Source organism: Solanum dulcamara, chromosome 2 (assembly GCF_947179165.1).
Source record: "Solanum dulcamara chromosome 2, daSolDulc1.2, whole genome shotgun sequence".
In the NCBI taxonomy this organism is placed as follows: domain Eukaryota; kingdom Viridiplantae; phylum Streptophyta; class Magnoliopsida; order Solanales; family Solanaceae; genus Solanum; species Solanum dulcamara.
Genome location: NC_077238.1, coordinates 40846344 through 40918432, shown reverse-complemented (window position 1 = coordinate 40918432; position 72089 = coordinate 40846344). Strand labels below are relative to the sequence as shown.

General features: G+C 36.5%; 1 protein-coding gene across 2 annotated transcripts; it reads right to left on the bottom strand.

Moving 5' to 3' along the window:
* Positions 1–20637: 20637 nt before the first annotated feature.
* LOC129880521 (sister-chromatid cohesion protein 3) lies at positions 20638–51759 on the bottom strand. 2 transcript variants are annotated; one of them, XR_008765413.1, is made up of 23 exons: positions 51668–51759; positions 51509–51574; positions 51240–51426; positions 48050–48162; positions 47827–47919; positions 47440–47603; positions 47131–47367; positions 46896–47040; positions 46623–46801; positions 46383–46525; positions 46171–46298; positions 45608–45781; positions 44805–44966; positions 44499–44699; positions 44280–44417; positions 44011–44205; positions 43753–43897; positions 28969–29075; positions 28645–28782; positions 25460–25722; positions 23777–23901; positions 21202–21491; positions 20638–20847 (listed from the first exon to the last, which is right to left on the bottom strand). XR_008765413.1 is itself a non-coding variant. In XM_055954600.1 (23 exons), exons 2-22 carry the CDS (start codon positions 51551–51553, stop codon positions 21262–21264), a joined length of 3312 nt encoding a protein of 1103 aa, XP_055810575.1. In that variant the 5' UTR covers positions 51554–51574; positions 51668–51759; the 3' UTR covers positions 20638–20847; positions 21256–21261. The 2 variants fall into 2 exon arrangements, 1 of the variants encoding a protein (XP_055810575.1); XM_055954600.1 differs by having other exon boundaries at positions 21256–21491.
* Between the last annotated feature and the right edge of the window lie 20330 nt (positions 51760–72089).

Below are 72089 nucleotides of genomic sequence, written 5' to 3'. Positions count from 1 at the left end.
AGACGACTTTAGATATAATAGTTGTATGTGAATTTGGATAGTTGTTGGATGTTATGAATGTGGGTTGCTTTAATCTAGAATAATTTTATGATGAAGAGATTAACTTATACTAAATGGAATTAGATGTAAAAAAAATTCCATGATTAGCGTTGGTGTTGGAATGGATAGAATTAGAGTTGCTTGAATTAGATTGGGATGATTGTTGTTGTTGATATTATTGTTAGGGATTATGTGTTAAAAGTGAAGGGATTGTATAGGTTAATGTTAGATTTCCGTTAACTTCATGTGGAGGCTGTTCTAAGCCAAGAATGGTGGATGAATTTCGATTAATATTGTAGCTATTATTGTGGTTGATTATATTATGAGAATGGAAGGATTCGATATGTCAAGTTGAAGTTGTAATTTAGTTAAGGGTTGGTTGTAACGTGCGGCTGCTTGTGTTGAATTGAAAGATTAAGTGTAGTTATGATTATGCATTATATGGTTAATTATTGGGCTATTATAAATCATTTCGATAAGGTGTGATGACTGCACTCTATTAAGACTAATTCGGTAGCACCGTAGTCGTCATGTAGATAATTAATGAAAGTCGAATGTTATATGAGTTGTTCAGGGTATTTTTGAATATTATCTTGGCTTGTCTTGACATGGCATTTGAATGTGTGATTATTGATGTTGCTTGGTGATTGTATGGCTGGTTTGGAAGTGGGAAAAGTGAGCGGTATAGGGGAGGTGTTTTCCAAATGTTTAGAAATAACCTATTAATGATAAAGTACGTTTTATTCCTTTCCCTAACTTAACCGTAGTGCTTAATATTTTAATATAGGTTGAGACATTATTGGGAAGCATATATATATATTGTTTGCAAGTGAACGCTAAAGGTATTTAAAGCTAACCTTTCTTTCTTTGGCATGATCCATATGAAACAAACGGACGACGAATGTGTAAATTCAAAAAAACCCTTATTCTTGGATATACTAGGACAGCTAATGTTCTTGATTTCCATAACTTATATTATTATGTCTTAACTCATGTGTATGCTTCAAGACGTCCTAGTTGGTATAACTTATGTTATGGTATAATTCATATTTTGGTATAATCCATAATTAGTATAATTCATAATGACAATAGAAGAGTACTTGGAATGACTATTGTCTTGATTTTCAAATGACGGGTTGTTTTGCATATTTCATTAAGTCTACGATAATGATCAAATTACACATGGTTGATAATTATACCCTATTCATGCATATTTTTATTGTATTATCCACCGAGTCCTACGATAGGCCGGGTATGTTATCATGTATGGATTCCACTATATTATTCACTGAGTCCCTTACTAGAGGGCCGAATACGTGATATGATAATATGATGATATGATGATATGATTATGGCATCGAGTCCCATGACGGGTCGGGTATGGTATATGTGTACATGAATTTATTTACCGAGTCCCATAGTGGGCCGATGATGGTATATGATCACGATATGTATGACCTTATTTATAAAATACAGGTACAATGATTTCTTGGTTTTTATACTTGCCTCCTGAACCTCTATTTCAAATGTGATTTCCTTTATGATATTTGATCTTTATATACTTGGTACATATTTCGTACTTACCCCCACTCTCTTCGGGGGCTGTCTTTCATGCCCGCAGGTATAAATAATCGCTTTGGGGATCCGCCAGCTTAGGATTTCCACCCAACTGTTTTAGAGTGCTTCATCTTTCTAGAGCATAGACTTTTGGTACCAATCTCTTGAGGTATATATTTGTTTATTTAGGGGTACGGCGGGACCTTGTCCTATCATATGCTATTGTTAATACTCTTAGTGGTCTGTAGACACATGTGTGGATTTTATATATGTTATGCCCCATACTTTTGCACCTTGGGACACTGTCTTATGTCTCTTGAAAAGTGTCGTGTGCTCTAGATTATCCACCACATATCAAATAACTCTAAGGAAAGTAGAATGAGATACCCCATAATAGGGAAGATTGGAAATAGGGTTATAAGAATTAGGAAGGAGTTGGAGGCCAAGTAATGGATCGTAGGACTCGACTTGCTTGTGTAAGCTACCGACCTAGATGTATTACATAATTAAGATACTTGAGTACACGTCGAGCTTAAGTAGCAAGGAATACATAGGCTCTTGAGGTGAGACGAGATTACCAGCTCATGAAAGAGAAATAAGGAAACGACGTACCTACTCGAAGCAAGTAGGTGATGCACCTAATTGTACAAGCAAGTGATGCACCTACTTAGGTTCAAGTAGGTCATATAGCAGCTTGGAGTGGACCCCACTGCCATGTGGCAGAGTGTGAGGGGCTGCATGGGCTGAGGTGGCGCCCTAGGAGGCTGCCACATGTCACCCCTAAAAGGATGCCATGTGGCACTTCTAAGGAGGTGTATATATGTATATTATTCTGATATATACTTCATTTTCATCATGTTCTCTTTGGAAAAAAAGAGGAAAACGTTGAAGGCAAGAGAGGGCAGACACGGGTTGGCTCAATTTAAGGTAAGGTTTCCGATTTTGTTATGTGAATTAATTATTTAAGGTATCGTACGATGATATAGAGGTGTTTAATAACTAAAATATTTTATTTGGGGAAGCGAAGAAGCGACACAAACAGCCCACAACTTTTCAGCATACTAAGAGAACTTCCGAGACAAGTTTTAGTAAGTTTTAGTAAGTTTTAGCAAGGTAAGGCTTGGTTCTCTTCTCCCACGTTTTGGGTAAGGTTTTTTACAGGTTATGAGAGTGTTAATTATGTAATGTTATGATTTGGAGCAGCACCAAATGAATAGAAAGCAGCCACGAAATTTCAGCACGTTTAGAGAAGTTCCGAAGCACAATTTTGGCGAGTTTTGGCCAATTTCGGGTAAGGTAAGGTCTTTTATTCCAATTTGAAGTTTATGGTATTGTTATTGGGTTTATTACACACCTTTTATTCTGCTACAGTTGTAAAAATGTCGTAGAAATGTTTAACGTTCGAAGCAAACTAAATTGGAGTCGCTATAGTTAAATTGTAGTCAAAGCAAGGTGTTGTGCTTGTGGTGTGCTTCTGCAGTGTGTGGTGGTGTGTTACAGGGCCTAAAATTATTCTAAAATAGGTTTGGGGGCTTCTGTTTCATCCACACGACCCCTCATTTCGTACAATTAAAGGTTTTGCAAAATAAAGACTAGAAACCCTATTTTGGTATCGTAATTTTCAGCAAGTTGTTTGGAGCTTATATTGTGTAGTTTTGCCATGTTTTAGTTGTATATGAGCTGCACATTTTTGTTGTCGGTTGTATGTAGTGATTAGGTATCTAATTGGAAATTTGGATAGGGCATGTTATAGGGGAGGGGCTGCCCGATTTCCATTAACTCCTTAACTAACTAAGGAACTAGTCGAGAAGGCGAGCGAGGAGATGAGTTCTATGAATACTCGTGTGTAACTTAAGATGCTGGAAAGTCGAGGGTTGTTGATTCTTATATTGCTTTCGTGTTAAATAGGTTCAAGAGACGACGAGGCGAACGTGTTAAGAGTAATCCGTAAGAGGTATGTAAAGCTAACGTTTCCTCTTTTTGGCATGTTTTTGGCATAAGTATGTAAAGCTTACTCTTTCTCTTGGCATGTTTTGAAATAAATATGAAAATCTAATCTTTCTTTTGGCATGGTTTTTATGAAACAAATATATGACTTTTTTTATGGTTCCAAGGAAGGTCCTATTCCTAGAGCCACTAGGATGGCCAATTTCTTGATTTCCAAGACATTTTATTGTGCTTTGATATGAGTTTATAATTCTAGAAGTTTCATTTTGATGTAATCCATAGTGACTTTCAAAATGTAATTAATATGATTCTTGTCTTGATTTTGAATGATAGCTTATTTTAATTATTTCATTGAGCCCCATAATATATCTGGAAATATAGAAACGATTTCAGAAAGACTATTTTGACATAGACCATCATGACATCTGAAAGATATGCACTATGATTATCGCTCAATTTCTCTTTTTATGACTTGGCATCGGAATTACGCTATTGAGTCTCTGGAAATGTTTTGTATTTTATATTGCATATAGTTTATCACTACTACACTCGTGGATGCCTCAATGCTTCCTTCACCGAACCCGGGTCAGGTTTTGTTATCGTGTGTACTTCTCTGCATTATTTGTCGTGCCCCAACGTGAGGGGGCAGGTATGACCTGTACATAGGTTTTGTGGAGTTATGATGTGCTATTTACACATATGATATGATATGATCTGTTATGGAGATCTTCCCTACTCTGGAGTTATGATGTGCTGTGGCGCCAGTGAAGCGGCAGCGACCACGTTTTGTATTTGTTCACCAAGTTCCATAATGGGGCAGGATATGGCATATGTTTTTCTGCATACATTATCTGTGGTTATGAAATGCATTTTGATATTCTGGATATTTTACTTATTTTTGCACCTTTTGTTCTGGTAATGGCTTTACTTGTTATAGTCCGTGCTTTATATACTCAGTACATATATCGTACTGACCCCTCTTCTTTGGGGGGGCTGTGTTTCATTCCCGTGGGTACAGATGTTCATTTTGGAGATCCACCAGCTTAGGATTTCTGCTCAACTATGTTGGAAGTGCTCCACTGTTCCGGAGCCTAACTTTTGGATGTTGGTCATTCGATGTATATATTCGTTTATTCAGGGGTATGGTGGGGGCCTTGTCCTACCATATGATACAGTTAATACTCCTAGAAGTATGTAGACATGTGTATGTGGGTTGTTGTGAGTTTGTTCAGTTGTAAATATTTTTATTATATGGCACCCTTATCGGCTTGCGTGCCCTTTCATAATATGATATGAATGAAAGAGTCTACATGTACATGAAAATATTATTACCCACTGGGGTTCTTGTGTATAGTTCTTATATTTGACAATTATGTATACCAGGGTCCAGGTCGAACTCCAGTCGTGCCCTACGGGGTTGGGTCATGACAATATAGATGTTGTCTGGTTGTACTTGTATGAGTTATGTTTTGGAATGTTCCCATTCGTAGTGGCAGCCTTGTCGGCTCGCGTTTATGTATATAGTGGGACGTTTGTACATGTAATGACAACCTTGTCGGCTTACACACTATGCTATCTTATCTTTTGACAATTGTGACTCACCAAGAGACAGGTGGTTTTTGTACATGTATATGTGATAGTTTTGAGATGATGCTCCATCCATATAAATTTCATGTCATATGGGTATTGATCGATTATAGATAACAGACGTGTATATGAGTGTCTAATTCGGGCACCAATCATGGCCTATGGGGTTGGATCGTGAAAAAAATGGTATCGGAGCAGTTCATCCTCGGAGTGTCTACAGAATGTGTCTCGTAGATTCTTTTTTATTGGTGTGTTGTGAACCACATCTATAAACAAAGGGCTATAGGACATTTAGGATGTTATCCCTTCTTTTTACTTTAAATCGTGTGATAAAGTTGTATTATCAGGATAATTTCTCCCTAACGTATTATTATGTTGACAGCGATGCCTCTAAGGAAAGCAATAGCTTCCCATAAGGGCAAGTCAGTAGAAAGAGAGACTAACTTGGCCTCGAGAATTACTAGGGTCCGTGCCCAATCTATGCCTGAGGTTGTGCTCCAGTCGGCGAGCTCTACTACGCCACCACCAGAGAAGCTTAGAGCAGCAGCAATTTCAACTATAGATCGGGGGATGCTTCACTACCACCTCTAGAAGCTCCAGTACCTGAGCCTCCAGTTCTTCAGCCAGGGGTAGAGGATAGGGCTATGAGAGATGCAGCTCAGTCGCTGACAAAAATAGCGGCAGGGCAGGCTCGCAGGCATGGATTAGGGGTTGACTATGCAGATAGACATGATAGTTTAAGGGATCATGACTTCTTGACTTGTAATCCCCTGGAGTTTTACGGGTCAAGGCCCGGGAATGACCTGTAGGAGTTTATTTGATAGGTGCAGCGTACATTAAGGATAATTAAGGCTTATGAGACAGAGTCTGTTAAGTTAGATTCCTATTGCCTGTGTGATATAGCTGTTAATTAGTATGAGTCCTAGGAGTTGTCTAGGGGTGAGGGTGCTCCTCCAGTGGTGTGGGGTGAGTTTGTAGAGGCCTTCCTTGACACTTTCTACCTCTGGAGATGAGACGAGCCAAAGTAGATAGATTTTTACATTTGAGGCAGAATGGCAGGAGCATCAGAGATTATAGCCTTGAGTTTGACTCATTGGCGATACATGCACCCGCTATTGTAGCGGATATGGCTGATAGAGTGCATCAGTACATGATGGGGCTGGATCCTTATTTAATTGATAGCTGTATAGCAATAGATTCTCAGCCAGGTATGGATATTTCTAGGGTACGGGCATATACACAGGGGGTAGAGGATCGGTATAAAAGGCGTCAGCCTGATAGAGATCATGATAGAGGCCAGCATAAAAGAGCTAGATCGGCTGGTTATTCTAAGGAATTTCAAGGCAGACAGCCTCAGTTGTATAGTAGATATCCTTCTCAGCTAGCCTGGAGTGCACCCTCATATTTCACAGGTAGGATATTCGATAGAACAGGGTATCCAGGAGCCGGTCAGAGCTCCAGGGTTTTAGGTTAACAGATGAATAGGGGTTCGCACCAGTTGAGGCCACCTTTGCCTCGGTGTCCTTGTTGTGGTAGGCCACATTTTGGGGAATGTCGTTTTGCTATAGGTGCCTACTTTACTTACTGTGGTTAAGGCCATATAATGAGAGAGTGTCCATTTAGGGGTAATCTAAGTGGTGTAGCTCAACCTACTGGGTTAGTTGTTGGCTCATCTTTTTCTGTAGCTATGCGGGCTATGGGGCAGGGTATTCAGACATCAACAAGATATGGTAGAGGCCATGGTGGATCTTCCAGTTCTAGCGGTCCTTCAAACTACATATATGCCTTGGCTAGTAGATAGGAATAAGAGGCATCGCCAAATATGGTACAGGTATATTATCTATTTTCTCGCGAGATGTATATGCATTGATAGATCCAGGCTCCACCTTATCATACATATATCCCTTTGTTTCTAGTAGAATCGGAATAAAATCTAAATTGATAGAACCATTTGAGGTAGCTACACCGATAGGAGATTCTGTTATAGCCAAGCAAGTATATAGAGATTGTTCAGTGATTATATATAGTCGACACACCAAGGCAGATTTGGTAGACTTAGCTATGATAGAATTTGATGTTATTATGGGCATGGATTGGTTAGCTTCTTGATATGCTAATGTTGATTGTAGAGAAAAAGTAGTTCGATTTCAATTCCCAGGAGATGGTTAGAAAGGGTTATATTTATCATCTGGTTCATGTCCATAACTTGGAAGCAGAGGTACCGACTCTTTAATCAGTTCCGGTAGTTAATGAATTTCTAAATATATTCCTAGATGAACTTCTAGGTCTTTCTCCTGAGCGGGAGATAGAGTTTACTATAGATGTATTGCCAGATACCCAGCCTATATATATTTCTTCCTACAGAATGGCACCCGCAGAACTGAAGGAGTTGAAGGAGAAACTATGAGACTTATTAGAAAAAGGCTTTATTAAGCCTAGCACATTACCTTGGGGAGCACCAGTATTATTTGTGAGAAAGAAAGATGGGTCACTGCGAATGTGTATTGATAATAGGCATCTGAACAAGGTGACAATAAAGAATAGATATCCCCTCCATAGGATTGATGATTTATTTGACCAATTGTAGGGCGCTAAGTGTTTTTCAAAAATAGACTTGCGATCAGGCTATCACCGGGTAGGGGTAAATGAGGCAGATATTCCAAAGACTGTGTTTAGGACCCAATACGGGCATTATGAGTTTTAGGTGATGTCTTTTGGGAAGACCAATGCCCCAGTAGTGTTTATGGATCTTATAAACCGAGTGTTCAAGACATTCCTAGACCTGTTCATGATTATATTTATTGATGATATTCTGTTCTACTCACCATCGGAAAGGAAACACGCAGATCATTTGCGATGGTACTTGGAGTGCTCCAGCACCAGAAGTTGTATGCTAAGTTCTCTAAATGTGAATTCTGGTTGACTTTAGTAGCATTCTTGCGACAGTTATTGGAGCTGATGGTATTCGAGTAGATGCATAGAAAATTGAGGTCGTAAAGACTTGGCCTAGACCTATACACCTACTGAGGTACGTAGTTTTCTTAGGCTAGCATGATATTACAGGAGATTTATTGAGAAGTTTGCTTCAATTTCAGTGCCTTTAACAAGGCTAACTCAGAAGGTCGCTAAGTTCTAGTGGACTGATGCTTGTGAACGAAGCTTTCAGTTGCTGAAAGACAAGTTGACTACGGCCCCAATTCTAACTCTTCCTGAAGGACCAGATGGCTATGTTATTTATTATGATGCTTTTGGTGTTGGGCTAGGTTGTGTATTGATGCAATATGGTAGAGCCATAGCTTATACCTCCCGGCAGCTAAGGAAGTACAAAAGAAATTATCCAACTCATGATCTAGAATTAGCAGCAGTAATTCATGTTTGAAACTATAGAGGCATTATTTATATGGTATTGTACATGTTGATATCTATACAGATCACAAAAGTCTCCAATACATCTTTAAGTAGAAGGACCTGAATTTGCGGTAGAGAAGGTGGCTAGAGTTGCTGAAAGATTATGACGTTAATATTCTATACCACCCAGGAAAAGCAAATATTATAGAAGATGCACTTAGCCATAAATCCAATGGGTAGCCTGGCAGATGTACAACCAGAACAAGAAATGATAGTCCGTGAGATTTGCCAGTTAGCTAATGTTGGAGTCCGTTTGATTGATTCTGGTAATGGTAGAGCTTCTATTCGAGGAGTTGTTGAATCCTCTATCATGAAAGAGGTGAAGTAACTCCAGTATGAAGACCCTATTTTGGCACAGTACCGGGATGCAACCCTTCAAAAGGAAAAAACCTTAATCGAGATCACACCTGACGGAGTGCTAAGATATAAAGACAGATTATATGTACTTGAGATTGTAGGGCTACGGCAATAGGTTTTGGGAGAGGCACACTATGCCTAATATTCTATTCATCCAGGGTCGACAAAGATGTATCATGATTAGATGTTATACTGGTGGAATAGAATGAAGAAGGACATAGCAGAGTTTGTAGCCTAGTGCCGAAATTGCCAACAGGTTAAGATTGAGCATCAGAATCCTGGCGGACTATCACAAGAGATGGAAATCCCAACGTGGAAGTGGAAAGCAATAAATATGGATTTTATTATAGGCTTACCTCGCACTCCTCATAAGTATGATTTCATATGGGTGATTGTAGATAGGCTGAAAAAATCAACCTATTTTCTTCCTATTAGAACTATATATTCAGCGGAGGACTATGCGAGGTTATATATCAAAGAGATAGTAAGACTTCATGGAATTCCCACATCTATTATCTTAGACAGAGGGTCTCAATTTACAGATAGCTTCTAGAGATCATTTCAGAAGAGATTGGGAACATAAATAAATCTTAGTACAGCATTTCACCCTCAGACTGATGGACAAGCTGAATGTACTATTTAGATGCTAGAAGATATGTTATAGGCCCGTATTATTGACTTCATAGGTAGTTGGGATGATTATTTGCCACTTATTGAGTTTGCCTATAATAATAGCTATCATTTCAGCATCCATATGGCACCATATGAGGCTTTGTATTGCAGGAAGTACAGGTCACCTATTGGCTAGTTTGATGTTTGTGAGGCTAAGTTAATCGGATCTGATATGATTCAACAAGCTGTTGATAAGGTGAAGCTTATTTGGGAAAGGTTATTAGCAGCCTAGAGTCGATAGAAATCATATGCAGATAATTGACGTTGACCCTTAGAGTTTCAGGTTAGTGATCGGGTATTTTTGAAGGTGTCACCCATGAAGAGGGTAATGAGATTCGACAAGAAAGGGAAGCTTATCCCGAGATACATTGGCCCTTATCAGGTTATTTGTAGAATAGGCAAGGTTGCCTATGAGTTGGACCTACCATCTGATTTGGAAGCAGTGTACCCTGTCTTTTACGTGTCAATGCTTTGCAAATGTACTGGTGATCCTTCTAAAGTATTCCCCGTGGATTATATCCGGGTGATGGAGGAGATGTCTTACAAGGAAAACCCTATAGCTATACTTGATCGCCAAGTCAGAAGGTTACGTACTAAGTATGTGGCTTCTTTCAAAGTATTGTGGCGAAATAAAATAAAGAAGAGATGACCTGGAAAGCCGAGGAGGAGATGAAGGATAAGTATCCTCACTTGTTCCATACGCCTACAGGTAATCTAAACCTCTAGATTGATTATATTGATTGATAGATGAAACTATATGTTTTTAATTAAAAGAGATTCCCCCAAATTCCTTATAAGACTTTATGAGGAGAGCTTAACATTCGAGGATGAATGTTCTAAAGGGGGGAAGAATGTTATATTCTGTATTTTTGCATCTTGGACTATTCGTGAGCTAATGGACATAAATTCAAGTACTTTTAATTTTTAATTTTAAAATGGCATGAATTGTTTGTAAATGATGAGTTATATAGATAATATATGAAAAGTTAAACACAACTCAATAAAGACCCTTGATCCAATTCAAAGTGGAAGCCATCAAAAAGATTTTTTTAAGTTACATTTTTGGGTGATCTGACTTCGGGAGGCCATAACCCCTTTGGCATTTGGTAATTTCGGAAAACTCTAAATATAAAAGTTGTAGATAATTAAAATAGATTTCCAACCATAGGTCATGGGTCGAAATGTAATATAAGTTTAAGAAGATATATATGTTTTAAGTATGACAGGCAGAACTGAATAGTGGATTCGGCCCAACCTGATTCCAACTCGTGTCAGGCCTAATAACCACGCCATTGAATCAAATTTTTCAGCTTTTCCTTCAGCCTTTAGACCAAAACATGTCCAGAAATTTCCAGAGAGAGTGAGAGAAGAGAACCCTAGAGAGAAACACCAAAATTTACCACAATTGAAGCCCGAATCTTGAAGCTCATGAAGAGAAATATGTTGTATGTCGTGTTGCCTTCAATTTGAGCTAAAAATCAGCCAAGAAGGAGAAGTGTTAATGTGGTTGCTTCACACTTGAGGTAATATTAAGGTCTTTTTTTCATTGTTAACAAGTTCATTTAGAGTTTTAATAGATTAGAATGGAGAAAATAGCGTTATAAACTCGTTTGTTGATTTGTTGAGATTTATGGATTAAGGGGATGTTTTAAGTGGATTAAATGGATAGAATTAGTTGTGTGATTATGTATAATAATTATTGATATTGTTTTGATGTTTTTGATGAGTTGTTGTTCTTGAATTTGGAAGACTAAAGTGTATGAAGATATTGTATATATATTTTGGAGCTCTTTGGTATGATATTTATGGGTTGTGGTAGAACTTGGTGTAACAGTAACATGGTTTTCTTGCATTTATATAGGTGATGTTACTATCAAGGGGCTGTTGTGATATGTCATCAAATTAGATGAAAAGATTATATGAAATAACGTATAAGAATTGGAGGCGGTTTGCTTGGCGTGTTGTAGGTGTTCATAAGGTTTTTTTAGCATCTTTATGTGGTTAATTAGGGGCTGTTTTGGTATGTTGTTGTTGTTCTTGTTGGGATTGGAAGATTTATGATAGTTAAGGTTATATTTGTGTTGTATGTTGGTTGGGTTGTTGTAGCAATGTTTCAATGAAAATGTTAAGACTATGGATCATTAAAGATGACTTTAGATGTAATAGTTGTATGTGGATTTGGATAGTTGTTGGATGTTATGAAAGTGGGTTGCTTTAATCTAGAATAATGTTATGATGAAGAGATTAACTTGTATTAAATGGAATTGGATGTAAAAAAATTCCATGATTAGCATTGGTGTTGGAATGGATAGAATTAGAGTTGCTTGAATTAGATTGGGATGATTGTTGTTGTTGATATTATTGTTAGGGATTATGTGTTAAAAGTGAAGGGATTGTATATGTTAATGTTAGATTTCCGTTAAGTTCATATGGGGGCTGTTATAAGCCAAGAATAGTGGATGAATTTAGATTAATGTTGTAGCTATTATTGTGGTTGATTATATTATGAGAATGGAAGGATTCGATATGTCAAGTTGAAGTTGTAATTAAGTTATGAGTTGGTTGTAACATGTGGCTGCTTTTGTTGAATTGAAAGATTAAGTGTAGTTATGATTATGCATTGTATGGTTAATTATTGGGCTGTTATAAATTACTTCGATAAGGTGTGATGGTTGCACCCTATTAAGAGTAATTCGGTAGCACCGTAGTCGTCATGTAGATAATTAACGAAAGTCGAATGTTATGTGAGTTGTTCGGGGTATTTTTGAATATTATCTTGGCTTGTCTTGACATGGCATTTGAATGTGTGATTATTGATGTTATTTGGTGATTGTATGAATGGTTTGGAAGTGGGGAAAAGTGAGCGGTATAGGGGAGGTGTTGTCCAAATTTTTAGAAATAACCTACTAATGATAAAGTACATTTTATTCCTTTCCCTAGCTTAACCGTAGTGCTTAATGTTTTAATATAGGTTGAGACAATATTGGGAAGCATATATATATTCTGTGCAAGTGAACGCTAAAGGTATGTAAAGCTAACCTTTCTTTCTTTGGCATGATCCATATGAAACAAACGGACGATGAATGTGTAAATTCAAAGAAACCCTTATTCTTGGATATACTAGGACGGCTAATGTTCTTGATTTCCATAACTTATATTGTTATTTCTAACACATGTGTATGATTCAAGCCGTCCTAGTTGGTATAACTCATGTTATGGTATAATTCATATTTTGGTATAATCCATAATTGGTATAATTCATAATGACAATAGAAGAGTACTTGGAATGACTATTGTCTTGATTTTCAAATGATGGATTGTTTTGCTTATTCCATTAAGACTCCGATAATGATCAAATTACACATGGTTGCTAATGATACCCTATTCATGCATATTGTTATTGTATTATCCACTAGGTCCTACAATAGGCCGGGTATGTTATCATATATGGAATCCACTACATTATTCACTGAGTCCCTTACTAGAGGGTCGGATACGTGATATGATAATATGATGTTATGATGATATGACGATATGATTATGGCACCGAGTCCCATGACAGGCCGAGTATGGTATACGAGTACATGACTTTATTCACCGAGTCCCATAGTGTCGATGGGTTTCATTTGGTTCTCTTTGGGATGATAAATGACCTACTTAACTCAGTGGTTAGAGTACTGCTTTCATACGGCGGGAGTCATTGGTTCAAATCCAATAGTAGGTAAAACTTATTAGATACCATTGACTCTGGTATCTAATAAGGTTTATACAATATATAAGGTCTGCTACTACAAAGAGAAAGGAGATTCTCTAGAAGAAATACGGGGTTCTGCTTCTGGCGGCTTTTTTTTCATATTCGATTTCTTCATTACAGATTTCTCCATTCCTTCCTATATGCCTTTCTAGAACCCGTCTAGACTTTACTTTTTCCCTTTTTTTCCTCCCGGTCCAATATTAGAATGTAAGAGAAATTTAAATGTGAAATAATACGTCAGCTACTGGATTTCTTATCTCATGTCTGCTTTTCGTGAAAAAATACCAATTGAAGTGGAGGGTACCAACAAACCTGTGCTCAAAAATCAAAATATTTTGAGCACGGGTTTTTTTGGTCCAAGAATCATCTCTTAGGACAAAGTTTGGAATCGTAGAAGGAAGACAAGACTCTATCCCTTGCATAGGAGTGCATTTATGTTTCTACTTTATGAATATAATTTTTTTTGGGCTTACTTTTATCAATCTGATTTATTTCGTACCTTTAGTTCAATGAGAAAATGGGGCCGAGGATGGCATATGATCACGATATGTATGACCTTATTTATAAAATACAGGTACAATGATTTCTTAGTTTTTATACTTACCTCCTGAACCTCTATTTCAGATGTGATCTCTTTTATGGTATTTGATGCTTTATATACTCGGTACATATTTCATACTCTTAGAGGTCTGTAGACGCATGTGTGGATTTTATATAGATGTTGTCCGGTTGTACTGGTATGACTTATTTTTTGGAACGTTCCCATTCATAGTGGAAGCCTTGTCGGCTCGCATTTATGTGTATAGTGGGACGTTCGTACTTGTAATGACAGCCTTGTCGGCTTACGCACTATGCTATCTTTTCTTTGGACAATTGTGACTCCCTAGGAGACAAGTGGTTTTGGTATACATGTATATGTGACAGTTTTGAGACGACGCTCCATCTGTATAAATTTTATGTCATATGGGTGTTGATCGATTATAGATAACAGACGTATATATGAGTGTCCAATTTGGGCACCAGTCACGGCCTACGGGGTTGGGTCGTGACATTCTTCTTCCTCAAGCAATTCCTTCAAAGCAAGCCTCCATTCTTTTCAATTTAGGGATTATCAAGGTCAAGGTATGTGGGACTTCACTCATGGGTTCCTTTCACATATGGAATTCCAAGGATTTTATCATAATCTGACCTAGGGCCACGGTGATTGATACCCCAAAGGGCTCTAACCAAGCCTTATGTACATATCATAAGCATACATAAGGTAAAATAAAAAAGGAAACACCATAAGAGAGTCTAAACCTTGAGTATAAAAAGAAGAATATCACATGACAACATAGACACTAAATATTTGTCCAACTAGATGCCTCTATTCATGAGCATGGGTGGGGTCTAAGACATGTCCCTAACTCACCCTCAATATGAAATATAACAAAAGTCTTTAAAAATAATAACCAACTCGATGACTAGTCCCTAATAAATAAAGACTCACCACAATACCGCTGGATAAGAAAGCTTCACTAGCCACGTGGATGAATATGATCTTCAATCTCAACCCCTACATTATGAGACAATGTAGAAAAAAAGCATGCATTAGTACATTGGAATATACTAAGTATGAGGGCATGACATGCAACGTAAATCATGGGATGCAATGGTTAAGTAAAACACATGATAAGATGAGATAACTAAAGTCATGAGAAAATCATAGTGACCAAAGCATTAGAAAAGCATAATTTAGATCATGAAATTACATATGAGATCGTACATATGTGGGATAGGAACCATAACCGACAATAAGACCATGGTAGACTCTACCCTTCTAGGGAGTCATACATACGCTATATGTGGATCCAATAGCTAGTCCATGAAGGCAAAAGTCCATTCGGATGTGAGGAGAAGGAAACTTGAATTTAAAGTTAATGATTGGGTTTACTTGAAAATTTCACCCATGAAGGGTGTGATGTGTTTTGGTAAGAAAGGGAAACTAAGTCCCTACTATGTTGGGCCATATCAGATATTGAAGTAGATTGGCAAGGTGGCTTGTGAGTTGGATTTGCCTTCTGATTTGGCATCGGGCATCCGGTGTTCCATGTATCCTTGTTGAGGAAGTTTGTTGGTGATCCTAGCTCCATTGTGCCATCGGAAAACACTGAAGTTAAAGAGAGTCTTTCATATGAGAAGGAAAAAGGAAATAGCTTTAGTTAAAGTTTTGTGGAGGAACCAAGAGGTTGAGGGTGCTACATCGGAAGCTAAAGCTGATACAATGTCCCGATATCCTCATCTCTTTCCTTTCGTGCCTAGTTAAGGTATTTAGTTCCTTTATGATTCAATGAGCCCAAATCATGTGTTTAAGTTGTTCTCATAGTTTCATATGCTTTCATGTTCATGAAATGAGTTTTAAAGTCATGTTTTAGCTTAAGATTAAAGATTTCATGTTTTATGCATTATAGAGATGTTTTGCATTGATGTTGGGTTGTTATGCTCCTTTCCTATTCCATTCGTGCTAGCTTGAGTCCCATTCTAAGACGAATGTTCTCAAGGGGGAGATATTGTAAGACCTAGAAAGTTGGAAAGATGAAAAACGAGGAACAAAAGATAGAATTTCAGAAAATACAGTTTTTGGGCACCATGTGATAAACACGAAGGCCATCATGGTATTTATTCAACACTATGGCTCGTGGTATGCCACTGTGGTGGTGGTTAAAATATCCAAAAACTGTAGGGAAAGGTCCATGACAAGGACCATGGGACGCGGGCACCACGAGCCATGGTGCCCTCTGTGATGACCCCTCCCCTAAAACCCTCAAAAAGATTTTGCAAGGCAGGGACCATGCCTTACCACCATGGGTCGTATTTGCCTTGAAGAACCGTGGTGGGTTTCGTGATAACCACCTCGTGCAGACCCTCATCAGGACCCTCTTCATAACCAAGGTTAACGGACCATAATGACCTCCACGATCCGTGAAGGTCTCCGTTAAGGAAGTCCTAAAACTTTTCCTGCAACTCATAAAATCCGAGATCAAGTCTCGTGTCCCGATGGCCACCACAGGCCGTATTGCCTTTCACGGTCTGTGGTGTGTCCTGTGGTGGTCACTTCTTTTTCTAGAAAGCTAAGTCCCACTTCAAGATGGGGACTGCGGACCGTATTGGCTATCACGGGTCGTGGTGAAGGTCCATTTTGGATTTCGAATTCAATTTTAATGAAGGGTACTTTGGTCATTTTCTATACTTTCATTAATGAATGTGGACGGTCCTACCTATTAAGTACCCTAAAGTATTCTAACCTTCTCATTCTCACATTATTCCCCAAAATCCAAAACCTTCCCTCCCAAGTTTTTTCTCTAAGGTCTTCTTCTTCCTCAAGCAATTCAAGAGATTCCTTCAAGGTTAAGCCTCCATTCTTTTAAACTTAGAGCTTATCGGGGTCAAGGTATGTGGGACTTCATCTATGGGTTCCTATCACCCATGGAATCCCAAGAATTTCTTCTCAATTCTCTTATAATTTTTTCAATTAAAAGCCCTACTTTTATGATTGGTATTGGGTTTTCTCAATTATGATATAATTCAATGTTATTAGCCTAATTATGTATAATTCACATCATATTCAATGATTTTAAGTTGAATTTCAATGACCCATACTATATGCTAGTTTCAAGTATGATTTATGAGATATGATCATGATTTTCAAGTTATATTCAATGCAAGCTTTATGAAAAAGTTTTAAGATGCTTTATGCAAGAATTCTATGAATGCCTTATGAAAGGTTATGAATAATGTTTTGATGATGTTTCAAGTAAGGTTTTGATAAAGAGTGACTTGAGATCCTTGAAAGGTGACTCAAGACTCTAATGAAAGAGTGACTTAAGATCCTTGATGAAGAAGGTGACTTAAGACTCTAATAATATTTTTATGAAAAGTATTTGTAATGATTGAAGACATACACCCACATTACATGAATTACTTGATAATGATCTATTCCTATGAACAAGTTTATGAAGTATGATTATGAAAAACTTATGCTTATGATAAGTATGATTTTAAGATTTATGATATGATATGTATTATGTGGGATGATTCACTTAGCACTAAGTGGACTTTGAGGTAGGGGGTCGACCTAAGCCCTAGTAGTAGCCTCTACTCTGTTAAACTACATTGCCACCGTATGTTGCCAATATGGCTTAGCTAGTGGATCCACATATAGCACATGATGACAATAATTGGATGGAGCCTACCTTGATAAGTAGTCTCATCCCTTCTCAATGTGGGGATCATCGGATTCCATGTAATAGCTCGCATGGTCTTAATGTCAGTTACGGTTATCTCCCACATATGTATGTTCTTATGATGATTATGATGTTTTGATGCATTTAGCAATGAGATAAATGTTTTATTATTTTTATGACTTTGCTCATGTTTTTATGATATTGGTCTTGCATCCATGATACATAGTGATTATGTCATATGTTTATTGTTCATGCATATTTTCACATATTTAGTGCATTCGATGTACTAACGCAAACTTTTTGCCTACATAATATTTTAATGTAGGGTCCGACGATCACGTTCATCCTCCTCTCGCTCGTGGCTAGAGTTCATTACTGTCGCTTAGTTAGTGAGTCCTCATGTTCCGAGGATGAGATATTTACTTGCTTATCAGTCTATGACTTCTTTTATCTTTCTTATTGGGTGAGCTGGGAGATTGTCTCATGCCCCCGTCTAATATTAGAGGCATGTTAGAGGTTCATTGGAGTCTATGATGTCTCTTATTTTCCGCATTTTGAGACTTATGATCTATTTGAGATTTTTGCTTTCGTATTTTGATTTAGTTTTATTGCTTATTACCTTATGTATGCTCATGAATGTTATGCTAAGAGGCTTGGTTGGGGTCATTCGAAATTCTAATGGCCGTGTTATGATTAGCCACTAGATCGGATCGTGACATTATGTGATGTGATGCCATAACCTTAATTAAAGTGTTGAGTGAGAGGACGCCCACCACTAATAGTGTTTAATGTGTTTACGTGAAGGTATGGGATCGAAAATATTGCAAAAATAAAATCACAGATGAAACACAAAATGTCTAAGTAGCAGTGTAATAGCTCAAATTTCTTCATGTCTAGTCATGCAAGAAAGGAAACTTACCGATGAGCAGCGTCCTTGTAGTGTTGTGCATCACTGAAGTCATCGGACCGGTCAAAGCTTATCAGAGAAGACGACCTTTTAGAAAAGCATCTGGAGATCTTGGTTTCCCTTTTGCTTTTTTGTTTGGTTTCTATTTCCGGCATTTGGCTTTTGTTGTTTTTTTTATTTGCATAGTGCCCGGTTTGGGCCTATTACATTGGACTTTGTACTTGTTTTATGCATTTATATATTTGGCGAGCGTTGTGAAATAGTAGTAATTGTAGGTGATCACGAATGAATATGAAGTAATTTCAGGCTTCTTTTTCTTAATAATTTTGATTTAATTTGAGATTTGTGTGGAATTGAGTGTTGATTTGAATTGGATAAGAAGAAGCATTGGGGAAGAAGAAGAACTGGGAAGTAGGATTGGGAAAGAAGGAACGAAGTGAAGAAGAATTGAGGTATGAATTGTAAAGCAATATTTATCTATAATTATTTTATTTTTCTGAGGTATGAGCTGAGCTTTCCCAAAAAAAAATAAGCTGAAGACAACCAGAACATGAAATTAAATTCTTATTCTGGCTATTGAGATCTCCGGATGGGGTGTGGAAGTTATTCTACCTAATGAAGTTGAAAGGTGGGAGTAGTGAAAATTTCTTTCATGAATACTGAACATCTACACCAATTAGTTTCATAATCTGTTATAGTCATTGATTTTTTTAGACATATTAAGCTCGCATATGCCTGTTGGTAATTATTTTTAACAACTTCAAGGTATGTTCTAATACTTAGATAGTGCTAATTCAAATAGAATAAAGAGCTTATTATTACACAAATGGCCTAAATATACCGTTTTAATATAACGGTAGTGAAAAATACTTTTAACTTATATATATATATAGTAGCTAGTCAATTTATTCACTCATTTTTTTATAAAATTTATCATTGATATCCCAATTTTTTTTAGATACATGAAATAGTTATAATATAGCCTCAAAAAAATTAGTTTTAAATTTTTTCTTACTTTTATCTCTGTTTGCATTCACACTTTTTTTTTATTTCTCATAATTTTACACTAAAAATAAAAAAAATATTAAATAAAAATAAGAAACTCAAATAATGTTTAAAATCAAAAGTTAAAAGAATAAATCTAAAATTAAGGTTTGTTTCACTTCCTTTTGATGAAAAAAGTATATATAGATCACTTTTATAGCGGTAGGGATATATGCGACTCATTTTTATAACAAGTAGTATATAACAATTCGAAATCACAAAACTAAAGAATATAAAGCCTTTTCCTTAAAAATAAGAAGTATAGGTGTATGAATTAGAGTAATTCTGGTCTACAGTCAAAATCCCACTTCACAAAATCAAAGAAAATGTAAGGTTTATTTGGTATGAAGCAAAATATTTTCTTGACAAATAAATGAATTTCTTATGTATTTTCTAATGTAATGTTTGAGAAGCAAGCAAAAGAAATTACCCCAAGAACATTTATATATACTCTAGCAAAACACTAGAATTAGAATCAAGTGGGGTGACAAGGGATAGAGATTGGAGGCAGTGGGTGGGTAAAGAGATGACAATGAATTTGAAATGTCACTTGTAAAACTTATTTTTCCACACTTTTATTAAGAAAATCATTTTCCTCATTTTTAAAAAACTTATTTTCCTAAAAAAAATGTATTCCAAATATTTTGACACCCGAACAAAAAAAATCCATGACGCCCAGGAGTCAGAAGATTTCACATACTCAGTTTACTCTAATGAATATAGTTGTGTGTAGCATTACGAAGGCGGTATGCCATGGCCACTGGGATTGGACCAGTTGAGTGATTCCACTCTAAATTCCCACAGAGAATCAATACTTTAGTCCCAAAAAATAAATTATGACAGCAATTTACCCTGACCCGCCCCCACCTCTAAAGGGGCTTACGAACAAGCGAGTGCCTCCCCCTTCAAATTAAGGTTGTGATTACAACTAACGTGTATAGCTACTTGTAATTAGTTGTACTCAACACTTTGGGAAACGTGATCCTGTTTTTGATTATTTTGCGCGTTTCCTACTTGAATTTTGCTTCCATCTTCAGCACCTCTTCCTAGTACAATTTTTTTTTCTCACAGATCACAGAACTTACTAGCCACAAAGGGCCCAAAGGTTACACAATGACGAGATAATCCCGGGAAAGAATAGCTTAGCAAATCCACAAATGAATTGAAGCTGCCAAAAAGAATTCGCAAATGTAGCTACTTTGAAAAGAAAAGAAAAAAGTGATGAGACGGTTAAATACACAAGGCTGCACCTAAGGTCTACTTCAATAAAGGCTTCCTCTCTAACTAGTATGGTTCACGAGGAACCTGATTGCTCATGATGAAACAGAAACAGACTTGTAAGACTTGAGAACCTGGAAATCACAAATGGAATTTACTTCAGCTGTCAATTCCAGGAAAAAAATGAATATGTGCACGTCTTAAGTTAGACCGACAGGCATCATCAAGACTGCAAATTTGATTCAGGTAGAATCAGAGCCTAGATGATTATTATACATTAAAAGATGAACATATGCCCGGAAGCTCCTATTCAAAACTAGCAGATCTCAATAATAAGAAAAGCAATGCACAAAAAACCTACTTGACAAAAACCTAAGGAAATTGTGTAAACATGAAACCAGTGCCTAAGCTGATCTTTCTCATTTTTATTTTTAAATAAAATTAAATATTTTTTCTTGTCTGAAATTGCCAAATCAATAAATAAGTACCTGATGCTTTGGAAAGGACAAGTCTAAACAGAGACCAGAATGACCAGTTCTCACCTAGCCTCAGCTCTCTCTTGATATCTTCAGAGACCTTAGCTTGGAAGATGACTTAAAAGAATGTATTAGAGGGACCTCTTCGTCATCTTGTTTTTCTTCATCTGCCTCCTGGTCAGATCCACTGATTGATTCCTCGTCTTCACTAGAATTGTGCTCGTCAAAAAGTTTTTTTCCTTGTAAGTTCTGCTTCTTGGGAGGACGACCTCGACACCTCACAACTGTACCTTCCTTAACATCTATAAAAGATTTCATATTAGCACTCAGTTCAAACAGATCCTATGATTGCACAAACCACAAGTGATGGGTTACTATGACATTATTCCGTCCGATCAATCAACATGATAGCAAGCAAAAGTCTGACACAAAAACATGCACCCTGCTTGAATTATAAATACGCTATTTTTCTTTTTACCGTTTCCCTTTTGGAGATTTAATATGAGATGTATAAAAGGCCACCCTGCCCATCGTATCTGACTTCACTACCTTAATTTCTGCAAACTTTGGATGGGCTACTGACAAAACTTCGTTCTGGAAAGCAATTTCGGTAAGCGGCGTAAGAAATTAACAAAAATTATTGACAGTCAACTAAATCATGGATATTAAGAATTATTGTATAAAAGTATACACTAATACATAAGAACATATATACCTAGTATAAAAGTAAATAACAACGTATACAAGTGCATAACACGTCACTAGCTACAGAGACGAACTACTTCTGCGATTTTCAGTTGCAATTCTTGTTTCAACCCAATACAAGCTTCTACAGCCTGTGGGAGTGAGTCGTATAGGGAAATTCAGAGACGGCCTACGGCTCGTAGGGTGGTTTGTAGAGTGAAGTTCAGAGGGTTGGTATTGGGGATTGTACAGGACGAGCAGGTCTACGGACCGTAAAAGCTTCTACAGCCTGTGGGAGTGGATCGTATAGGGAATTTCAGACACTTTGGAGCTTTGCTCGATTTCCATGAACCCAAGCCCTAAGGGAAGATCCGTGGAGTGACCTACGACCCATAGGTAGGGCCTGTAAGTCACCTCCGATAGATTAATTCCAGGGATATTTTAGTCAATACCTAAGATGTGTCGTTTTGGACTATTTCCTAAGACATACAACTACCAAAACCCTTCAAAATTCCCCATTCCATCTCATTCACTCAAAATCCCAAAGCTCTCAAGAAATTATCTCAAAGTCATCTTCTCCAACGAAGCTAGGATTCAAGGATTCAAGGACCTTTCAATTTCAAGCTAGGATTCCATTGAGGTATGTGGGAATTTCATTGATGGGTCCTTTTCATCCATGGAGTCCCAAAAAATTTCCAATTCCTCTTTATGATTTTTTCCTAAACCTAGGTTTTTGGATGATTTTGCATTGGGTTCAATCGATTATCCTTTTATTCATTCTCAATGATCTTATTATGAATGATTTTACTTTAATTACATGTTTTTGGTGAATTTCTCATGAACCCATGCATTATGTCTATTTTGTGATTATGAACTATGTTTGAGAATTATGCATGCATCATGAATTTGAAGAACTATGATTTTAAGGATGCTTTTAGATAAAGTATCAATGTGAATTTTATGACAACAAGGTTGCTTCAAAAGATGAAGTACTCATATCATGAAGGATTTCCATGATTTTCTATGAACAAGTCTATCGAGATTTAGATGCTAAGATAAGTGTCTTTATGAATATGTAATGAAATCATGATTTGTTAAAGGAGTTATTCTTATGATTTTCAAGTATGTTATGATGAATTTCGTCTTACAAGATTATCATCATTTTCAAAGATTATGCGATGATTATGACTATTCTTGTCGAGAGTATTACCTAGCACAGAGTTGGACTAGTGGCGATTAAAGCTCGTGGAGAGCAATGTGAATACCACCACTAAAAATAGAAGTTAGCCAAATAACTTTTTGAAGACATTTGAAGTAGCAGATACACTTACATTAGGCACAATCGGTGTTAATTACAAGTCTGTTCAGAAAACCCTAATTTGTCTTAAAACACAAGTATTCAGTATTTGCATGAAACATGTCAAAGTAGGGCGCAATGGATACAGAGAATTCATATTCCAGCCCTTTGTACTTTAGGATTGAGGCATTATTGTTGTTACTTAATGTGGCACACAACAGGATTGGCGTAATCACTTCCCAGTTTCACTCCACTTGCCTTCACTAGCCATCCCAAGATGACAAGAAGTTAACAGCATGACACCTAATTTATATTCAAACCAACCCCTCTTTAAGTTTTTGACAAAGCCCCACACAGTTTCAGACATTATACGCATGTGCTTAAACACAACAGTTCCCGTTGACAGGAAAGAGAGGAAAAGAAAAGAAGCCCTTTGGAAGTGAAACCAAAACGAACTCACTGAAACCAGAGCCGTTTAGTAGGACTGAGAAACAAACAAGAATAACTCGCAAATTAAAGAAGTGCACAGCCACAAAAGGGAGCAAGACTGGAGAGGACAAACTACAGCAAAAGAACAAATTCAGAAAACTGAAAGCATAGGTACACCTTGTAAACCTTCACCCTTTGCATACTTCTCACGGACTGTGTCTACAAATATATGATAGGGTCGCCAACCGCTTGGATCTTCATCCGTGTTAACATTTTCAGTTGTTTTCTCGACATCTTTCAGGCTGATCACATGAAAGTAAAGTTGATAGTATGTGAGGTATGATACTTATAATAACAAGAAAGTAGCATAGAAAGATCAAATTATGACAAGACAGGGTTGCTTATGCAATTCTCTCAAGGAAAACATTAAAAATAATGAAAGAGAGCTAAAATGAAAAAGCTATACAATATTCACCGCTGAAATGTCCAAATTGAAAAGGCTATACAATATTCACCACTGACATGTCCAAAGACAAGAAAGCATTATGTCCAATGAGAAAGCTATAGCTGGTCATTAGCAAAGTTTCATTGATTTCTGTGGGACACATTAAGAGTCGCAAAAGTATCAACATCCTATTATCCTTGATTCAGACACCAGTAACAAACTAAGGCTGTATCCGAGAGTAAGCAGCAACCACAGCTAACTTTTCCCCAATTTTTCAGAGCAGTAGGTCTTGCATAGGTCAACATGGTACACCCCTAAACTTTTTGTACGCCGTTGCTTCCAGTTTCACTAATTGGCCAGGACAGTTGAAAGTGGAATGCAAACGGACTCTTCACAATAAACTCATTACATCATGATTATTTGAGAAGAAAGGGCATCTTTTGCCTATTCCATGGTATTGGTTCCTAGAGGCACCAAAAAGGTTTGCTTCTTCCTTGGCCATTCTCACAGCTGAGAAATCTGTGGAAATGGAAGATAGGTCACATCTACTGGTGATAAGATGTGAACCACTGATGATTTTATTGTTATATCGCACACGAATTGTGAAACACAGTATGGAATATGTTTGGCACCAGATGGGTGACACCGGCTACTATCAAAGGCGTGTTCTAAGTTGGGAATTCAAGAGGAAAAGGAGTAGAGTGTGAAAATGGCTCCTTTGACACTTAAGCGGCTAATAAGGAAAGAAAAAAAACAGGTTTAAATCAGAAAAAAGGCTGAAGTTAAAACTTTATGTGCATATCAGAGGATCATTAATATTTTTGTAAGTTGAATAAGTAAACAATAAAAATCTCCGATGTGCATATCAGAGGATCATTTATATTTCTGTAAGTTTTTGGAGCAGATATGTGATCCCAGTTGGCAATGAATGTTGGGTAATTTTAGTAGAGAATCACATTATCATTGTGAACCTCTACTTCCGCATACTGCTTATGAATGGTACATCCACTATCATATCAACAAATAACTTCAACAAAAAGAACATATTTTCAAACTAAAAAAAAAAAAAGAAGAGAGAAGTTTCTGCCATGGGAATCTGCCACAATCACGGCAACCCAAGCCCCAAAACCCCACCAGGATGTCCCAATTCTCAGGCATATATCTAACCAAACCACATCTGAATTCTAAATCCCGCCCTGGAACCAAGCAGAATACATAATAGTCCAAGCTTCTTCAATATCCAAAATCCAAGGAACATGAGAAGATACTCTGTTGTTTCCTCAAGTCGTTCCAAACCAGGGCTCACACAGAATTTCATGAAACGCCCTTGATAGATCATCTAACAGGATTGGAGTCAGAATCTTAGCCTTTCAGTATGTGATTAAAAAGGAAAATTACGTTTAGTAAGCTCTTACATGTCCATAATATCGGGAGGAGGAAGTTTAGATATGAAATGCAGCACAGCACCATCCAAGAAAGATAGATGCTTTGGAGCATCAGTAAAGGCATATTGAATGCCTCCTCTGACAATATTTAGAAGATCTGGCCGGTTCTTGTTTCTAGAAGCCTTTCCAAATGTCTTAGCAAGCCCACTGGCGAGATCTTCACATTCATGAAAAGCCTTTCTCACTGTTTCATCATCATCAGAGAAAAGTGCTACTAAGTACCGTTCATGAGCCTGCAAAACGAGAATCAAACATGCTCAACTACTCCATGAAGAAAAGAGACTACACTTTCTTCCAATACGACCTTGATTTTTTGAGAACGACACTCTTTGTTTGGAAAGAAAGTATACATGTTAGATTCAGAAAGGCATCAAGGTCCAATACGACCTTAATGCCTTTCTGAATCTAACATGTATACTTTCTTTCCAAACGAAGAATCTAACATGTATACTTTCTTTTCTGACAAACTTCATTTACTCAGAAATTTTTTGAAACTGGTAACATTTGTATTTATATAAGTACTTAACTAAGTATTGTAAAAACCATATTTGCAATAAAAGGAAGTATGGGCTTCCCAAAAGATGAACCTAACTCTAGATGGACCCTAAAACATCTAAAATTGACTGAGTCTCATTAGAGTAAACATTTGTACACCAAAAGCAGAACAACAAAATACATGCAAGTCTAATTTCCTGTATATTGTTGCTCATGTTGTCAAAACATTTGTCATTCCTTCCTCTCCAAATAGCCCACCAAATGCAGGCAGAAATAATCCTCCATTTGTCTCTGTTTCTAGCTCCAAAACCAGCTTCACTGAAAAGAGTCTCATCAATCTTACTAGGCATTATCCAAGAGATGCCTCTGAGCTTGAAGAAAATCTGCCACAGTTGGTCAGTGATTTTACAGTGCAGGAAGAGGTGCATCATTGTCTCTATATCCTTTCCACATACAGATCATCTCTTGTATAACGAAATTCCCCTCTTTTCCACATTGTCAAGAGTTAAAACAGCCTCATTAGCTAAAAGCCAAGTGAAACAAGCCACTTTGTGTGTCACTTTGGCTTTTTAGATGTTCTTCCATGGCCATTTAATATTCTGAGTACCAGTTTGGTTTGTCAGCTTGTATCCCCCCTTGACCTAATATATATCTTTGGTGTGCCCACCACCATAAGTAGTCCTATCCTCTCTGTATTCCTTGAAAGGTCTCCCGAAGCAGAAGAAGAAGAAGAAGAAGAAGAAGCTTGTACAGATCAACCACTCTTGGGATTTCCCAATCATTTAAGTGTCTTCTGAGGAACAAATCCAGCCTTATCGTGTCCACATTTCAGCAACTGTCTTGTGTTGATGTTGGGCCAAAGAAAAAATATCAGGAAACAGTTCTTTTAAGCTATAAGGACCCAACCATTTGTCTAGCCAAAAAATAGTATAGTTTGACTGTTGAGGGAAGGCCAAAATAGCCTGATGGACCTTCAAACACTAACATCATAGGGGGTATTAACTTCTTTAGTAACCCAATTGTTCAACTACTCATACTTGCTCTTGATGACCTTGCACCATAGAGCTTGAGCCTCCTGAGAGCATCTCCATAGCCACTTCACCTTAAGAGCTTTGCTCTGATTCTTGAGTTTCTTGATGTCTAATCCACCTTGTCTTTAGCTTCTGATAATATTCTTCCATTTTACCAGATGGTAGCCTTTGATCTCCTTGTTGCCTTGCCACGGAAAGTTTTCCTGATTTTATCCATTGACTGAGCTATATGAAATAGGGACAACATGTATGTTAGTATAGCATCTAGGACAGAATTGACCAAGGTTAGTCTACCTCCCGGTGATAAATATTGTGATCTCCATCTTGACAGCTTCTTTTCACATTTCTCCAAAATTGGATTCCAAATATCTATGGATCTACCATTGATCCCAGAGGCATGACAGGATATATTGATGGCAGTGTGCCCACCACTCCTCCCAGAATCTGTGATAGGTGATCCATATTTGGGACAAAATTAATTGGATACAAGTAACTCTTGTTCCAGATTATATGAAGACCAGAGATGGCTTCAAAATACACCCGTATCAGCCTCAGTATTAATAGTTTTTCCTCTTCAGCACCACAAAATATAAGAGCGTCATCAGCATATTGGAGGTGAGTGATCTCTACACTGCTTCCATTGTCTTTGGCAACTTCAAATCCCTGGATCCTTCCTCCTGTCTTTGCAATATTCACCACATTGTTTAGACCCTCCATTGCTATGATAAACAGGATGGAGGATTTGGGATCCCCTTGTCTAATCTCTGTGTGTGCATTGATAAAGCCTTTTGGTGCCCCATTAATAAGGATTGAGAATTTCACAATAGAGATGCAAAATTTAATCCAGTTGATACACTTCTCCCCAAAGGACATTTGTCTCAACATACGAAGAATGAGCTCCAAATTGACATGTCATAGCCTTTCTCATATCAAGTTTGCATAAGATGCCGGGTTTCTCTAGTAAGCTTATGAAATCAATTGCTTCATTATCTATCAGCACTGCATCCTTTATATGTCTGCCTTTAATGAATGTCATTCGCTGTTTTTCCACCGGCCTCTTCAATCTCTCTGTCAGAACCTTAGAGATCAACTTGTAAAAGCTTTCAATCAGACTGTTAGATATAAAAATCTTTGAGCTCCTTTGCCCATGTCTTCTTATGATAAGAATCAGGGCAATGTATGTTGCATTAAAACTTTTTTCAAATATCTCATTTGAATGGAAATTGTGAAATGCCTCCATTATGTCTTGCTTTATAACCTCCCAGTAATTTAGACAGAAACCCATTGTAAACCCATGGTAAAGTTGTGTCCGTAACCTATAGGTCACGGGTTCGAGCAGTGGAACCAATCACTCTGCATGGGTCAGGGTAGGCTGCTTACATACATACCCCCCCCCCTTGAGTGTGGCTCTTCCCCTGACCCTGCGTGAACAGGGATGTTTCATGCACCGGGCTCCTCTTTTTATACACTCAGTCAACCAATCATTTCAACCATATCATTATCTAATTTTGAAATAAGACTTTTCTTCTGCAATTTTCATCAAAAAGTTCACCAGAAATCGGAAAGCCGACCTGCCAAGTGACCAAAATAAAGCAGAAATCATCTCAGTTAACAAGTAGCGATGCTCACCCTTTTTAGTGCCTCTAGGAACAAACATGCAACATCTGCACCGTTATTTCTTAACACGGTTAGCAAATGCTTAATAACCTCAGATACACTTGTCCCGTGCATTGAAAGATGAGATAGTATCTCTGGAGCAAGATATTCCTGTAGACATAGGTTACAGTGATAAAATATGTTAGCAGCTGATAAAGAAAATTAATGGTAAGCCTCCTAATCTTTGCTTTCTAAATGATAGTGCAGAAATACCAAAAAGCATCGCCAAAATCCATATAAGAAGTACAGCTAATTAAGTATAGAAAAGCCCAACTATGAAAAGAGAATACAACTAACCTTAGGAACTGCGTCAACAGCAACCAACTTCCCAACAGCAATGATTACAGCATCTCGATTTGCCTCCTCAATGTATTCCCTATTAGAATCTTCTTCTTCAGTCTCATCTGTATCCATGTTAGAAGATGAACGAAAGTCTCAAAAAACATCCATCGTGTGCAGAAAGAAACCCTTTCTGGGATTGAATGGATAAGTTATGGTGGAGGATGTTCTGGAAGCTAAAAACACTTTTTTGGTTAAGTTAAAAACACTGTTATTCTTTCATTGACACCTCTGGGTGGACCAGATCTATTTTCCAGGACTGATAAACTACTTCTGCTTACAGATTAGGTGCTCAATCTTTTGCAGTATCTTTTTTTTGTGTACTTTATATAAATGAAATTTTTGCATGCATCTCCACTCTTCATGACATAAGAGTGCATACATTGCAAAATAGGGAAGTGAAACAGTTCGTTTCCTCCTGTGTTTGGTTATGTCGGGAGCGGATGTACACTTTAGCTTCTTAATAATCTTTCCAACAGACAAAGTAAAGCTAGATCCTTACCTAAGAAGTAATGCTAGGAAAAAGATGCACAAAATGGTTTCATTTTGAAAATCACGCTCCACAACATGAACTTAACAAAAACTTTAAACAAATGTGCAACAACACATTCCTTCAATTAAGATATAGCATGAGGAAATGAATGACTTCAATAAAAGTATACATTTGGCATTCAAATTCATGTGACTGCTCAAGAACTAAAGTGTTTTCACAGTGAGCATGGCAATGATGATAAGCTTACACCAAAGCACAAGATTTATCTAAAATTGAAACAACAGAAAAGGGCCTAAACTACCCCTCAACTAAGCAAATTGGTACAAAGCTACGCTCCGTCTACCTATCGGGCCCGAAATACCTCCAACGTCAACCTTTTGGGCCTTCTTTGCCCTTACGTATATATTAACTCCAATTACCAACTTCATTAATGACATGTCTCTATTCTACTCACCACCCTAAACTTTAATCAAACTAATTTAAAAAACCTACAATACCCAGATCCGCTCCACCTAAATTACCCACTCGAAAAAATCCCCAACCCTTTTAACCCAACTAAACGCCTCCATTTCCTCACATCATATGCTAATATCCTCTCTTCTTCTCCAATTTTGGACTGCTCATCTCGAATTTTCCCGGCCAAAATCGAAGCTTGTAGACTGCGAGAGTAATATTCTCCCCCATTCAAGTACGAATTTCTTTCTTTTTGGTATTTTCAGCTAAGGTTTAGGGTTTTTTTTTGTTGTCTAATGTTGTTGTGATTCGATGTATTTGACATTTATAATGTTCCATGTTTCATATGCTTGCTGCAGTGATTTTTTTCGTTAAATATGTTTTATGCTTTGATTTTTGTCTCGAATTAGGTTTTTTTGTAACGTTTTCTCAAGTTAAGACTATTCCAGCATTTACTCCGTGTCTTTTTCTCAGTATTCCATGATTTTATGGTTGTTTATGACATAGTTAGATGTATTTATGGATGTTAGGTATGTCATAATTACTTTTCTCCATAGAGCCCTTTCCTCTTTAGTGTATCTCCATAGCCACTTCATAAGTAAACTCTCATTCTGCAATTGGAGATTTTTGACCCCGAATCCCCTCTTCCTTTATTCAGCATTATTGTTTTCCAGTTAGCAAGGCAGTAGCCCTTCCCTTCTTTCTTTACATGCCAAAGAAAATCTCTTCTAAACTTATCAAGTTTCTCCACAACTTTTGACGGAATTGGGAATGGACATCACATAAGTGGGTAATACATCTAGGACAGAATTGATTAGGATCAGTCTACCACCTAGGGACAAGTCTGAGCCTTCCATCTGGAGAGTTTCTTCTCTGTTCTTTCTAAGCTGCCATCCCAACTCTCTAAAGACATATGTTTGCTTCCCAGGGGCATACCCAAATAAGTTGTGGGTAAATGCTCTGTTATGCATCCCAGGATGCTGGCCATATGTAGAATCTAGTGAACCTCATTCACTGAGATTAAACTGTTCTTCCCCCACTTGACTTTCAACCCTGCTACAGCTTCAAAAAAGACAAGAATCACTCTAATATAGCTTATTTGTTCAGCCACTGGTTCACAAAAAATGATGGTGTCATCTGCATACAACAAATGACCAACTTCCATCTCTCCCCCTACAGTCTCCAACTTTGAACCCTCTAATCCATCGTTTTTGAGCTGCTATTCTCATCATGCTATCAAAACCTTCCATAGCCAGAATGAACAAGAAAGGAGAGATGGGATCACCCTGTCTCAAACCCCTTTCTGATGCGAAAAAACCAACAGGTTCTCCATTCACAAGCACAGAGAACCTGATTGTTTTGATGCAGTATTCTATCCACTTCACCCATCTATCTCCAAACCCCATTTGCCTGAGAATACTCAGTAAGAAATCCCAATTCACATGATCATAAGCTTTCTAAATATCCAACTTACACATTATGCCTAGGATCCCACTCTTCAATCTTGAGTCAATGCATTCACTGGCTATGAGTATTGCATCCATTATTTGTCTCCCCTTAATGAATGTCATAAGAGGTTTGTTGACCAATTTATCTATTACTTTCTTTAGCCTCTCTGCCAATAATCTGGCAATAATCTTGTATATACCCCCAACCAGGCTAATTGGTCTAAAGTTTTTTAGCTCCGAGGCTCCAAGCTTCTTTGGGATTAGAGCAATGAATGTTGCATTGAAGCTCTTCTCAAAGACCTAATTGGAATGAAAATATTGGATGGTCTTGATAATATCTTCCTTTAGTAGGTTCCAGAAAGTCCGAAAAAACACCATTGGGAAGCCATCAGGTCCAGGTGATTTCTCCATAGCACACATATTCAAACACTCTACTATCTCTTCCTCCTCAGAGGGTCTCTGCAACCAAATTTGTTCCTAGTCGGTAATCCTTGAAGGCTCATGGAATCTAAAAATCAAGTCTCCAATTTTCAGTCTCCTTATATAGATTTTTGTAGTAGTTTTGCACAACCTCCTTGATACTATCTGGATCCTGGATAGTAGTACCATCCACTTCTAATTGCTCCATGCAGTTGAATCTCTTGTGAGAAGTTGCATTTCTGTGGAAAAACTTTGTATTCCTATCCCCCATGTTTTAACCATTGGACTCTAGACCTCTGCTTCCAAGCAATCTCTTCCTCTTTTGCTACCTCTTCAAAATCCATGGTCAAATTGGCCTTTTGCAACAATTCATCATCTGTGACAGGCCTTTGTTCTTGAATGGTTTCCTAATCTGAAATTTAGTTTAGGATGTCTTCTTTTCTCTGTTTCCAATCCCCTATTATCTTTGTTCCACTCCTTTAGCTTTGCTTTAAGCATTTTTAGCCTCTCAGCAACTAGAAAGCCAGGTCTACCATTCACTATAAAAGACTCCTACCACTCTTTCACCTTGTCCTTAAAACTCTTCCACTTCTAGCCACCAAATCTCTAATTTAAAGTAAGACTTTTTCCACTCCTAGTTCCCACAAGTCAGTAGAATGGGGTTGTGATCTGAGGCTAGTTTAGGAAGATTTATTTGTTTAATGTGAGAGAATGCTTCCCCCCCCCCCTTCAGTGCAGTAAAGGAATCTATCAATTCTAGAAGCACAACCATGCTCCTCTCCTCTTCTCCAGGTGAATGATCCTCCAGATAAAGGAGGATCCACAAGCTCCGGTCTTCAATGCAGGCTGAGAATTCAGTCATAGCTCCACTTAGTTTGGAACAATTGGCTCTCTCAGATGGAAACCTGGTGACATTAAAGTCCCCACAAACAACCCAAGAGCCATTGAAACTGTTCTTATGTCTAACAATTTTTTCCACAGTGTTCTCTTGACCACTCTATTGCAGTCTGCATATACTACGCTCAAATGCCAATTTAAATTGTCATTAACACCTGTGAATTTTCTAGTGATACACTGACTTCCCAGTCCCATTAGTTCACCCTTCCATACTCTTTTATCCCAAAGAATTAGTATACCCCCACTGCTCCCCTATGCTTCTTTATGAATTTCCGCCACCCATTTGTTATTCCATATACTCTGTAACATGCTGTCTAAAGACCCATCTATTTTGGCCTCCACTAGTACATATAAACTGCCCCCCATTGTTGAAACAGGTTCCTGACAATCTCCCTTTTACTCTCCCCATTCAACCCCCTTACATTCCAAGATATAATTCTAACTCTCATTTATGAGCATTGGTTAGAATTCTCCCACTAGACCTTTGGGTCCCGTCTTTGAAATTCATATCAAAAAACAAGTTCCTAACTCTTTTGGGACAATGATATTGCTGCCCGTGGCCTTAGGTTCCTCCCCATTTTTCATCTCTTTTTCTCTCCTTTGGTCTAATTTCATCAACGCATAGGCTTCTTTTTTACACCCCTTGAAATCGACTCCAAATTGTTGACTGAGTTTGGACATGTTTGATTGGACCCATGCAGTTGCTTTTAAGGACAGATCCTCCTCCAATTCACTATTATCGATTTGTAATGGAGCGGGATCCTCTTCCGAAAACATTATTACCAAGGCATCAGATAAATGAGCTTCCTTCTCTGTATTGTGTTTCGGTGATGGCACTTCATCACCGAAAATTTCTATGTCCCCTTGATTGTAATTTTCTGAAGAGACACAGACAACCTGCTTCCCCCTCTCCCCCCCCCCCCTTCATTCTCTGTCTTCTTCCAGCTTAATCGATATTCTCTTTCTCCTTCAAACATAACAAAGTTCATGTTAGCAGACTCCTCTTCTGAGAAACATAAGTTCTTTGTGAAAGGCTCCAAAAAGTTCTTAAGAATTTTTATTAGGCCCAGATTAGTTGAGGATTTTCCAGTATTGGGCTCAATAAAATTTAAGGAAGCATTGGGCTTCTCTTGAATGGGCCCAAAATCAATGACATCTGGTTGATTTGTAATACCCATCCCACTTTCCTTCCATTCACTTCTGTTGTACCTAGACGCCTCATTATAATTTTGAAAAATCCCTTTTCCAAACATGTGACTCTTGACAGTTGTGTTTGCCTCCTCTATGCATATATTGGGACTCATGTTACCTTCTTTTGCAGTTCTCTTTCCATTTTCATGAAGGACCTCTGGATATTGAACAGTACTGTGTACTGGTCTACACTCTAGCCTGTCAACTTGAGGTCTGGTCATATCTCCAGCGTGTCTCCGGTAGGTCGCCGGTAATTCGCACCAAACAGGAAGGGTATAGACTAGATGTCCATCACCCACTTCAATTGACACCGGAATCTTGTCTCTTGGGCCTTTTACCCTAATTCTTGCCCACCTTAAGTGGTTTTTAAGGTCTGATTCCTCCTCGTTCTCCAACTATACCCTGCAGACATCACCAAGTCTCTTCATAATCTCTGAATTCCACAGGTGAAATGGAAGTCCCATGATTCTGACCCAGAACCAGTTGAACCTGAAAGATTCCGGGAGAACACCTGCCGTTGGTGTCCACCAATCTAATTTCAAGATTTGTCCTTGTCTTCTCCAATCCCCCATGAGTATATGTTCAGCATCTTTTCCAGATTGGAATTCGAAGAGGAAAAGGAATCCATTCATGTCAAAGACTTGGATATTCGGCACTCCATTCCAAATTTGGGTAGCCCACCTTCTAACCTCATTTCGAGTAGGAGCCTCTTCTCCATGGATGAATCTTCCAACCAGACATCTTCATAACAGAGCATTGTCCTCCTGCCCACTTGAAGAAGTTGTTTTGTCTTCCGTTTATGTTCGGTCCCAATTGCTGTGTAACATGGCTTCTTTGTAGTTTCCTTTACCAATGAAAGCATTTAAGTTGACCCCTAATGTAGTAGCAGAAACAAAATGGCAAATTATTAATGAAGTCTTCTATTTCAGTAGCTAGCCTCCCCCAACCTTCATTTAATTTGTTCCCTGGTATTATGATAACAGATCTGCTATGCCCTTTAACTGCTATAACTGATATAAATAGGCCATATTTATTGAACTTTTGGTTGCAATAAATATAAATGTCTCTGTATCTCCAAGATTTGAAGCTCTTGCCTATATTTGCAGAGGCTTCGTGAAGTCTCTTACAAAGCCAGAGAAGAGCTTCTCTAATAAGAACCAGTCTCCTTATTGAAAGCCTGGTACTTTCCACCCAATCCACCCATGTCCCAGTTGTGGAGAAAGATCCTGTAAGAACATATGATTTAACCCCCCATTTTGAAGAAAATTTTGTTTTCCATTGCTAGGAAAAGAAAAAATAAGGCTAGAAAGAAAAAAGATTAGATGATTTTTGATAGTGGAAGACCACCTATTCTGAAGCCCAGAAGAAGCTCCTAACTTTTTGTATTGGTTACCGTGCCTGAGAGCATTGCCATAAAGATACACAGACAGTTCATTATTAATTCGGGATGAAAGTAATATACTTGTCAATAATATATTTTTAGATGTTATATTACAGTTAGAAAATAATTACAAATAGTAAACACTTAATTAATGGTCTTACATAATAGAAATAATATTAAAATAATGAAAAAGTGAAATAGAGAGTATGAATCGTAGCTCTCTAAATTTGGAGAAGTACTATTCACCTCTCTATAAATGGAGAGTAGAGAGAGTCATTCTCTATTTTACTCTCCAAATATAGAGAATAGAGAGTAAACTAGAGATGGATTAGAGATGGTCTTACTCAATTACTACGAAAAAGGGCCTTAGAGTTGTTAGGAGCGACTCTACTAGACTTAGATATAGGTGTGATGTTGGTTGTCTTTTTGTGTGTCTAATATCAGAAGTTAAGAAAGACCAAGGATTTGAAATTAAGACCTTAGGAAAAGAATATATATTTCAGTGAGCCTTTAAGAACATAAGAGCTACTCAACAATCTTTAAAACACTACTTCAAGAACAAGGTCCAGAATAACCATCAGTTTAAGGTGACAGAAATGAGATAGGATGTGGATGATAACTTTTCACTTAACATCAGCTATTCAAAGATGAAGGAGTTAAGAGGCTTGTCTTAGAAAAACTAGAGGGTAGGTATATCGATGATCTCAAACAAGTTGGAGACTTGTGCTCAACAATTGAGGGATAACAACAAATTGGAGGCTTATGTTCAAGAATTGAGCTTTAAGAAAAAGATTGCCAAACTGAAGGCAAAGAGGGGCAAACGTTAGGGAATAACAATTATGCATTATGTAGTGGTTTTTGTTTGTTAAGTAATTGCATAATGAAATTTCTTATTTTGTTGTTTCTTGTTATGAATCAGCCTTAAAAGTGGTTGTATTGGTTCTCTTCAAAAGACTTGGGTGCTTACTTTTTGTGACTGGCCATGTATGTCAATGGCAATATAGTATTGTGATTGTAAAACAGTGTTGGATATTTTGTAGGTTGAAACATATATAGTCTATCTATAAAATGTTATTGATTTACATTACTTGTGTCTTGTGGAATGCAAAAGGTATGTCTTGTGAGTTGTGGATTAACATTTTTGGGAAGGTTGCCACATAGAAAACTACAGTATCTACTAATGCAAAATGCAACATCTTTAGGCTAACAAATAAGATAAAACTACAAATTTTACATTAGCCAAAACCAGAATTTTCATTACTAGGCAAAACAAAAATTCTGTAGATTTTTCATTACAATCAACCTACAAATTTCAATAAAACTTCTTCAAATATGCAGATTTCTTTCATTTTACAAACGGAAAAGGGCCAAAAATACCCCTGAACTGTAGTAAAGGTTTAAAAATACCCTTCATCCACCTTTTTGTCTAAAAATACCCTTATACTCATTTTTTTGTTCTAAAAATACCCTTCCATCCACCTTTTTGACTAACTTTAACTCTTGAAACTAACAACCCTTTTTTTATTTTTTATTTATTAAAAGTATTTATCATCTGTCATTTTCTTATTGGATGAAATAAAAATTCCACCTCCACTAATTGTTTTCATAATTATCTAAGCCAAAAACAATATATCTCTTCAAGACCCATTTTTTAAAAAAATAAATCTAATAGTTTTTTATTGCTATAGCTTTTTCTTCTTTTTTTTATAAAGTTTGTTTTGGGGTCATGAAGAGGGATATTGTTTTGATTTGGATAAATTATGAGAAAAAATATTTAAAAAATAGTTTTTTATTTGCTGTAGTTGTTTTTTAAAAAAAATAGTTTTTAATGGTCATCAAGCTTGTATATTGTTTTGGTTTGGATAATTATGAAAAAAAATTGAAAAACTTATTTAAAAAATCTTTTAGTTATACATATTATTACAAGATAGTTTTACAATAACTATCTTGCAATAGAAAAAAAATTATTTATTTATTTTTAACTATCTTGTAATAACTAATTTAGTTTAAAAAATTATTTAACTATCTTGTAATAACTAAAAAATAATTTAGTTATACGTATAACTAAATTTTTTTAGTTATTTTATTTATACATATTGTAAAAAAATAAGTATTATCAAACAGTAAAGAAAAATCAAGCCAAGAACTAAAAAAATCAAGTCTTTATTTTCTAGTTGACCGGATAAAGAAAATCCTAGTCTTGTTTATCAATATAGCTTTTAAAAAAAAATTGGAGGGGTGGGTGTTCTTGAAGAGGTATATTATTTTTGGCTTAGATAAATTATGAAAACAATTTAATGGAGGTGAGATTTTTATTTCATCCAATAAGAAAATGACACATGATAAATACTTGTAAAAAATAAAAAATAAAAAGAGACTTGTTAGTTTCAAGGGTTAAAGTTAGCCAAAAAAGTGGATGGAAGGGTAATTTTTAGACCAAAAAGATGAGTAGAAAGGTATTTTTAAACCAAAAGGTGGATGGAGGGTATTTTTAAACCTTTTCCTATAGTTCAAGGGTATTTTTGCCCCTTTTCCGTTTGACAAAATCAAGTCACAAAGCTAACCTAACCAACTAATAATACGAATCTACCACAAACAAACAAAAACACCACACTACATCATCTTGATAGCTACAAACCCAACAATAATAGCCCAAGAAACTACAAGCAAGCTTATTAATTAATCCACTTTCAACTTCAACTTCTAAACTTTATCATCCAAGGTGTCCACTTTCTTCAAATTTGCAGTTTTATCAGGCCAGGGGGCTTTGTCAGGGGCACTTGATTTAATGACTGCAGACCTCCAATCTTCTTGTTCAATGTACACTCCTTCAAAGAACTCCAGTGTCTTCTTTTTAATTATCTCCTTATCTTCAATGATCACATTGTCTACCAGAAGTATGTCTACGCAATTGGATCTTCTGTTAGAATTAGCAATCTTCTGAAAATATTTGATGTTTCTATCCACTTCCTTGAGCTCGAGGCACCTAGATTTTTGCCTCCATGAAATCTCTTCTGTCTGGGCTAACTGTTGTATCTCAGCTTTCAGGCTTCTCATTTGACTAGCCTCTACAGTGCTCAACTGTTTGCCTTCAGTGTTTTGTTCCAAGATCATCAACTCATCTAGTGCTTTGCCTTTCCTGGTCTCCAATTTTCCAAATTCCTCCTTGTTTCGGGTGGTTATCAGTGTTATCAAAGCAAAAAAGCTCTAAGGTCTGTTGGGGCTTTAAGCACAAAGAGCAGATAAAGCACGGGCTTTAATAAAAAAAAGTGCAAGGGGAGAAAATATATAAATATATATGTTTAGTCCAAGACTAATATTTTATAAGCATAAATGACAAATGTATAAACAAAAAATTGAAAAACAATTACGTTAAAGTGAAATATCAATTGTTTAGTGGTGTCGTCTCTTTAGAAGAGGTTCATTGGAGAGGAAAGTATGTCTTAGAACCTTAATGATGACACTGAAGCGCACATTAAGCGAGACAAAGCGCTCAACACGTTTTGAGCCTCGCTTTAGGGCTTAAACGCGCTTTAAGTGCACCTTTGACAGCACTAGTGGTTATGTCCTTCTTTAGACTCTTAAAGGATTTATATTATGAAATAAGAAAATAAAAATGAAATAGGAATAATAATTTAATACTGAAGCGACAGAAAAAAAGTTTTAAAAAAATCCTTTTTAGAGAGTAAAATAGAGAATCGGGTTGGAGTTGGTTGTCTGCAAATACTCTCTATTCTCTATATTTGGAGAGTAAATTAGAGAGTGAGTTGGAGATGCCCTTAGTGTGTGGGACCATCTGAACTCAAGTGTACTTTGTAGCATACATGAGATTGAGTAGCAACCCAGTAGTGTGTCCATTTTCACCCATTTCCATTTATCCCAGATCACTATAATACCACCTCTTGTGTCAGCTGCTTTAAGTTCCACCCAATCAGCCCATCTGTTCCCCCACAATTGTTGTATTAGTCTACTGTTGCAGCCTTGGAGTTTGGTTTCTTGTAAACATAAAATGTCAACCTTCCACTTCTGAATGAGGGATTTGATAGTGCTTCTTTCCCCTCCTCATTCAGCCCCCTAATATTCCAATTAAGGACTTTCAAATTCATCCAGACAGTGAGGTGTGCTGCCTGCTCCCAGACTCCTGTTGAATTAACTCTTGCTTCTGAACTTGTTTTTGTCTTCTTTGCTCCATTCTTAGAACTAAATCTAAGAGATCATGTTCAAAACAGGTAGCGTTGACCCCAAAGGCTTTGCATGCCTTAACCATTGTGATTTTTGTCCACTTTGATGTCTCGACTACAGTTGGTTTGTCTATAACCTGTGAATTGGGGTTACCTTCATACCAAGTAGATGGTAAAGCTTCTCTTATTGCTATAGAAGGGAAATCTGTATCTGAGCTGGAAAAAGCAGCCAGTTCCTTGCTTGAGGTGTGTTGTTGCTATCAGTGTTTTGAGAAACAAGAAGCGGAAAAAAGCGACAGGGGCTCGCTTCACAGAAGCGTGAAGCGAAGCGCATGCTTTTTTCAGGAAAAGCGCTATTTAGTATAAAAATATAAAATATAAAATATGCATAGATAATAAAATATGCCCCATTGGCATATTCACTTCAACTTCATCATCCATTTCATCATCATCAACAAGATTAACCATGGATGCTTTAGGATTCATTTGAGTTTTAAATTCATTTTTTTCGTAAAATACTCTGTTATTTCTTCCTTCACACTATTCGGGACCTTTGGACACACTTTAACATCTTATAACCACCAATAAGATGCTTCTTGTGACAAAATATTCCGCCATTATATGTCATATCACAAAAAACACATTTGATTTTTGTGTTACTTCCCATGGCAATTCCATATGCCCAAACTGGATTCCTTTTTTGTGCCATTAAGAAAATACAACTTACTACAAAGAAAAAATAGAATAATAATTCAATCACACAAACCAAATTGTCAAAACAATAACAGAGCAGCTGCAGCAAAATTAAAAGAGCAACTGCAGCAAAATTAAAAAAAAAATAATAAAGCAGCCAGACTATGTGGAAAAAAAACTAGAGCATATGCTTTATCTTCAAAAAAAATGGCCAAACTGCTGAATAAAACTTGAAAAAAATAATTCTTCGCAGAGAGCAGTTGCGCAGAAATAGAAAAAGAAGAAGAGATGAAGAGAAGAACATCGCAGCAGTTGCGCAGACAGCAGAAATAGAAAAAGAAGAAGAGAAGAAGAGATGAAGAGAAGAACATCGCAACAGTTGCGCAGACGGCAGAACTGCTGAATGGAAATAAAAATAGAAATAGAAAGAGAAGAAGAGAAAAAGAGAAGAAGAAAAACTAACCTGGTTGAATTGTTGAAGTTGAAGAAGAAGTTGCAGCAGCTTGGAACAATTAATTATAAGTTTTACAGATTTTTTTAAAAAAAAAAACCCTAGTGCCGCTTTTTCAAAAAAAAGCGAGCTTTTTTCTCGCTTCTAGATGAAGCGTGCTTCTCGCTTCTCCCATGAAGCGCACGCTTTTCTGAAATCGCTTCGCTTCACGGTGTTGAAGCGTTAGTGCCTCGCTTCGCTTCATGCTTAAAGCAAGTGCTTCGGTGCTTTTTCACAACACTGGTTGCTATGGCCTATGGATTCTTTCAAGAGGAATTCTTTCTTCATTTGCATCTGACTATCCCTCTCCTGATATTTGCTCTACAGACTCTGTTTGCATGTGATTATCCAAATCACTGGGGTCTGATGGGGCTAATAGAGTACTGGATCTATTAGAAGTTGGGTTGGGCTTTTGAACTTGCCAGATGGCTTTGAATATAAAGAGTTTGGCCTCATTTAAAAGTTTAGTTTTTCCCTTCTTGCCATTTGAGCCTGCTTTATGATAAATCTGATCAGCTTCTAGGCCCACTTGTATTTGATTTGGCACTGGCCCAGTCCTAGTAAGATTATTAGATTCTTTGACTTTTACCCTTGTGTCCACTAGACAATCCAAGTTGTCCCTTTTTGAAATAAAGTTGTCCTCTTTTGAATTAAAGTTGCATCTTTTTTGAATTAAAGTTGTCCACTTGTATCTCTTAATATGATACGAGGTTCGAAGTACCAACTTCTTCCTTTGACTTCCCTTTCTCGAGAAGAGTGGCTTTTCCAGCGAGACTAATGACAGTGTGCAGATCCTCTTAGACCGTGACATCGAAACTCCAATCTTCTTTGAGCAACTCTATGGATCTCGGGATCACATTCATGTTCTTCTCCACAAATTCGAGCCAATAATATGTGTGTTCTGTGTTTAGTGTCTTCATCAACTCCGACATAACCTCCGCGCTTATCCCCGATAAACTTAAAGGTTTCTGAAGATCATGCATGTAGTGGAATTCAGAAAATCTTAATCCATTTATGATCTGATTTCTTTGAGCCGGCCATTGGCGACCACCATTCAAGAGTCAGCTTCCATCCTTTCCAGAACAATCACCTACTTTTACCCTACAATCCTCCGATCTGGATGGAAGCTCAAGAAGAAATTGATTATGGTTAATGGGTGTGACTTTAAGTCCTGCAGTGACTTGCCACCTGCCCACAGACCATTTTAGGATGATATCTACATTTGGACTTGTATTGAATGGGTCATTAAATTCTCCCACAAGACATCTCGAGAGGAAGTGCTCCCTTTACATCAATCCTTTGTGACTGGCATGTCCTGCTCCAGAACTGATTGTGTTTGGCCATGTAGGGATCCTTGTTGCCTCCAAGAAAGATTTGGATTGCTCATCTGCTAAATGGAACCTTGGATCCACAGAAGGGCCTAGATATTTTTGTATCTTTCCTGCAATATCATCCCCTCCCTTGATGTATCTATCTTCTGGAATGATGACTGCTGCCTTTTTGTCCCCTAGAATAGTCTCTATTCTCACAAAGTGTCCATAACTGTTGAAATTTTGTATTGCTATATATGTATAAACCTGGATTTTCCTTCCCCATCTTCTGCATTTGTTGCCTGACTGCAAAGAGGCCTGCTTTAGGGCTTCACATATCCATCTGAGATTGCTTTCATCTACCCTGATGCTTCTCATGAACCTTCTGCTATATTCAGTTAAAATGAACCAATTGTCCCCACTGCTCGTTAGTCTAAATAGCTTCCCACTCGATGTAAAAGAAATTCCCTGCTCCATGACTTAGGCAATGATAGGTTTACCATCAGAAAAGTGTATGCCAGAGGAGAATCGAGAAATGAGAGGAGAGAGAGAGTGGCATGTTTCCCAAGATCTCAGATTTTGAGCTTTGGTGTAACAAGATGTTCAGCTCTACTTAATAATAAAGTTACTTAATTATTGTCCCAGTCCGATCTTGTTACTTATTTGTTACTTAATAATAAAGTTTCTTAATTATTGTCCCAGCCCGATCTTGTTACTTATTTGTACCATCTTACTCCTATTTTGCAGCTAGACCAGGATTTCAAAAGCTTAGTGATCCCCCTTCTAATAATGTGAAGTCATGGTTGGAACCTATTCCCTTGACCGAGAAGGGCCTACTTCCGGCAGATTATACTATGGAAGATCTGGATTCTCATTTTATATACATCTGTAAAAAAGTTGATGAATCAGTGGTGCTGAGCAACAAATCCACAAATCCTTTGACTGATGGTTTACTATTGGAATCGCTTGACGACATTTGTAGAATCGACGTTCCACCATTTTCAAGAGTAGTAGCAATAAAATATCTTGCAATCAATCTACAGTTACATGCACGGGACTGAAGTTGTTTAGGTGAAGAAACAGAAGAAGATGCCGACATTTTTAAGTAAAAGGAAAGACGCAGTGATTGATTAGAGGAAAACTATGAAGAACAGTGTTCCAAAATCGAAGAAGAAGAAGGTGATGAGCATATGATGTGAGAAATATAGGGTTTATTTCGGTTAAAAGGGTTGGGAATTTTATGGGTGGGTAATTTAGGTGGAGCGGGTAAGGGTATTGTAGGGTATTTTAATTGGTTTAATTCAAATTTTAGAGTGGCCAATAAGATAGAGATACATCATTAATGAAGCTGGTAATTGAGGTTGATTTTTAAGCCGTTAAAAGTAAGGGCAAAGAAGGGTCAAACGGTTGACGTCGGGGGTATTTGGGATCTGATTGGTAGACGGAGGGTAGTTTGTACCAATTCGTGTAGGTGAGGGCTAGTTTAGGCCCTTCTCCATTGAAACAATTAAACTTAGCCATAGGGCTTTAATGGCCATCTAACAAGCAAGTATAGATTAGGACTACATCGCTTCCCAATTCTAATTCTAGTTTCTTTAATAACTAAAAGAGCTATAATATAAAGCATGATACCAAAAGTAATTGTTCTAGATGCAGGCTTCTCTACAGTTAGAAGATAAAACAATAGTGTTAGAGCCATACTATTATTCCTCTATACAACAGTAAGATGTGAGCTAGAGCTGCCACGCATTTAGAGAAAACAGTGAATGGGAGAGCTAAAACCACCTGGAATATGTAGTTGCCGTTCACAAAGCTTCCAGAACTTTTGAAGAATGGATTCATCTGGAGAGTACCCCAAAGCTTCTAGCTCCGTGGATGCAAAGGTCGCTTTCCTGAACAGACACCACTGTTCTGAAAAAATAACACAAACCTAGACCAAGAAAACAGCAAACTCAATTAACCAAAAGAAAATATAGAAGGCACTAACAGGAGATAGCTGAGCATAGATATTTGGAAATGTTGATAGTTAAAAATAATGCTTACCCTGCATGCAAGTTGACTTGCGCGAAGACCTTCTGGAGATTTAGTAGTCAGGAAGGACTCAAGTAGTTCAAACAAGGCACTGCGCTTGGAGATTAAGGAAGATATAGATTGTTCCAGGACTGTGCCAGAGTTTATGATAGAGTGTAGGCACCAGCAAACATGCAGATGCATGTTAAGAAGCAGAAATCCAATTACCTGAACAGTAAGACAAAGCAGTTGTGTATTGGCAAGACTACAAAAAAGAATTATTCAAACTACAGTGTACCCACCTCGTCATCAATACTTCTGAAGTTTTTAAGAGTCTCTGCAAGATCTTTATGCAAGCTTTCAATGGAAATTTGCCTTGACAATTGAAGTTCATACAACCTTTTCAAGTTAACAAGCAGTGAATATTCATCATCACCATCCTGCAACAACAACAATTTCACATTTAACCAAAATGAACCAATAAAACACATAGTCCCCTTCAATTTGTTAAGGGCACATACCGCAACTTCTTTTATCGCAGATTTAACTTTGATAATAAGCTCATCTTCAATCCCTTTCAATTTGTTAAGGGCAAAGTCCTGTAATTCCCCACGACTCTCAGTAGCACAGAAGTTCAGAGCTTTAACACAAGATCTCAGAGCTTCCTTCTCACCATGCTTAAAAAATGCCTCTTTCATCAGAAGGACAGCAGATTTAAAATTCTGGAAAAGCAAAAGAAAACCTTTTAATTACCAGTTCAAGAAAAAATACTTCATATTGGCAATCCCCTATATAATTCATGATCATAATAAGTTGCACAAACACACCTGATCTTGTCTTTTAAGAGAATAGAGCTCAAGGTTCATATGAACAATGATTTCAAGTAGATAGGGAATTTTTGCTTTGTCAGGCATAAATTTGCGAAGAAGCTGTGGATAATTCCTCATCATAGCAACGGTTATATCACGCTTAGAACTTTCAAACATATCCTGGTGATTACAACATAAGCAGTCAAAGAATCCAGTATCCAGTAGTAGTATGGCTGAACAACATCAATATAATTTGTCATTGACAAAGAACACTAAAGAAGGAACCTATCTCAAATAATCTAAACCAATTCTGAACTTGAGGTGAAACTTTATGACTGCAAAAAATCGAAACCACAGCATCTAGATAATCATTCTGCATACAGCTTTGAATGATGTCCCTACTATGCAATCAGAGTTACCGTCTATGTTCCATGGTACATGAAAATAATCTGACTGCTCACTTTATTATCCAACTCCAAGTAAAATAAAACGTCTTAATGATGTTAGAAAATGTGAAAGATGGTAACATGAAAATATACGAAAATGGACCTCGTCCACTAAATAATACTAGTAGTAATCTGGATGTATTTGACCAACTGAGCTGATTTATGATAAGCATACAGTTCAAGAAAAATTGCAGCACAAAGACACTGCTAAAACAGTACAGATCTACCAGGTTGCAGAAATATCACCAACTTATTGTTTCACAAGCACTTTCTTGAAATCCATTCCCAGGTGTAAATGGTGAAGTTTGAAGCATAAATATAACAATTTATTAAGAGTTTCAGAGAGTATCAACAGGAAGAACTAAAGAACCTCACCTTTTGTGCTTTAGTATAATATTGTTTTTTATTATCACTAGCCGGAACAATCTTCTCCCCAACTGCCTTCCTAATTGATGCAAAAAGCAGACGAATTAGGTTTGTTGCATCTACATCACTTAGCTCAGCTGATAGCCTTTCTTCCAAGAGCATAGACAGGATACGCTTCCAATCCTGTAAGAACAGAATTTTCAAGTGAATATTTTCCTCAACCACAGGATCCAGGATAAGGACATCCTTCTTGAGTATTCCTATGATAAAATAGGATTATAGCTGTCTAATCAATAGAAATAGAAAGTGCCTATAAAGGCAAGCTGTAGAAAATACTAGTCTAACCAAACTACAGATAATTGTATTACAGCATCACTACTAAAAACCATAGGGAAATACTGGACAAATTCAGAAATCATACAGTAATTTATAACGCCTTTAAAACAAAGTTGAGCCACTAGAAGACTAAGCTCACTGAAAGTTGTAGGGAGATACTACTCTAACCAAACTACAGATATCATATTGTCATAGCAATTCCATTCTTAGATTAAAAGATAGTGTGCATAACGTACTTTCATGGCGTCCATGTACTCCCAGATATCATCAATGACATACATACTCAGCATTTCATCTTTTGAAAACTCTCCCAATATGCGCAGCAGTCTATTAAGATGAACCTCAGAAGAATCAGCATTATCCCCTGAAAATTTTTTGTTATCAGTACAATTGTATTAATCAAGCAAGCAAATAGAAAGCACAGGATGCAGAACAGTGTGATAAAAACCTGAACTAGATTGTGAACTGTTCAATCGCTGGGCAATCAGATTATCATACACTAGAGCTCCGATGGCACGCCTGATTTCCGGTGGATCATCAATTAGCAAATCATATAAAGAACTTAATTCCTCCTCCGGAACAAGTTGATGTCTGCAAAATATGGAATAACTTAATAAAAGAGCAAATTTCAACAATCTGCTGGTAACAATATTAAAAATGCAAGAGGCTTGCATTGTCAAGAAATTACCTTATCAGTTGTTTCACAAGTCCTATAGCACATACTGCCACAGAAATATCAACATCATCAGCAAGCTCGATCATCCTTTTATAAAACCTCTCCGTAAAAAGACCAAGAGATGGTACATTATCATCCACCTCATAAAGATTCTGCAGTGCAAGAATGGATGCCTTCCTTACACCATCACTCTTAAAATGATGAAATTAAGAGCCAAATGCATAGTTAGAATTTTCAATTTATCAACTGAAGATTGAAGATAAAGTCAAATTGACATCCACTTACTTTATCATTCAACGTCCATCCGAGATATTTCAAATACAAATCCTGCAAAAACAGGGAAGGGTATGACAGGATCCAAACACCCAATGACTGTATGCATGCCATTCTGATATCAGGTTCGACATCTCGATAACGGTGCATAAATAACCTACAAATTTCAGCATACAAAAGGGCAAAACAAAATTAAAAGTGCCACTCAAGTAATCAAAATTATGTATCATAAACATAAGGTCCATACCCAGTAAATATCTTCCGCATCATCTCCTCTATTATTGTTATCTTTTCATGGGTCATGGATAATCTTTTATTTAGTGATTCAACTCGAGGCCCATCCACTTTCTTCTTCTTTTCAGCATTTAGCTGTCTCTGTGTGGTTTCCCTCTGTGAACCAAGTACTTTGGCAACGTGTATAAAGGATGTAACAAGTTGTAGCCCCATTAGTGAAGCAACCTGACGATATATTCTAGGAGGGGTGCTGAAATGCAATGTTCACAAGACAATAAGCCAACACTACCTTAAATTGAATACCTGAATACGAACTACTTACCATGATAGCGCAATCACATAATCCATGCACTTGTCAAACAAGACCTTATCAAAAAGTGGTCCATTTTCACATTCAGCAACCAATGTATCCCAAAAGTAGACGAGGTTATCTTTGAAGTTCTTGAAGTCCTTCTTTTTTGAACTTTGATAATCCTCCACTTCACCCTAACGTCCAAAGGAGATTAGGTAAAATTAGAATTGCATGTCTATGCATGAAGTTCCCGTTTAATGCATATTGAACTGGCGCCAAATAATAACAGCAACCAGAATGTTCATGCCTAATGCATATTGAAGTGACACCAAAGAACATATTACAATAACAACAACATAGTGGCGCCAAATAACATATTAAATAAGGAAATATCATCAATATGATGGATGAATATACCCTCTTAGCCATGTTTACAAGAGCAACAACTACATCATCAACATCAGTTTGGTCCAAGAAATCTTCTTCAATATGATAATTTGCTCCACATGCCTGCAAAACCACAAATTTTCACCTATCACGTCACATCATCAAAATGTGAACCTGGTGTCTATGACTGATGTGGAGATGGGGAAAATAATAGTATGCAAGCTGAAGAAACATCCACATATTATTAAATTACCTCAAACAGCATGCTCAATAGTCCAGCCATTGCAGCTTTCAGATCCTTCTCATAGTGTTCCACCCAATGCTTGACCACTAGAGGAATTCGTCTCCTATCACCTTTAACAACATCTGCAAATAAGGGAATGAACGTCCTCTCATCAGCACGCGTAAACCACCACAATAGATATACACAAAAAGGATTCAACAGAGAGAATGTAAAATGTTATTAGAATCGGGTAACGAGGAATTGAAGCAAGCAAGCACAAGAAATCAAAACTGACTAGTATAGCTTCTGATGGTTCCATTCCTTGAAAAGGAAGTGAGTAACCTACAGAGAACAGGATTATTTGAAGTGACTTTTGTTTTTGGACTGGCAAGACATAGCTGAAGTGACTTTTCAAAGAGGAATGAGTATTTCTTATGGAATAATCACAGTATGCCTTTGATTATGGCTATAGCAACTTTCAAAGTTCTTCCATAGGGTTCATAATGCTACACGAACTGCCCTTCTTATACACTTGGGAAGTCATTGGTTGAATAGAGACATCAAATGGAGCAGGCAAGCTAGCTGATTTGACCATTCCACTATATTGATATACTTTTAGTTCTTAAAAAACCTAGATTCATGAACGATCAGCAAGTGAAGACCGATCTTTTTGCACCAATACTGTTGCAAGACTGGTACTAGAGCATGGTTGAGATCAATGTGAAAATAAGAAACCGAATCCACAATCTTCGGAAACAGAAGACCCCAGGCCTCATTGAACAAATACACAAAAAGAATCATATTGAAAACGCTCCTAATCCAAACCCTTCCTTTGTAGAGCCCATGTAGCAACTACCTTACTTAAGCAATTCTTCTTATCCTTATTCTTTCTTAGTTGAAGCTCCGATGTTCTCTTTTTCTTATGCCTTGGGAGCCCAGGCTTTAGGAGAAGCAGTTGCTCACTCGTGATAATGGAGAGCAGAATGAAAAATCATCAGAAAGTAACAGAATGAACCTAGGATCAAACAAGATTCCTCTTGTCCACATCATCCATTGTATGCATCCCGGGACATGTGCTGCAAACTAAACATCTAGATGGATAAAGCCAAAATGTGCAGAAGTGCAAACACACCATACAATTGGGAGGGAAAACTTATAAATTGTTTGGATGGTTGTTACCTATTATATTGTGTTGTTAGTTTAAAACAATGTTTGTCTTTTTGTTGTTAATTAAATTTTATTGTATCGTTACCATTGTTATGTGACGATAAACGTCTTATTTTGTGTAACGGCCGATTTAGTGTGATCACGTCATTAGTGGTGTGCAGGGAGTAGTTATCTTGTTGATGGTAGGTGCGACTATGTTGTTGACAACAATACACCGTGGTATGTGTGAGTCAAGAGTTTAATTAGTGATCCGAAGGAGCAATTTGAATTACTACAGACCGGTTTTCTCCCATATACCTTATTTCTTTTTCTCATTTTGGCTTGCTTATTACCTGATAATCATATTTTATCATTTACCATACATTATGATAGCTCTACATCATATCCTACTTTTCTTGTAGGCTCATCCTTCGAATTGCTAATGTATGATGAAAACGGATACAATCCAAACATTGAACTCATCAAAACAATATTGTACAATACAATATAACAAAATACGAAACAAATGATACATCATGAAACAATATGTAACAACCATCCAAATAAAGTGTTGAGTACAAAAAATGTTTCCCAAAAATTCCACAAAAGGAGATATAAAGACTAAATAAGAATCTTACAGCATTTTCTTCACCAACAGTTGCTCATAATGATGAGTGTTTTACATTTGTTCAAAAATTAGTGGACGAGGTTGCCATTTCATTCAATGGGTGGAAACAGAATGCAATAATGTATCAAATTCTACCACTTGCTATTGTAAATTGCAGAATTTACAGACATTTAAAGGACCATTTTCCACAAGCAAATTGAAAGCTTTAACACACTCAAAATCATCTGCAATTCAATATTAACCTAAAATAACCATAATTAAAATTATAGCACAGTAGCCAAACTCAAAGATATAACTTAACTCACGCTTTCAACTATAATTGGGTACCACACCCTAAAAATTCCATAGATTCTTGAATTACCAAAATTGAACTTAAATGTCATAATGGAAAACTACATAACATAGTCAAACTAAACAATCACAACCTCCATTCACGCTTTCTATCAATTGAGTAGTGAAAGACTAAAACTTCTCTAGTAACTTTCAAAATTAACCTGAAATCACTTTAATGGTAGTAACACAATATTAGTGAACTGAAAGATAATTTCATATTTGCTTTCAACATAATCGACTATTGTAAGCCCAAAATTTCTCTCATTTCAAACTTTAAAATAAACCTGAGATTAAAAGAACAATACATAACACTAGGATAACTAGACCACAACTTCCATTCGCACTTTCAACATTATCTGGTAGCACAAGCCTAAGAATGCTTGTCTCAAAATTCAAAAATTAATATGATATTACCATAACAATACAAACTAGAAAACCAAAATCTTCAGTCCATGTTTACAACATAATTGAGTAGCAAAATCCTAAATCTTCTCTAGTCTTGAGATTCAAAAACCAAACTGCAATTACCATAATGGAACTTTACAGGACAGTATACAAACAGAAAACCATAATTTCCACCCGTGCTTTCAACAATAATTGAGAAAGCCAAGCCTAAATTTCTATATATAGGCCGTTTGGATTGACTTATAAGCTGTTTTCAGATTTTTTTGAGTGTTTGGCTGGCCAACTTAAAATCATTTTGTGCTTAAAATAAGCCTCAATAAATAGTTGGGTTTATTTGGATGAACTTATTTTAAACAGTTTATAAGTTGAAAACAGTTTATAGGTCACAAAAAAAAGTTGGCCTACATTTACTTTTTTTTTTGTTTAAACTTATAAGCAGTTTTATAAGCTGCTTAAAAATAAGTCAATCCAAACAGGCTAATAATCTCAAACTGCCATAATAAAAAAACTACAGAACATTAGTCCAACTAGAAGACCACAAATTCCATTCCTCCTTTCAACATAATAAAATTTCAGAATAGAAGACCATAATATCCACTGTGCTTTCACCAATAATCGAGAAAACAAAGCCTAAAAATCTATAGATTCTCAAATTCAAATTTAACATCAAAACTATTGTAACTAAACAACAAAGAAAATTTATAGTACCAATTAAACTCTGATGAGCATTTCTAGCAGCAGCAGCAGCAGATGATGAAGTGCCTCCTAAAGCCTTACTCCGCTTAGCTCTAGCACGAGAGTCTTCAAAATCCTCGGACGATTCTTCTCTCTCTTCCTCATTCACACTGCTGTGTAATTGCTCTTCGTTAACCCTAGATTGAGTTCTCGTTCGTTTCTGTACACGATTAACTCCATAACTAGTCTCAACTATTAACTTAAAATCAGTTTAATACTGTTGAAATTGAAAACAAACTCACCATACGACGATTCGCTGTTTCCGACACCACTGGTTCCTCCTCCATGAAGTGCTGTTACTGTAACCCCTACAAACCGAAGCAAAGATGCGTGAATTATACAGAAGAACGAGACGGTGAGAAAATGTAGAGATTTCTGGGATCGAATTGACTACTGCCTACACTTGTGTAGCGGTTTTTGCCAGATTGAAAAACGTCAATGATACTACTACTACTGCTCTTTTGCCAATACTTTTTTTTTGGTCGAAAGGATGTTATATCGAGACTTTGGATGGACTTTAAAAAAATAATTTTTATGTATAAAGTGTTTTTAGAATTTTAAAGTGTCGAAAGTTATTTTTATAAATAAGCTGAGTATTTGGATAAAAGTGCTTAAATAAGGAAAATTATATGAATTTTAGGGTTAAAAGAATAAAAAGGGTAGTTTGGGAATTTAGTTAAAATATAAGGGATATAAAAGTAATTTCCATGGTCAAAGAAAATGACTTTAAGCACTTAGAAAAAAAAAATTAGGAATCCTAACTTTTCATTTTTGACTGACTTTAAGAACTTTCTGGCTTAAAGTTAGCATTAGTCAAACACGTCCAAAAGCTGAAAAGAGGCTTTAAGTTGGTTTTGACCAACTTAAAGCCAATCCAAACAGGCTCAATATAGCAATAATTTAAGTTCCGGCTTCCAATAGCAAGGAGTTGCTCATGAGTAAATTTACTTTACAGATTTGTATATTAGCCTCTAAATTTACTTTTAGACTTGTATATGAGCCTCTAGATTTATATAATAGCAAATTTCATTATATTATAGTTGTGAATTAAATAATACGCTAGTAATATTTGTTAATTCACATAATTTTTCCTTCTTAATATGTATGTCCGAAAAGCTTGTTGGGCACACATAGGGGGGACTTGCAAAATGGTTGGGACATCAAAAACTACATTTTGCATTCCTTTCTTCGCCAATACCTTGGCTACCCTATTCTTCTCTCTGAACGTGTGCACCAACTTTGGAGCATTCAGCCTCTTGATTAAGTACCTGCACTCAACAATTAGGTTATTGTAAAGCAAATGTCCATGAGTAACCATACTAGCCATTGTGGGGGATGTGAGGGGAATTTTTTTCATGAGGCCAAGTATCCAACAGCCATTATAGTCTCTAAAGACTTCGTCGAGCCCTTCTGTCCCAAGACTATTTTTGATTGCTCCATCAATATTAAGTTTGTAGGTTCCAGCCTGAGGGGGATCCCACTTAACCTAGATTACAATATTGCGATTTATGTCTTTTTCCTTTTGGACTACCATTAGATAGTATTCTACGGCTCTATTGATGACATTACTCGCATTGATTTTCTCATACTTTTTATTAAAGAGGTTACTATTTCTAGTGAGCCAGATGTTCCACAAGCAGAAAGTTATGAGGATATCCCATTGAAGGATGGGATTGAAGGGTTTATTTTGAGGCTATTTCAAGTGACAGTCCAGTTGTCACTCTGGATGGAATTGAGGTCTAACACTTGGGAGCTGGATGATTCCTCTAAAATTTTCTTCCAAAAGTTTGCTGCATTGAAAGAAGATATGGTTTATGTCTACTCTTGGGTTGTTGCAGTATTGTCATGAAGGGTGATGTTTAGCTCTCTGTTGTGTGTGGTCCTGAGTCCTTGTATCCTTCATGCTTATGTGGTTGGACTCAGTTCTAGTGGTGAAGGTGTCGTCCTGGGTCAGGTTCCAATTCAGGCTATCAGGATGAGTGACAATTGAGGGAAAGGAGTAGCTTCTGATGATGTTTTAGATATTTACTGGGATGTGGATGGATAAAGCTTCAAAGTTCTAACTTCCATTTTGGTGGATGTCGAAGATCATAATGTTCTCCTCACCATTACTTGTCATAACCCAAGCTAGGTCTTAGATATGATGCAACGATTGAAATTCAGAAGGACTTGAATCAAGCCTCTTAGCATTCATCACATACATAAGACAAGTAAAACATCCACCAAAACGTAAAGCGAAAGATAAGTCTCAAAAGTGGAATCTCAAAATAGGGGGAGTACAATATCATGACCGTCTAAACATGTCTCTACTTCTATTAGATGGGGCTTAGGACATGTTCCTAACTCACCAAAACATAAAGGGTGGAAGTATAATGGAACATAAGAAAACATAAATATTGCATCCTCGGAACATGAGGACTCACTAACAACAAAATAGCAATAAACAACTCTAGCAACGAGTGGAAGGATGAGCATGATGATCGCCGAGCCATACATTATGATACAATGTAGGCAAAAAGTATGTGTTAGTACATGAAATATACTAAGTATATGAGGAATATGCATAATGTAGTCATGATAGCCCGATGAGCATGAGACATGGTATGCAAGACTAATAATCAATTAAAAGCATGAGATTTGAAATTATAAGTCATAATATGTGGTCAATGCATCATTTGAAATCATCGTAGGGGCTCATAAGAAAACATTGTTCATTTGTGGGATATAACCTTTAATCGACATATAAGACCATACGAACTATAACGTGGAATCTGGTGTTACTCCCACACCGAAAAGAGAGAGGCTACTTGTCAAGGAAGACTCCGTGAGAACATCTTAAACTTGAGCTATTTGTGGATGCACTAAATAGGCCATAAAGGCAAACCTATGAGGGCAACGTTGTTTGGGACTAAAGGTTGCTAGTAGAATTCCTTTGGGTCCCTCCTTTAGCTTCCAAACCTCACCTCACCTCAAAGTCTTGTTGGTGCTTAGTCAATATCTCGACGAAAGTCATCAATCATAGTCATTAACATCATTAGAAAACATCTTTCATTTACAACCATAGATACTTTTTTGAAACATCTTTCATTTACTTTCATGAATCATTCATAAGTCGTTAATAATTATTCATACATTATTAGTAAAAATCCATGATCAACTTCCAAGATTTCATACTTTGAAAATAGGACAATGGATGGGTCCATGAAAACTCACTTAAAAACATGCAATTCAACTTAAAACATGGATTGTTGAATCATTAACATTGAAATAAATCATAATTTAACTGACCAAATGCATTCTCATGAAAACCCTAAAAATCATTGAATTAAATCAATTAAAAAGAAGAGAAAACCTTTGAGCTCCATGGATGGAAAAGATCCATGGATGAATTCCCAACATACCTTGAGATAAAAGCCAAAACAATGGAGATTAGGAGACTTGAAACCTTGAAGATCTTTGAACCCTAGCTTGACTTGAGAATTGACCTTTGGGAGAGAATTCTAGAGAGATGATTTTCAATTCTAATGACTTGGGAGTTAATGAGGGGAATTTAAAGGATTTGGGTAGTTGTTTAGCAATAGGCTTAAAATGACATAGCTTAGATATTAAATGAGTCAGAATTGACTAAATTATCCTTACTAAAAGATGATCGGATCCTTATTGGCGAGATGGGTCGAGCTCACCGATCCAATCAACGAGTCGCCGATCTCCTGGCTTACTTACCAATTTTCCTTGATCTATAAGGACCAAATGTCTGAATCTTTAGACAAGTTCGTCCTAGCTCACCTATCCAATCAGTATGTCATCGAAGTAGAAATTGCCTCGCCCAAACTCTCCCCAATCCTACTAATATTTCTAAACATTTTGGCGAGCAAGGTCAACTCACTTATCCCATTTGGTGAGTTTCCAAGTCAGCTCCACCTTACCGAACTACCCTTCTTCTGAGCACTACTTCCAGGAACCTTAGGCGAACTCATATGCTTTTTGGAAATACGCCGAACCCACTTGGTGAGTCGCCTAACGAGTTTGGTGAGCCTCAGGCTTTATTTTTCTCAGTTTTCCCTTTTTAACTCAACGTTTTGACTTTTTAACTTTTGGGGCCTCATAATATCTCATCCTTGGAAACATTCATCTTCGAATGGGACTTGATTAGTATGAACTGAGTAGGAAAAGAGACATAGCAGCCCAACGTGAATACAATAACATAGTAAAATGCATAAAACATGGAACATTTTATCCCAAGCTGAAACGTGATTCTTAAAATTCATTTCATGAACATACATGCCTATGAAAACATGAGAAGAGATGGAACTTAGGAGTTCATGAGAGTGAATCATGAAGGAAGTTAATACCTCAACTAGGAACAGAAGGAAAGGGATGAGGATAACGTGACATTAAATCGACTTCGGCCTCCCATGTAGCACCTTTAACCTTTTAGTTCCTCCATAACACCTTAAAAAATACAACTTATTTGTTTCTCAACTTTTGAACTTGTCAGTCTAGAATTTCAACCGGAACCTCCTCATAGGATAAACTTTCCTTTATTCCAACGCTTTCGCAACACCAACACACTTTTTTAATAAGGACACATGAAACACCGAATGTACCGATGCCAACTCTGAAGACAATTCCAATTCATATGCCACCTTGCCATAACGCTTTAAAATTTTATATGGGCCTACATATCGGGGACTAAGCTTCCCCTTTTTACCAAATTGCATTACACCTTTCATGGGTGAGATTTTCAAATACACCCAATCTTTTACCTCAAACTCAAGTTTTCTTCTTCTTACATCCGAATAGGACTTTTGTCGACTTTAGGCTGTCTTCAACCTTTCTCCAATGAGTCTAACCTTCTCCATAGCCTCATGCACCGATACAGGACCTATCAAGGTAACTTCACCAACTTCAAACCAACTAATAAGAAACCTACATCTCCTACCATATAAAGCCTTAAATATAGCCATTTGAATACTCGAATGGTAGTTATTATTGTATGCAAACTCGATCAAGGGAAAATGATCATCTCAATTTACCTTAAAGTCAATGACACACGCTCTCAACATGTCCTCCAATATTTGAATAGTATGCTCTGCTTGACCACGGTTTGTGGGTGAAAAGTTGTACTAAGCTTAACTTGAGTACTAAGACCCTTTTGGAAAGATCTCCAAAACTGAGATGTAAATTGAGTACCTCAATTTGAAATAGTTAATAATAGAATACCATGAAGGTTAATCAACTCACGAATATAAAGCCTAGCATAATCCTCAATCGAATAGGAAGTTTAACGGGAAAAAAATGCACTGACTTAGTCATTTAGTCAACGACAACCCAAATTGAATCATGTTGCCTACGAGTATAAGGCAAATCCATAATGAAGTCCATATTCAAATCTTCCAACTTCCAAGTAGGAATCTCATTGTATTAAGCAAACCTCCCAGTCTTTGATGCTCAATCTTCACTTGTTTACAATTAGGATATTTAGCCACGAACTTCACAATATCTCTTTTCATGTCATTCCACCAATATACCTCCCTTAAAGCTCAATACATCTTCATGAAATCCAGATAAATGGAATACCACGAACTATGAGCTTTGTACAATATTATTTCCCTCAAGCCATCAACATTTGGAACACATAGTCAAGCTTGATATATAAGCACACTATCTCCCCTTTGGGAGAAAGCCTTAGTGGCCTTTTTGGTAACCACTTTATTCAGCTCAACCAAAGTAGGACCATTATCTTGCTTTGCCTTAACACTAATGATAACATGGGCAACATAGATGACACTAACATTAGTGGCATGTACCCTTCAAGACCATTCACAAGGAGTCAAGCAAAGGATCTCCAAGACCTACAAGCAATGTTTATGAAAAATGAAGTGTTATAGGATCTTGAAGGTCACCAAAGAAAGACATACAGTGTGTGGAAGGTCTATCAAAGTGAAGAGGAAGAAGAATAGAGGCCATATGTGCATCATGAATTTTACGAACTCACAAAAAAAGCCAACCAAACAAGACCCTTATCTCATTAAGGGTAAAATTGTAAAAGAAAATGTCTTCTTTATTCTCTTAGTATAAATAGTAGTTTTTCATTTTGGAAGACTTAGATTATGTTGAATATTGAACTCTCAATTTGTAGTATTTTCTTAGTGAGTAATTAGGGTGAAATCTTAGAATTGCTAGTTAACTTCTTGGGTTTGATTAATTAAAGTGTTACTCATTTGTGGTTCTTGGTTTCTTTTAATTTTTTCTTGCTAGGATTTTATTTGGGTTATGGAAATCAATTGGTAAGTGAGGTTTTAACCCCTTGTTGCCCATAATTTTAATAGCTTTAATCTTAATCCACATATTCTTTTTCTTTTATTCCTTTCCTTATCTTGATTTTTATCATTTGGTATCAAAAGCCTAGGTTTAGGTTTGTTTTCACAAATCTAAGTCTTGGAATCTTTATCTTTTCAAAAATTCAAAAAAAAAATCATCCAAAAAATATGAATTTTTTTCTTGTTTGATTTGTTTTTTTTGACACTAGATCCTTGTTCTCTTGTGTACTTTGAGTATACATTTCAAATTTCATTCAATTTGGAGTTGCAGAAGTGAAGTTACCATTGAAGCATTTTGAGTTTTAAACTTTTTAAATTTTGAAAGTAGGTCTTTTCATTGAAGAGAAATTAGAGGTTGCTAACTATTGGGGTTTGTTTCCCAAGTCAAGGAGAAACTAATCCTAAATTTTGAGCGAATTTTGAGGTTATTGGAATTTAATAGGTGTTCTTGAAGATCTTCAATTGTTCTTCAAGAAGAAGAAGACCAAAAGGTACATTTGATTTATTTTTCTCAAGTCAAAGTTGATCAAAAGTGTTTGTTGTCCCACTAGTGGAAATTTGAAATAAAAATTGAAATTCAAAAAAATAATATTTTCCACGTGGACTGCCACATCAGCAGTCAACCTAATCAACAGTGCCACCACAACAACTACATCAGCGCGAACACAACATCACGTTAGCACCAATCCGCGCCACGTCAGTAACTTATTGCCAGCCCATTATAGACGTGACATGTGGTGTGTGTACAACAACTTTAGAGTTGTTTTTGTGCAGGTTTCTATAGTTTTTTTTGGGGGGCCCAAAATTTTTCTAAGTATGAGAACTTTTAGACCCCAGAATTTTTCTAAGTGTCGAAACTCAATTCTTCTTCTTCTACACTTATTTTTCTTTTATTTCTCTACTATTTAACAACTAATTAACATCTCTAATTACTTGTTAACTAGTTTTCAGACATCAAATCATCTCTTTGATTCCTCAAATTAAGTAACAACAAGCAATTTCTTCTACTTTTGTTACTTAGCTTTTTTTAGTCCATTTTTTTGTACTTCTTTTCTTCTACTTCTCTTATCATAATTTGTAGATAACTTCTTGATTCAAGCCTGTTAATTTTATTTGGATCATTCTTCTTTCAAGAGTCATAAGAATCCACTTTGCCATAAAGGATATGTGACATTGAATTGATTAAACCAAGCTAGTTCACTATCAATTTTGGGACGACGCCATAGAAGGTGATTTGAGAGTTACATACGAGTGACGTGAGGCTTTTGATACTAACCTCATTTGTTGAGTTTTATAGGTATCATGTCTAATATAAGTCCAATTGGAGAGGGCTTGGAGAACATCATAGAGGCTATCACCAACATCTCCATGCAAATAGTGGAAATGAATGAAAGGATGAGAGGTATGGACGAAAGGTTGCTACAGGTAGAGAATGAGAATAGAGAGAAAGAAATTCAACCCAATATGAGGAGATAAGGAGGGGAGTCGGTGCATTCCAACACCATTACGCCGGGGCAAGCTCATAATCTATGTTTCCCTCCACAAAACCAAACCTCAAACTACCAACGTCCCACTTTCCAAATGAACAACCTTTCAAACCACCTAACAAAACCTATACCACATCCAAACCCACAAACCTATCACCCCCACAAGAAAACTATCCTTTTGTGGAAAGCCAAGTACAATACCAAACTCTATTTCATAATGCTTCCAATGTATCTTTTCATGAAATCCACACATTACATCCACGAAATACACCACAAATGCCCTACCAAGATGACCAATACCAAAATCTTCTCTATGATGAAATGCATGAGGAGCTCAATAATGATGAGTTTTAGGAACATGGGGTAGGGATGGGTATGGAGTAACAAGGGGAGGAGAACAACCTCAGGATTTGGGGTGGGACAAGGCATGAAAGATCAAGAATTTGGAAATAGAGGAGATAAGATAGGCAATAGATGAGATAGGAGGCGATATAGAGGCGATAGGATGCTAAATAAAGGAAATAGGTTTTGGGAGAGGAATGATCAAGATAGGGCTTTGTCATAACCCGACCTAGGACCTAGTCGTAACACGATATCGAAATCCCGAAGGATGCCAACCAAGCCTCTTAATAAACATTGCATTCATAAGGTAAGATAAAATATTATAAAAACAAATGGAAGAATAATCTCAAATATGAAAGTCTAGAAATGGAAATGAAATTTCAAGTCATATGTTCAAACAGACTACATCAACTCTATGTCTAAACATGCCTTTATCATACTAACATATATAGAGGCATAGAACAAGCTACTAGCTCCTCGAATGAGAAAAGAATGTCTCAAAATAGCAACATAGTCTAAAAGTAGCAAGGTAAGAAATAAGCTCGATAGGTAGTCCCTGAAGCATGAGGACTTACCAAATCAAGTGAACACATCTTCTATCTAGCCATGAGAGTGTGTAGGATGAGCGCCGATCCTTACATTATAACACAATGTAGGCAACAAAAGTATGCGTCAGTACTTTAAATGTACCAAGTATGTGAAAAATGTAATACATGACATAAAAGTAATGACGTATGATCAAGGCTAGAACACATAATAAGTAAACCATTTATACGTGATAGTAAATCAATAGTAAGGCTAATGTCATTTAAAATCATAATGCAACCTTATGAAAAGAGCTTGTACAATGCATGAATAGTCATGAGTTATTATGAGGAATCATAAAAGATCTTGCAAGTTCATAAGTAGTAGTAAGGACCTGAAGTCGTGTTGAGAATCATAAAAATCATGAGTGACAAAAACATACTTTACGTTGTGAGAAACATATTAGCCATAATAAGAAATACCTTAAACCTTGAAAGAGGGACCTTATACCTTTTGTGAGAGTGACCGTTAACCGACATAAATCATGTGAGCTATAACATAGAGTTCTAATCTTTACCCATACATCGGAGGAAAGGGAGAGACTACTTGCCAAGGTAGACACCTATATGCCTAAGTTGATCCACTAAGCTAGATGAAGAATCGAGTCTCAACTATGGGAGACCCTTTAAGGTATCAAACTTCTTCTACAGGTGATCCTTTATCCTATGATGACATGTAGTTATGGGATAATGGGATCTTTTTAATGGTCTCTTGTCTTTACCACGGGAGAGAATGCCATCCCAAGGTCCACTCAGTGCTAGGTAAAATCTCAACATAATAGACAAACTATAAGACATAAAGTCAACATCATGTGGGAGGGGCCATATCTACTACCCGTCCACCATTCATAAAAATATAATCATAGAATAGCTCCTTAATCTAATCTCATGTAATGTGAGTGTAAATCTTTCATCATCACATATCTTTGTTCATAAACATCTTTAGGGACTTAACTCACCCTATCTTTAACTTGTTTAAAATATCTTTGAATCATCATTCATAACTTTTCATGAGTCATTCATAAAACTTGAAGATCATTCATAAAGCTTTTATTGAAATCACTTGAAATCCATGATCATAGCTTAGACTTGAAAATATGGTGAAAACTTGAATACATGATCAATTGAGTTGGAAATTGTGAGATTGACTTAAAAATATGCATGATTATATACTTTCTATCAATCCACACATATTTCTTATAAATGACATTAATTTGAAACATAATTGGATGTACCAATTATTCATATCATAACCCTAATTACCAATGTATAAAATTTATAGAAAATCATTGAAATCATCATTTATAATCTTCACCAATATTCCATAAGTCTCAAACATCATTTATAAAGCCTTCATTGAAAAATTCATTGAAACTAATCATAATTCATGAGAATCACCATTTGAAAATAGCATTATGCATGGCATTCATAAGCCAACCTTAAATTATGCAATAAATGTAGAATCTTACCTATAATGGTCATGGATAATAATTAAAAATGAAATTAAAACAATCCAATGCAATTAATCAAAACTAGGGTTAGGAAATAATGAAATATAAGGAGATTTTTTAGGAAAATCTTGGGACTCCATGGGTGAAAGAAACCCATGGATCAATTTCCACATACCTTGATTGAATCCAATAAGAAATTAAAGAGAAACCTTGTTGATCTTGAGACCCTAGCTTGAGTGTGGGAGAAGACCTTTGAGAGGAGCCCTTGGGAGAGAAGACTTGTGATTTTTGAGAGTTAATAAGAGAATGAGAGTTTAGATATACTTAAGGTAGTCAATAGTTGAGAATCTAGTCCCAAAAATGCCCAAATACATTGATGAACTTATAGGGAAAAGACCAAACAACCCCTCATAAACTTTGATCGAAAGACCCTACAAATCACTCTATACGGGTTGTCAAAATATTTACGGGTTGTAGACCCAATTCATCCTATCAATCCTTGGAAAAAGCTGAAAAATAAGCCTCTGATCTTTTTTTATGACTCATGTTTATGGGGACGGTTCATAACTTGTTCCTACGGGTCGTAACTAAAGGTTGCAATATTTTTGATTTGGCAGTCTTTAGTAAAACCATTATAACTTTTTACTCCAAACTCGAAATGAGGTAAATTTTGTGGCGTTGGAATAAAGACTAAAAGAACTTTAATTTTATAGGTCATAGAATACTTAGTTAGTTAAATTATAGGATATATTATTGTTTGAAGTTGACCCAAGTAAAATCTTTCTCCAAAACTCAATCGGTAAGGAAGATCTCAACTCGACTTTATCGTAGGGGATTCTTGTAACCTTAAAACATCTCCAAATATATTCTTATACTTAATAATTGGACTTAACATCTATTCAAAACTAAGAATCACCAGTACGACACTATGGATGGCTTCTACAACTCGTTATTTGGTGTACGGGTCGTCAATATGAGTTGTCAAAGTAGTGCTCCAAAATCATAGGCTATTGGAATGAAACTTGGTCCCTACGACTCATACTTATGAGTCGTTGACTCTCCTACAAGTCATATAAATGACTTGTCAATTTCCCCTTTCACTTAGTCAAAAGTCAGAACTCAGGACCCAATTCTACGAGTCCATTCTATGACTCATAACTCATCCTATTGAGTCGTTTAAAAAGTACTGAGGGTTTTCAATTTTACAAAATCAAAGATCAACTCTACAACTCACTCTTTGAGTTATTACCATTCCTATGAGTTGTCAACTAAACTCGTAAACTCAGTTCCAAGATTAGTCAATTTTCCAACCTCAATATCATTCCTACAAGACACTCCTACGACCTGTAGAAGTTTCTATGACTCATAGGCCAAGTCATAAACTCTGGGACAATCCCTTTTCTTGGAATTTTCTTTTATTTTGACTTTTCTACTTGTGGGGTCTTACAAGCTTGAACACTATCAAGGTCAGACTTCCAAGGTTCAAAGGAAGTAGTGACCCCGATGAGTTCATAGAATGGAAAATTCAAAGTGAGTGAATTTTTATCATGAATAATATTTCGGAAACTTTGAAGGCAAAGTATGCTCTCACGCAATTTGAGAGGTACGCATCAACTTGGTAGAAGTCCAAGAGAAGGGAAATGGAAAGCCATCATAACTATGAGTTACCTACTTGGCAAGAGTTGATTGCACTTATGGAGTTGAGATATTTGACTCTGAACTACTACCAAGAGGTGCTCAATAAGGTGTTTATGTTGAGGCAAGGTACCAAAAATGTTGAAAAATATTATCATAAGTTCAAGAACTTGAGAATAAAGTCTAAAATTATAGAGAACATGCAATGTACGGTGATACGATTCATGACAAACTTGAGGTATGATATCTTGAAGCCTTTGAAGTGGATTTCCATGATGCCTCAAAGGTAGAAGTGGATTTGAAAGAAGAAAGGTCATTCAAGGCCAAATGTTCTTTAATTTCCACATGGGACAAAGGTAGAGATAATTAGAAGACGACATCTTCTAAGGAGTAACCTACGAGAGGTGGTCAAGCTACTCAAGTCAAGATTGATTACAAATACAAGGCAAGTGAGCAACCACAAGGATGTAACTACATTAAACCTAACTTTCCTTGTCTCTCTACAATTCAATGCTTTAGATATCAAGGGAGGGTACATATTTCTAGTGAGTGTCCCAATATAAGGACAATTATTGCTCTTCGGATGGGTATAAGATCGAAGATAAAGAAGAGGGTGAAGAAAAAAATGAGGGTGAGGGAGATGCTCCAGGGGATGAAGAAGAGAGGTTGTATGAGAGGGTAAATTTGCTTGCTTCATTTAGAAGGGGAAACCTTTAATTGATAATGATGATGAATTAGAGGTGAATACCAATATTTCATGTATTGTGAGGAGAATTATGGGAGCTCTTGCGAAGAAAGAACTTGATCAAAGAGATAATTTATTTTATGCTAGGTGCAAAATCCAAGATAAGGTGTGTTCTTTGATTATTAATAGCGGAAGTTGCACTAATGTGGTGAGTAGTTCTTTGGTGGAGCATATGCAAATACCAACAAGAAAGCATTCCAATCCTTACAGGCTATAATGTCTCAATGAGTGTGGGGAAATGAAGGCCCTCAAACAAGCAAGCATTCAGTTTAGTGTAGGCATGTACAATAATGAATTTGTTTTTGATGTTGTACCCATGTTGGCTTGTCACATATTGTTGGGAAGATCATGCCAGTTATATAGATATTGTACATCAAAGGAGATACAAAAAATATACTTTTGTGATTGAAGGTAAAAAGTATGTGCTTGCACCTCTCATTCCATATCAAGTGAGTGAGGAATATCATGCTATGAAAGAGCTTCGAGAGAGGATAAGGGTGGAGGAAGAGAGGAGGGAAGTTCCTTGGCTAAAAATAAAAAGAACATGTGCATGATAGCAAAGCCAAGTAAGTGTTTAAAGGGTATGGATAAGGAATGCTTTCTAGTGTGCCTTGTTAACACCAATATTTTATTGCATGCTAACTAAGATACTAGCACTTTGCGTAGTACTGTTTCTTCTCTTTTGCAGGGCTATGATGAGCTATTTCCAGAAGAGACACCCGCGGGATTACTACCTTTGAGGAGAATTGAGCACCAAATAGATTTTGTATCAAGGTCACAAATTCCCAACCATCCAGCCTATAGCAGTAATTTGAAAGAAACCAAGGAGTTACATGTCATGACCCAAGCCTAGGTCCTAGACGTGACATTACGAATGAAGAACCTGAAAGTAACTCAAACAAGCCTTTTAGCATTTTTTTAGCCTTTCATAGGTAATGATAATAAATAAATAAGCAAAAATCATAATAGTAAATCTTCAACTTATATATGTCCAACAATACCTCTAACTTTAAGATTTAATGGGGCTAAGACAAGTTCCTAGCTCACCCTCAATCATAATAGAAAGAAATGCCATAGTAAGTGCCTAAAGATCTCAACATATAATAAGGTAGAAAGATAAAGGAGTATTGTTCCCGAAACATGGGAACTTACCAAAAGTAGTCTTCAAACGAAATTTCAACAAGCCATATGGAGGAGAATGAGAAGGAGCACGGGTCCCTATATGATCATATCATGTAGGCAAAAGAGTATGCGTTAGTATTTTAAATGTACTAAGTATGTAGGCATGCATTACAAAGTAAAGCATTTAGGACATTTATAAGGTAAAGTACATAAATGAGTGCATGCATGAGTAATCAAGTAGATATCATTTAAATCATACATATGTGAATATATACATGCATGAGTAATCATATAAATAGCATTTGAGACGTTCATTTGTAGGAAGTTGACTATAAACGACATTAAGACCATATGATCTATTACATGAAATCCAACATAAACTCCTACGTTGGTTGGGGAGTCTACTTGCCTAGGGTAGAACTCTGTCAACTTTACATTTATTCTTTAATTTTAAATTTAAGGGCTTTAATGGATCCATTAGACTAAGCCTACAAGGGATCCTATGTTGGCACATAGTTAATGAGACAAAGGGTTGCTACTAGAATTCCCTTACCGAATCCTACCTCAATGACCCATTCGGTGCTAAGTCAATACCACATAATAGTTTAATATTTTAAAATAGTCATATCATATAGCTTGAGAATTCAAAATATCATATTCGGTAGAATAGCTTATTAAAACATTTGGTGATTCAAATATGCAAGAATTGTCCTTATTGTATAAAGAATCCACCATTTATAGCATTTTATCATTCTTTTATTTCATAAGACTCCCTTTTGATCATAGACACTACTTTCATAAACATTTATTTGGAGTCAAAGTTTTCAATTAAAACTTCATTGAAAATATAGTAAAACTAGGTGAGTTTAAATCACTTTAACTTTTAAACATGTATGTAAATAAAACTATGCATAAATAATTTAAAATCCATTAATTAAAAATCGTGCTTTAAACAATCCACCATGAATTTCAAGTACCTTTAAAGAGATAAATAAAGAAAATACTTGCAAACCATTATTTCATACATATTAAATCATTTTGCATCAAAATGGACCAATAATCATTAGTTTAACCATAATTCATGCTATTAAATAGAAATAATAATTACCCATAAGAAAATCTTATTTGAAATCAAGAGATTTAGTTGAATAAGTTTTGACCTATATGGCTGGAAGAACCTATGGATAAACATTCACATAACTTAGAGGAAAGCTTAAAGAAAATAAACATAATTTATCCTTTAATCAAAATACTTTAGGCATGAGAGTGGAAGAAATACTCTTATTGAAGATTTACATATCTGGAATCCAATGCTTTACTCAGAATCGAAGGATTTAATAAACACTCTTGAATCCTAGCCTTTTCTCCTCGCCGAAGTATTTTTTGTACTACCCGGAGTATATGAATCACCAAAATAGTATTTTTACACTACTAAGAAGTAAAACTATGTTTTAAGAATGAGTAAATAAGTGTATAGAGAGAAGAATTACTTGAAAAATCTTGATGAACAAAATGATTAAATAAGGTGGATATTTATAGGTTTGATGGAGGGAACTAAAAATAATTAAAATAATTATAAAGAAAAATCTAAAAATTTATTGTAGAATTATGATATCATGGAGATGTCAATTTGAGGACTATTGATGCCATGAGTTATGTCAAATGGATCTAGATCTTCTATGGTTGGTGAGATGAATCTTCTTTTTTACAGAAAACCCTTTTTCGAAGCTATGTTTGAACAATATAACTTCCTAATTAGGAATTAATATCTATATATGAATTATAGATCTAGAAGTATTCTTTCATTTCGTTCATAAATCAACCAATTTGGAGTAGTATCCTACAGTGAGCTATGCTTTTTTTTCTACAAATACTCCATTTCGTTACAACAGCAGGTCTTGCAAAGATTAATTTATTTGACCTACTTATCCTCCGAATCTTACACTATGGTCTTCACAAAAGTTGTAGGTAATGATGTTGGAGTTATTTCAAAACTGAACCACCTAATTTAGATCAACCTATGAAAAGTTATACTCAAAATAAATAAATCATATTATTTTTATCGAGAATTGGAACACCATATACAACCTTTTTTTAGGGGGTGTTATATTACAAAGTCAAGTGGAAAAGCTTCTTGAAAAGTGGTTGATCAAAGAAATCTAATGTCCTCGTGCCATACCGGTAATTCTTGTTCTTAAAAAGGATGGCACTTGGTGGATGTATATTGATTGTAGAACCGTAAACAAGATCATTGTGAAGTATCAACATCCAATTCCCAGTCTTGATGACATCTTGATGAGCTATGTGGCTCAAGTGTATTCTCCAAGATTGATCTTCGAAGTAGCTATCATCAAATTCATATAAAATTGGGTGATGAGTGAAAGACGACTTTCAAAATAAAGTTTGGTTGTATGAATGGTTTGTGATGCCTTTTGGGTTGACAAATGCTCCAAGAAATTTCATGAGATTGATGAACCATGTTCTCAAATCTTTCATCAACAAATTTATTATGGCATATTTTGATGACATACTTGTGTATAGTAAGACAATTGAGGACCATGTGTCCCATTTAGAAAAAAGGTGTTTGATGTCCTACTACAAGAGCGTCTCTTTACTAAATTTAAGAAATGTTCATTTTGTGTTGAGAAGGTTGTGTTTTTGGGTTTTTTGGTTATTGTAAATGGTATAGAGGTTGATGAAGAGAAGGTAGAGTCCATCAAGACTTGGCCAAACCCAACCAATGCAATTGAGGTTAGAAGTTTTCATGGACTAACAAGTTTTTACTGATAATTTGAGATGGAGTTTAGTTCAATTGCTTCTCTTTTGACCGAATTGATCAAGAAAGATGTCCTTTTTGTGTGGGGGGAAGAACAAATGAAGTCCTTTCAAGCCTTGAAATCTATGTTGAGTTCTTCACCCTTGCTCCAACTACCTAACTTTGATAAGCCCTTTGAAATTGAATGTGATGCTTCAGGTGTTGGAATAGGTGGTGTATTGATGCAAGAAGGAAAACCATTGTTTTACTTTATTAAAAATCTAAGGGGACCGACTTTCAAGTACTCAACTTATAACAAGGAATTGTATGCACTTGTGTGGGTATTGGCACAATTGCAATACTTTGTGGCACAAAGAGTTTGTAATAAGGACCGATCAAGTCATTAAAGCATCTTAAGGGGCAATGCAAGTTGAACAAGTGACAATTCAAAGTGGGTTGAATTCATTAAAACATTTCCATATGTAATCAACTACAAGAAAGGCAAAGAGAATATGGTAGTCGATGCTCTATCAAGAAGGTTTGTGTTGGTCAATACATTAGTTTCCAAGATAATGGGATTTGGGAGCTTAAAGGTATTCTATTCTATGGATTTCGATTTTGAGAAAACTTTTGATAATCTTAGTCAAGGGAAGTGGGTTGATAGGTTTCAATTGGTTGATGGCTTCTTGTTCAAGGATGGGCGAGTTTGTGTGCCCATGAGCTCATGGAGAGAATTGTTTGTCAAGGAGGCTCATTGTGATAGTTTGATGGAACACTTTGGGGTACCAAAAATACTTGACATTCTAAAGGAACCATTCCTTTTTCCCAAGATGAAGCATGGTATAGAGCGTATTTGTGGACAATGTCTTAAATGCAAGCAAGCCAAATCCACAACTCGGCCCCAAGGTAAGTATACTCCTTGTCCTAATCCTAGTTGTCCACGGATGAACATCTCTATGGATTTTATGTTGGGACTTCCTAGGACTAAAAGAAGACATGATAGCATACTTGTGGTAATGGATAGATTTTCTAAAATAACTTATTTCATTTTGTGCCATAAATTTGATGATGCATCCCATGTTGCATTCTTATTTGTCATCAACGTCCTTAAATTGGATGGAGTCCCTCAAACCATTATTAGTGATAGGGATTCTAAATTTCTTAGCCATTTTTGGAAAAGTCTATGGGGTAAACTTGTTACCAAACTTATGTTTTCTACTTCATGTCATCCTCAAATAGATGGACAAATTAAATTAGTCAACCAGACTCTTAGAAGCATTCTTTAATGCATGATTAGGGGAACCCCAACTACCTGGGAAGATCGTTTACCCTTGATTGAATTTGCATATAACAGGTTTTTCCACTCTTTTATTGGAATGTCCCCATTTGAAGTATGTTATGGCTTTAAACCTTTGTTCCTATTAACCATGACTCCTTTGTCTAGCAATGTTGTGATGAGCCTAGATGCCAAGCAAAGGGCAAAGGAGATGATGAACATTCATGCCAAGGTTAAAGAGGCCATTGAAAAGAACAATTCAAAGATGACCATTAGAAAGAATCATGGAAGAGAGGAAGTGATCTTTAATCCGGATGATTGGGTAGGGGTACATTTTTGAAAGGAGAGGTTTCTATAAGTTCGTAAAGGGAAGTTAAGCCCAAGAGAAGATGGACCCTTCAAAGTTCTCAAGCGAATTAATGAAAATGCCTACATGATCGACTTACCAAGTGAGTATAATGTTCATAATGTTTTAATGTTAGTGATTTATCTCCTTGTGTTGTGAACCTTTGTATTCGAGGACATATCCTTTTTGAGAAGGGGGGGTTGATAACATGGGAGAATAAATGACACCAACATTAGTGGCATGTACACTTCAAGATCATTCAGAAAGAGACAAGCAAAGGATCTACAAGACTTACAAGCGATGTTCATGAAAAAGGAAGTATTAGAGGAGATTAAAGGTCACCAAAAAAAGACATACAATGTGTGGAAGGTCTATCAAAGTGAAGAGAAATAAGAAAAGAGTCCATCTGTGCAAATGGATATTTCATGAATTCAAGAGATAACAAAAGAAGCCAACCAAACAAGGCCCTTATCTCATTAAGGGTAAAATTGAAAAAAAAATATCTTCTTTATTGTTACACCCCGTACTTTTGTACCTTTGAACGTTCTTAAGCTTCTTAAGTTTCTTAAGCTTTTTAAGTTTCTTAAAAGGTTTGTAAGCTTCTTAGAAGTTACCGTGTGAGCTGGATAATCTATAATGCTACCAAATAACTCTAAGGAAGGGAGAATGTGACACCCCATAGTAGGGAACATTGAGAATAGGGCTATAAGAATTCGGAAGAAGTTGGAGGCCAAGTAATGAGTCGTAGGACTCGACTTACTTATGTAAGCTATCAACTTGAAAATCTTACATACTTAAACTACTTGAGTACATACCAAGCTTACGTAGCAAGGATTACATAGGTTCGTAAAGCAAGACGAGATTACGAACCCACGAGGAGAAGAAGAGAGCGACATGTGGAAGCAAGAAGGAGTGCCATGTGGTAGAAGCTGGAGGTTCCATGTGGCAGCAGCTGTAGCAAGGGGTGGGCCCCCACTTGCCATGTGGCAGCCCATGAGGGGTGGTGCGATGTGTTGGCCCAATAAGGGCTTGACATGTGTCACCACTTAGGGGTTGACATGTGTCACCCCTTAAAGTAGCATATATATGTATGTTTATGACTTTTTATTTCCATCCTTATATCATAAGTCATCTTTATCAAAAGAAAATTCTAGAAAGAAGAAGAGAAGAGAGAACTTGAAGCTAGAGAAAGAGAGCTACGGTTTTGGGAGGAAAAAAGAGGTAAGTTCTCCGATTTTGTTCCGTGAATTAGTTATATACGGTATACCATGATGGTATGAAGGTGTTATTAATGTAAATTTATGATTTGGAGAATCCCCAAATAGACAACAAACAACCACAAAGTTTTAGTTGCGCTAAAGGAACTCCCGAGGTGAGTTTTAGCAAGTTTGGCGAGTTTCGGGCAAGGTAAGGTTTTTACTTTCAAATTGGAGTTTATGATGATGTTATGAGGTATATTAAATGTCTTAAATAAGGTTGGAAGTGGAAAAATTGCATAAGGATTCTTGATGTTGGAAACAAACTAAATTGAAGTCATTATAGTTAAGTCGAAGTCGGGTAGTGTGTTGTGATTATGGTGCTGTGGTTGAAGCTGGTTGGATGGAGTGTTGTAGGGATGGAAATTTTTATAAAAGGGGTGTGGGTACTTATGTTTGCAATTACATGACCCTCCATTCTGTATTGTTAAAGGTTTTACGAAATAAAGGTTAAAAACTCTATTTTGGTATCGTAGTTTTGAGCTAGTTGTTTGGAGTTGTATTGAGTAATGTTGAAGTGAGTTGATTGAATATATAGCTGCTAGTTGTTGTTTTTAATATGGATGCTAAGATTAGCAGTTGGATAGGGAAAGTTGCAGGGGCGATGCTGCCCGATTTCCGGTAACTTCGGAACTAGTAATAAACTAGTCGAGGGAAATGGATAAGGAAACGATTCCTATGGATACTTGGTTGTAGAGTTGGAAGTTGGAAAGTGGAAGATTATTAATCTTAGTATTTCTTCCATGTTAAATATTTTTAAAAGACGATGAGGCGAACGTGGCGAAGGGTAATCCATAAGAGGTATGTGAAGCTACCTTCTTTCTCTTGGCATATTTTTGGCATAAGTATGTAGAGCTATCCTTATTTTCTTTTAGAATGTCTTAGACATAAGTTATGAACGATATGTATATGAATCTTAGGGTAATTCTATTCATGATCTCGGAACATGATGCATGACTCATAATTCTAGTTTACTTCTGAATGTTAAGGCTCTTACGGTAGTTGAGTTATCACCCTCGAGTCTCCTATATGATGAATACTAATTAAATGCATAAGATCCTATTTCTAAGGGTCCCTACGATGATGAACGTCTCCAATTCCATAAGCCATTTAGCTTTTTATCGATACATGCCTATGATTCTTGAGACTCCAGCTGGTATGATTCCTACGACATTTAGAAAGTACTCAAGATGATTATTACTCCGGTCTTCTAGTGACGGTTCACTTGACTGTTTGATTGAGTCTTAGATGATGTTATAAGTTGCATATGATTTCTCACTACCCTACTCGTACATGCTATAACCCTTCTTTCTCTGCATCCCACAATGGGCCGGAAATTATATCAGGCATAGCTTTACTACTCCTTCACCGAGTTTCGGGCCGGGTATGTATATGTATATATGAAGTATATGATGATGAAATGCCATCTACAATAAAGTTAAAGCATATGATGATGATGTATATGATAAAGTTATTCACCGAGTCCCGGGCTGGATATATA

Excerpts from the sequence above, each read along its gene's own strand:
- LOC129880521 (XM_055954600.1), bottom strand. The coding sequence starts at position 51,553 with ATGGAGGAGGAACCAGTGGTGTCGGAAACAGCGAATCGTCGTATG. Across the intron at positions 29,076-43,752 it reads ACGGCAACTACATATTCCAG|ATGAGACTGAAGAAGAAGAT; the intron begins GTGGTTTTAGCT and ends ACATGGATACAG. Across the intron at positions 23,902-25,459 it reads CCTCCCGATATTATGGACAT|CCTGAAAGATGTCGAGAAAA; the intron begins GTAAGAGCTTAC and ends TCATGTGATCAG.